Source organism: Hordeum vulgare, chromosome 6H (genome assembly GCF_904849725.1).
Source record: "Hordeum vulgare subsp. vulgare chromosome 6H, MorexV3_pseudomolecules_assembly, whole genome shotgun sequence".
In the NCBI taxonomy this organism is placed as follows: Eukaryota; Viridiplantae; Streptophyta; class Magnoliopsida; order Poales; family Poaceae; genus Hordeum; species Hordeum vulgare.
Window position 1 is genome coordinate 145,448,493 of NC_058523.1, and position 72,089 is coordinate 145,520,581.

Consider the following 72,089-nt stretch of genomic DNA (forward strand, 5'->3'; position numbering starts at 1 on the left):
CGATCACGATGTACCAAATGCATAGGATAAAACTTTTGATAAAATTCCAATTTCAGTCGGTTGTAGTTCCATGATCTAGTATCATCACATAGCCTATACCATGTCAATGCTTTATCCCCCAAAGATAAGGGCAATACCTTCTTCTTGACCTCATCCTCGGGCAAACCTGAAAGATTAAATAAACCACAAACTTCATCTACATAGATTAGATGCAAGTCGGGATGTGATGTTTCATTTCCTGTAAAAGGATTAGCCAACAGTTTCTCTAGCATACCCAAAGGAATTTCATAGCAAATATTTTCAGTAGGTGCAGCAGGTTGAGGAGCAACTCTTTGTGCTTCCGTTCGAGGTGAAGATACCCCAAACAAGCTCCTCAAAGGATTAGTTTCCATAGTGACAAGTGACAATAAATTTCAGCACACTATATAAATGTTTCCTTACCAAAGGCGCTTCACTCCCCGGCAACGGCGCCAGAAAAGAGTCTTGATGACCCAAAAGTGTAGGGGATCTATCGTAGTCCTTTCGATAAGTAAGAGTGTCAAACCCAACGAGGAGCACAATGATCTGACAAGTGGTTTTCAACAAGGTATTCTCTGCAAGCACTGAAATTATCGGTAACAGATAGTTGTGATAAGATGATTCGTAGAAAGTAGCAAGTAACAATAGTAACAACGGTGCAGCAAAGTGGCCCAATCCCTTTTGTAGCAAGGTACAAGCCTGGACAAACTCTTATAGGAGATAAAGCGCTCCCGCGGACACATGGGAATTTCTGTCATGCTAGTTTTCATCATGTTCATAAGATTCGCGTTCGCTACTTTGATAGTTTGATATGTGGGTGGATCGGTGCTTGGTGCTGCCCTTACTTGGACAAACACCCCACTTATGATTAACCCCTCTCGCAAGCATCCGCAACTACGAAAGAAGAATTAAGACAAAGTCTAACCATAGCATTAAACTAGTGGATCCAAATCAGCCCCTTACGAAGCAACACATAAACTAGGGTTTAAGCTTCTGTCAGTCAAGCAACCCATCATCTACTTACTACTTACCAATGCCTTCCTCTAGGCCCAAATAATGGTGAAGTGTTATGTAGTCGACGTTCACATAACACCACTAGAGGAAAAACAACATACAACGCATCAAAATATCGAACGAATACCAAATTCACATGACTACTTATAGCAAGACCTATCCCATGTCCTCAGGAACAAAAGTAACTACTCACAAAGCATAATTATGTTCATGACCAGAGAGGTATTGAATAGCATCAAGGATCTAAACATATAATTTTCCACCGAGTAATCCAACTACCATCAACTACAAAGAGTAATCAACACTACTAGCTTATATTTTAGATTCATTTAATGGATGTGGCTTATATTTTCTATGTAATATGTATGCAGTTTGAGATGAAGAAATAGATATGCAACTGTTGTGCGGTTTCCTTATTTTAAGGCAGTTGGTGTAGTGGTTGTGCTCTATTATAGAGAAGTTGTTGGAACATATGTGTCCTATCAATGATTACCGTAAATATTTTACATCTTTTTACGTTAAAAAGGTTCTAATTTTTTCCCTAAATCTTATTGCAACCATAATTTGATGTCCTAAAATAGGGAAGCTAGCTATGGGACATGCTCTAAGAGCATCTCCAAGAGTCGCGCTATATAAGCGTCGCGCTGGAAAAAAGCGTTTTTTGGACGTGCACACCCAACTCGGGCGCTACAGCGGAGGTGGAAAAACCGTGCGCGCTGCATAAGAGGTTCAGCGCGTGTGACGAAATAGCATCACGCCCCGCTTATTTCGTGCGCCCGCGTGTTGCACACTCGAGCACCCATGAAACACCTTCTCCTACCTCCCGCTTTCGCTCCGCCCGTGCCCCGCCCGCCTCGCCGCTGGCGGATTCTCCCGATGGACGGCTGTGCCGACATCACCCTCACCCCTCCGTACGCGCGCAGCCCTGCCGCTGCCTCCGCTGCCGTCGCCGTCGGCGCAAATCCTAGCGCGGGGAGCTTTGGCTTTGCCTCCGCTGGTGCTTCTCCAACCACGGGTCCCACGCGTGGCCTTTTCATGGCACCACGGACGACCTCGGCAGCGGCTGGCGGCGCCCGCCCTGAAGCCACGTGCCCCCTCCTCGAAGATCCCAAATGCATCGATGGCGAAGAAGGGCAAGGTCTCTGGGAAGAAGAACAAGGCGGCAAATGACTCCTCTAGACGACCGAAGAAGAAACTTGCAGTTCGTACGAAGGATGCGGCGGTGACCGAAGCGCCGGCGATCTGGCCTTACTGCGTCGACGGGCGATGCGCACAATGTGTTCGATGAAATACCCCCGAGGTAAAATCTCACTCATTTTTTCGATCTTGTGTTTTGATGAATGGATACATATGGATAGCTTATTTGGCTTGTTATACACACTTTGTAGTTTAAATGGTGGTATATATATATGTCAACTATGGGTGTTGGCTCCAACAATTCTCATTGGTCTCAAACCAATGAGGTGCATTTCAATGATCATGAATTTGAGGTGGACGAGGATGGTGAGGGTATCGTCAGTGCACCGAAAGGAAGAGCGGGCAACTACACCATGGACGAAGACGTCTTGCTATGCAATACATGGTTGCAAGTGTCTAGGGATGTCACCGTTGGAGGGGACCAAAGTAGAGATGCATATTGGATCCAGATGAAGGATCACTTTGATTTGCAGAATAAAAGTGGAATTGACCGCACGGAAAGATCTCTTCGTTCCCGATGGTCGACAATCAACAGAGATTGTCAAAAGTGGGCGACCACACTTAAGGCGGTTGACACGTTAAACCCAAGTGGCACTAATGATAGAGATAGGGTAAGTTTCATTTCTTTCATGATTCTTCCATGTTCATGCTTCTTCTTTGTTCATGCTTTTTTTGGTGTTTCGAGTGCTAACTTGTTCTTTGTTTGTAGCTCACTATTGCACAAAACTTATTTCAAGGAGAGGAGAAGAAGACCAAGAAAGGAAATATGAAGAAAGGGAGGCCATGTACCTTGCCTCATTGCTATGAGGTGTTGAAGGATGATGAGAAATGGAAGCCCCATGAAGGTGTCAATGAGGAGACCAACAAACACAAGAGAAGTATTGATTTGGATGATGATAAGGCGGAGGCTATTGGAAATATGCCCTAGAGGCAATAATAAATTAGTTATTATTATATTTCTTTGTTCGTAATAATCGTTTACTATCCATGCTATAATTGTATTGATTGGAAACACAAATACATGTGTGGATACATGGACAAAACATTGTCCCTAGTAAGCCTCTAGTTGACTAGCTCGTTGATCAAAGATGGTCAAGGTTTCCTGACCATAGACAAGTGTTGTCACTTGATAACGGGATCACATCATTGGAAGAATGATGTGATGGACAAGACCCAAACTATAAACGTAGTATATGATCGTGTCAGTTTATTGCTACTGTTTTCTGCATGTCAATGTATCTGTTCCTATGACCATCAGATCATGCAACTCCCGGACACCGGAGGAATACCTTGCGTGTATCAAATGTATCAGCGTAACTGGGTGACTATAATAGTGCTCTATAGGTATCTCCAAAGGTGTCTGTTGGGTTGGCATGGATCAAGACTGGGATTTGTCACTCCGTGTGACGGAGAGGTATCTCGGGGCCCACTCGGTAATACAACATCACAACAAGCCTTGCAAGCAATGTGACTGAGGAGTTAGTTACGGGATCTTGTATTACGGAATGAGTAAAGAGACTTGCCGGTAACGAGATTGAACTAGGTATGGTGATACTGACGATCGAATCTCGGGCAAGTAACATACCGAAGGACAAAGGGAATAGTATACGGGATTATATGAATCCTTGACATAGAGGTTCAACCGATAGAGATCTTCGTAGAATATGTAGGAGCCAATATGGACATCCAGGTCCCGCTATTGGTTATTAACCAGAGAGTGTCTCAGGTCATGTCTGCATAGTTCTCGAACCCACAGGGTCTTCACACTTAAGATTCAGTGCATTTCGGTATAGTTGAGTTATATGTGTTGGTGACCGAAGTTTTGTTCGGAGTCCCGGATGAGATCCCGAACGTCACGAGGAGTTACGGAATGGTCTGGAAACGAATATTGATATATAGGAAGTTGGTATTTGGATTCCGGAAGGTTTTCGGGCATTGCCGGCAGTGTACCGGGAATGACGAATGGGTTCTGAGGGCCCACTGGGTGGGCCCACCATGCCCAAGGGGTCCGCATGGTTTTATTGGATGCGCAATAAGGCATAATGGGTTGACAAAGTCATCCAAGGAAAGCCTTTGAGGAAAAAGTGGAAAATCCAAAAAAGGTGGGAAATTAAGGAAGGAGTCCTAATCCAAGTGGAGTTGGAGGAGGACTCCTCCCTCCTCCACTTCGGCCGACCCAAGGGAGCCTCCCTTGTGGCGCCAAGGCTGCCTCCTCCCTCCTCCTATATATACTACAGGTTTAGGGATTTTTGAGACACAACTTTGCCACGTGTTGCCCTCTCCTCTAAATCGTAGTTCTTCCTCTAGATCGGTTTTCTACGGAGCTCGGGCGGAGCCCTGAAGGAATAGATCACCACCACCACCGGAGCGCCGTCGCGCTGCCGGGGAACTCATCTACATCCCCGTCTCTCTTTCTGGATCAAGAAGGCGGAGATCGTCATCGAGCTTTACGTGTTCGAAACGCGGAGGTGCCGTCCGTTCGGCACTTGATCGGGACGGATCACGAGACGGTTCGTGGGACGGATTGTGAAGACGTACCACTACATTAACCACGTTTATTAACGCTTCCGCTTAGCAATCTACAAGGGTATGTGGATCCGATCTCCCTCTCGTAGATGATCATCACCATGATAGGTCTTCGTGTGCGTAGGAATTTTTTTGTTTCCCATGCAACGTTCCCCAACAGAGGCATCAAGTGATGACGGCAAGAGAAGCCCTACACCAAACTCGGTTGCCTACTCCAAGCCAAAAAGACCAAATGGAGGCAAGAAATACGCAAAAGAAAAGAAGAAGAGGAAAGGTGATGATGCGCTAACAATTGCTATGGAAGCTATTGTGAACGCAAGGAAGGAAGCTAACAAGGTGAGGAAAATGGCAAAGAACCAAGATGCGGCGGCCGAGGTTATGAAGTTGGCGGCCTAGGATAGGATCGTGGCGACCGAGGAGAGGAAGGTGTCATTGTAGCAGAAGAAATTGGCCATGAAAGAGCGAACTAGATTGTTGGAATGGGAGAAATAATTGATCTTCATGGACACATCTACCCTTGATGAGAAGCAAAAGGAGTGCGTTAATCTTGCTCGTGAAGAAGTGTTGGTACAAAAAAGAAGCATGAGTGGTTGGGTGGCTTCGGAGCTACCATTGGAGGCATGGGAGGCATGGGTGCCCTAGGAAGCATGGGAGGCATGGGAGCACCTCCAACCATGAGAAGTATGGGAGGCATGGGAGCACCTCCAACCATGGGTGCCATGGAAAGCATGGGAGGCATGGATGGCTTCGGAGGCATGAGAGGCATGAGTTTTGCGTCTCTCATGGGAGGCATGTGAGCACCTCCGGGTGACATGGGAGGCATGGGAGCACCTCTGGGTGATATGGGAGGCATGGGAGGCATGAGAGCATCTCCAGGTGACATGGGTGTGTCTAACACACATTCGCATAATGCCGTTGAAGATCTTGCCAACACCTTCCGAGCTCCCCATGTAGATGCAGCGCGCGACTAAGAAGAAGAGGAGGAAGAAATGTCGTCAGATGAGGAAGAAGAATTGGAGGAAGAGGAGGACGAAGATGAGTGGGATGAGGCATGTTTGTTGACGTGCCATTTATTTGTGTGAATTTTTATGTCATGAACTAGGTTGGGTGATTTTGAACTTGGTTGGATGATGAGATGTGATGTGTCATGTCTCCGAACTTTTTATGTCATGATGATCTTGATTGGGTGATTTAAACTATGATATGCCTTGTTTTGATGTTTGAAATATCACCAAATTGACAAAAAAAATGAATATGTTGCAAGCGCCGGCTGCTCACGCGCGCGCTGTAGTTTAACGCGCGTGCTGGAGCGGCTCGCGCACGCTATATTTTGTGACGGCCGCTGGAGCCAACGCTCTCCGGTGCGCTAAAAATGACTATTTCGACGCTGGAAAATTCTTTTAATCGCGCGTGGCTGTTGGATATGCTCTAAGGTTGGTTTTGATTTTGTTGGAAAGAAGTTGTTTTGACATGTAAATCATTCCAGTAATGCTACACGTACATAAATTTAAAGGGGGTTTTACAGGCAGGTGAATTTTGATTGAAGGTTAAGAGGGATGAGACCCTACCCACCTTGAAAATTAGAGGAGAGGTTTTAGCATTTTTTAAAGGCGGCACCGCTGAACGTCCGATTTAAAGCTACACCGGGAGTTGCATGTGCCGTCCATGGCAACATCAAGCCTCCATGAAGCTCCATAGCAACCCAGCAGCGAGACGAAGCACCGCCGACGTCAGCGAAGTTTCATTACAGCACCGGCGGAGCTCCAATGCAGCACCGGCGGTGCTTCAATGCAACTTCCGTGGCGCTCATTGCAGCTTTGGCGGCGCTTCACTGCAACTACGACTACCTCACTGATGCTTCATCGCAACTCCGGCGAGCCCCATCTGCTTCACCGTCTGCTGCAACTCGTCACTTCAGCTCCGACGACCCTCGTGCCGCTTCATCGCAACGCCGGCGAGCCCTCTCTGCTTCAACTGCTACACGCAGCTCCCACCGGCCATGGCAGCAGCATGGCCACGTCAAGAACTGCAGGTCGACGCGGGTGCTGCAGCTTGCAAGTTGCAGCCGCCTGCTGCAGACATCTTGCTCCGACGAGGGTTGATGGCGGAGATGCGGTCCGGCTTGCTCCGACGAGGCTAATAACGAAGTGGTGGAGAGACGGTGCATCCAGACGAAGGTAGGAGATGATAGATAGAAAGAGTATCTCGCTGCATCGCTGGTAAGATAGAAAAAGAACTGACCACTTACGTTTACACTCGAGATAAAGGTAAACGCTTAGTATCTATAGTCTGGAACGACGCCATCGCCAGACCGCTCGAATCGCGTCGATTCAGAAGAATCCCGACGCTCCAGATTTCACCTGCGTTTTGAATAATATGGTATCTGAAGACCCTGTTCCGTTAATCTCGCGCGTAATCATCTGCAATTAATCCCCCACAACCACCGCTCGTGCTCTGCCCCCTCCCTGTCCCCCCACCTCATGCATCATCGCGTGCAGCGACATCCCCTCCATCGTCACCAACCAACGACGCCACCAGTACAGGCACCGACCCCGCTGCCCCCACCGGCCACCGACGCCAGCATCACCGTCCACCGGACCGACCACCGGAGCGTCCATGCATCGACAACCCCGCGCCATCCTCTGCCCCCTCATCCGTTTCCCCAACTCACCCTCGCCGCCTGCAGCGGAATCTCCTCCACCGCCACCAGCCAACGTCGTTGCCTCAACATGCCACAGAACCCGCTGCCCCACCGGCCATCGACGCAACCATCACCGCCCACCGACACATCTAGCTCACCGCCTGTGCTCGACCCGCCCCGCACCACCAGCTCGACCCCCCCTCGGATCTACCACCACGTCGGCGGCGAGCGGAGCAGGCACCCTCATTCCATCCGCACCATCGCCAAGGCTTCACCCGTCGATTGAATCTGCCGCATTACATCGGCCGCCAATTTCTGGAGCTCCCCATCCCCAGTTCATAGGTACTCTGTTTTTTTGTGCATTGTCCCAGATTTGGGGTTTGTTCTCATCTTTTTGCAATGAAATATGCTGTCTAATTCATCCTAGTAGACTAAATGTTCCCTATGTTCATTCATGGAATAACATTTTGGTTTGAATTTTTATACATGGTACCCGTGCTTCCTATATGCGCAATTTATAGTTCAAGTACACCCCCAATATGCTTCCTATGTCAAATGCTTCCATGCTTTGCATTATTGTTTCAAACATTGTCATTGTATGCTCCCTTTTCTATTTTCGCAATATGTTATAATCTAAGTTACTTGCTTTCGGTAGAATTTTACAAAGCTTCATAGAATATCATTCGGTGCTTCGTCAACATAAACAGGAGAACAAAACATGCACCCTTTAATTTGATTGCCTGCTTCAATAGTATAACCAACACAAATGCACATCTTCCTGTTAGTTGCACCCTGAGTGTACCTATATTGTTTTATTTCTTGAATAGCATGTCAGGCATGGCCGCTTTTATGGAAAAGGGGGTGTTGTTGGTGTCGGTCGACGTCCTCTCCATTGACGTCGCTAGCACTAGGTTCTGCAGTGTATGGTTTCTGATTCGTTCGTTTTATAGAAATGCTTCCATGAAAACCAGCCACTAGGATAAGCATCCACTCAATGGAAGCAACCTACTAATGCCTGTGTCATGCGCCATATTCATCGTGTGCCCATTTTTTATGCTCCTGTCACGAAACAAAGGATTCAGTTTTTTGCACTGTATTTTGCTGTCGTGCCTAATACAATACATCCCAATATGCATCCTGTGTAAAATCTACACACACATTGGGCGGCAAATTTGTTATGTATCCCTTTTTTTGAAAACCCCTTGCTTCCATTGAATAGCACAAATGAACCTGGTCGCATCTGAAAATTGCATCACACACATATGCGTCTGGAGTGTACGGGTTCTGATTTGGTTGTTTATAAAAATGCTTCCACCCGTATAAGCATCCACTCAATGGAAGCAACTTACTAATGCCTGTGTCATGCACCGTATTCTGAGTCCTCTTAGTGTAACATATCCCTCTGCTAATGTGGCCACTTTTTTGTGCTCCCGTCATGAAAAATGCATTCATTTTTTTTGCATTGTAATTTTGCTGCCGTGCCTAATACAAGCATACAAATTTTGCTAACCCATCACATTACTCTTTTTTCTCAGGTGACAATCAATAATGACTAAAAAAGATAAAGAATCGCTCATGCTCCAGAGTCCATATGCGGCTGGCCGGTTGTGCTTCCTCAATGGTCTCAAAGACTAATCTAACATATGGCGCAGCTGGTCGAGTAGTTGTTGCATCATTACCACATGGAGCATATGTGTCCCCTTCAATGTCCTCCATGATTTCATCCCACAAAGAATTTTTTTTAGCATCACCATTGTACACATGAAATCGCAGAGCCAAAACAATGGGCCCAAGTTGAACACAACTGAAACAGAGACCACATATGAATATATCTGAACCTATACGGTTCTACCAGACCACAACATATTCTGAACACAGACAACGGCAATACAGTCTAAGCTTCCATCAGCAAATAAATTTGAATCTACAGGCAACAAAACGTGCTTCTAACTACTTGCTCTCACATTCATCATACAGATTCATCAAGGATCCCTCATGTTTGGGTTAAAAACCAGCCAAACAATGCATCAGACTACCAACATACATCAGAGCTACAATAAACATCCGAAAAAGGACAGCTAAAAACTCTGAATATGTACCAAGGTGTTCATGTTACCTCCTCATCTCCAATATTCAGCACAAACGGATTCATGTACGTCGGATTACTCGAAGCCACAACACCCAAAACGCCTTTAAAACCGCTGGTACTACACGATCCATGCCGCCAGATTGCATCAGAAACCCCCTATACTTGATATCACGTCTTAGATGCGCCATTTCTGCAGATTCTGGTCTCTCAAAGGAAGCATGCGCGCGGGAGGAAGAGGCACAACAGACGAGCTTTTCTCCCGCGGGAGGAAGACGTATGTCGAGGGCGTACTTTTAGGGAGAGTTATTGTGTACGCCCGACCGCTTAATTACAGGCTTTTAAACCCTCTCAACCTGTACATCCCACTAATCTGATGGATTCCATTGCCCCTGATCCGACGGTGCATAAATAGTTTGATGGATGCTAAAACGCCTGTAGTCTGATGCCTAACGCTTTCCCGAGATAAAAGACTTTGCACGTGTGGTCCACACCACGCGTGGCGTCCACGCCAAATCAGCCGGATGATTCAGATCGTTTTCCTTTTGCAAAGGGAAACGTTTCCCCCCTGGCGCGCCGGCCGAATCGTTCGGCCGGTCGCGCGCGGGTCGCGCTAGCTGGCAGGTGTATGCATCATTTTTCTGTAAAAATTGCTGCAATCGTGTATTTTTTTGTTACAAATGTTTTTTATGCAGCTTTTTTCTCGTGTAAATTTGTTGCGACCAACGTTCATATTTGCTACAAGCGTTTTTTATTTACTAGATTTGTACAGTAAAAAAGTTGCATATACGTTTGGTTGCAACTCGAGTTCGTTGAATTTTTGCTACAACCGGCGTTTTGACTTTTGCTACAACCGTGCTATTTTTTGCTATAACCGGCATCATTTTTTGCTGCAACCGTTCGCTGAAAAAGTTGCATACACGTCATGTAGATTTTTGCTACAATCGGCGTTTAACTTTTGCTACCACGCATCATCTTCTTTGTTTTTTTGCTACGATCATGTAGATATTTTTTTGCTATAATTAATTTTTTGTTGCAACCGTTGCGAAAAATGCTGCATAGCGTCGAAATTTGTTGCAAGATCTGACGGTCCCTGTGCATATCGGACGGTCAGCCTGCGACCGGCGCTGGCGCTCGCGCCGGCGCGCCGGCGCCTAGTACTCCCCTTTGCTTTTGCAAATCATTCGGCATTCTGTAGCTTATCATACTCTGTTCTTCGGCCCCGCTGTTCTTCCTCCCAAACCCCCGTATGTAGAACCCGAGCCAGCAGCCATGCTCCGTCGCCTCCTACTCCGCCATGCCCGTCGGCTCCATTACTCCTCCTCATTCTCCTCCGCCTTACCCCTCTCCTCGCCGACCTTCGCTGTCTTCGGCGCCAACACCGGCGTCGGCAAGACCCTCGTCTCCGCTGGCCTCGCCGCCTCCCTCCTCCGTTCCCACGCCGCTTCCCCCTCTGCCGTCCTCTACCTCAAACCGCTCCAGACCGGCTTCCCCGACGATTCCGACGCGGGGTTCCTCTACCGCAGGGTCCCCGCGCTTCTCCGCCCCTCCCACGCCGCGCACCTCGCCGCCTCCATCGACACCCTCTCCCCTGCCCCGTCAGTGGAAACCCAATCCCCTTCCCGCGAGGAGGCGGCCTTCTCCTACGACGGGGAGGGTGAGGCGGTGAGGAAGCTTCTGGCTTGCAGGACGCTGTACGCATGGCGGGAGGCGGTGTCGCCGCACCTGGCGGCGGAGAGGGAGGGGATGGCGGTAGAAGACGCGCATGTGAGGTCGCTCCTGGCAGCGTGCCTCGTCGAGGGGGAAAATTTGGGGAAGGGGGAGGGGGATGTGTGGAAGCTGGTCGAGACTGCCGGCGGCGTGGCCAGCCCGGGCCCGTCTGGCACGCTGCAGTGCGATCTCTACAGGTGCGTTGTAATGCCTCTTCAGCGGTAAATTTGCTGTTTTACTTATTTAATGTTACCAAACGCGTACTAGTAAGCATGTTTTGCGGGGTGTTTAGTTTGAATTAATTGATTTCTCAGAAAAAGAAGTCTGAATTAATCGAGGGAATGAAATGGTGCGCAATTTAGTGTATGATGCAATTGACGTTTCTGTTATATATACTTGTTTCCAGTGTTTAGTTCAGTGGTATAGTCTGATGTTTGTTCTGTCTATTCACAAGGGATCTCAATACCTAAAAAAATCATTAGCTTCTTCCATTGAAATCACTATCACATTGGTAGTTTGTAAGAAGATATCATGCAAGCTGGAGATAACAATGGTGGTTAGCGAGCATGATAATTGCGGTGAACGATCTGCTGCTTTGAAGTTCTCTTGATGTTATATGTTGGATATCGTGCTGATTTGTTGTGTTTTCAACCTTTCATTAACTGGATCAAATTTATGTTTTTATTTTACAAGTGCTGAAAGTAATCACATATTTGGTGACCGTTTCTGAAATATTTCTGATGTATGTCTACACGCTCATCTCTTCTTTTAACATGCTTTGTTTCTTGGGAACTTATGGTGTTATTACCAGACATCGAGCATACTTTGAAATTCTTTTAACCATGGTTGAACTGGTTACATCATTACATCTATTTTTAAAGAACCTTGTGGCCTATTTAACTGTTTGCACAAGCTTCTTTACTGCTAGGTTTATTAGACTGATTTACATCAACACACCTCGTGATTACGTGACTCTTGGCAGGCAGTTTAGGTTGCCTACTATTCTTGTTGGAGATGGTCGTCTTGGTGGTATTTCATGCACTTTATCGGCATATGAAACTTTGTTGCTCAGGGGGTATGATGTTAGCGCAGTAATTTTGGAAGATCATGGTTTGTCAAACAACAAGTTCTTGCTTTCTTACTTAAGAAACAGGTAACACGGTTCAGTCTTTTTGTTATTTTTATAAATGTTTTAGCAGCTCCAATTTCATTGATACGACAACTTCACAATGTTTGTACTATTTAGGGTACCAGTGCTTGTTTTGCCACCTATTCCAGAAGATCCATCAGATGACCTAACTGATTGGTTTTCCGAATCATCTTCAGTTTTTGGTTTGCTTGAAGATGCCCTGCGATCTTTTCATTTGACAAGAATTCAGAGGTTAAACAGTATGCAAAGAAAATCAAAGGATTTACTGTGGTGGCCCTTCACTCAGCACAATCTTGTACCTGTAGATTGTGTTACAGTAATTGATTCGCGCTGTGGTGAGAGTTTTTCAGCATACAAGGTTTGTCCAATCCATATTCCAAGCTTTCGAAAAGAATTTTGAAATGAAGCTTTGAAACATTAGCGGCATTATTATGGTATCTTTTGATGTAGGTGAAAGACAACAAGATGATGATGATCCCTCAGTTTGATGCATGTGCAAGTTGGTGGACTCAAGGACCTGATTCTAAGTTGCAGGTTATTCTTGCACTTCCTGTATTTTCAGAATCTCTTTTACCTTGGTTTGCTAAGGGAACTCTTATTGCAAATGTTTTATGGCTAAAGTTCTGTATGTTGAACTATTGACATGCAATTTTTGTAGCCTAAATTTCTCTTTTCATCATCAGATTGAACTTGCAAGAGATATGGGCTACGCTGCTGCTAGGTATGGCCATGTGATGTTTCCAGAGAATGCTCATGAGCCTGCTCTTCGTTGTGCTGAACTTTTGCTTGGGGGGATCGGTAAAGGTTGGTGCTTTTACTTGTTTTTCATCTATTAGGGCATTTCTAACCGATCCCTTAAAAAATAGAGGAGTAAACCTTGGAGTAAACCTTAGTGGAGTATATTTACTCCACTAAGTTTTGGCCAGACCTAGCTGATCCCCTATATATGACGGAGTAAACTTAAATTTGGCTCATACATTTCGCCGAACACTTGCTATGCACCTCCGTGGCGAGTGGCAGCCATGGTGACCACGCCGGCGGCAAGCAGCAGCAGAAGCACACAGCGGGGAGGAGCAACGGCAGCAGCAGCACAAACCGGTGGTGGCGACCACCAGCAGCAGCAGCACAAACCGGTGGTGGCGACCAGCAGCAGCAGCATGCACTGGCGGCGGGGAGCAGCAGCAGTAGCAGCACGCAGCGGGGAGGAGCAGCGGCGAGCAGCACGCACCAGCGGCGAATGGCAGCAGCAGCTCGCACAGGCGGCGAGGAGCAGCAGCAGCAGCACGCACCGGGTGAGGAGCAGCAGCAGGCACTGGCGGCGGCGAGCAGCAGCAGCATGCAGTGGCCGTACCAGTAGTACTACGGTCAGGGGTTGCCGGCGAGGCCAAGGGAGCTTCACGCGAGTCCCCGGCCGGCCACAAGGAGGCCTTTGCGTGAAGAAAAATTATCCTCGGCCGCCTCCAGACGGAGTATATTTACGGGAGGGAGAGGCGCTGGAGGATAATTTTTCCTCCACTAACCGTTTTTGGGGATCGATTCGATGCGTATTAGAGGAGTAAAACCGACTTTTTACTCCTCTAACGCCGGATAGGGGATCGGTTAGAAATGCCCTTATAATGTATGTGCAACATGATCAAACTACACGAGTATAAGTCACCCTTAATGAATAAAATAGTGTATTAGTATGAAAGATGACTTGTTTAAAGTACCTTTTAGCTAACAAATTCCGCAATTTAGAGCTTACTATTCGCACCTGAACACGTTACTGTGTGCCTCCGACGTCGAGCGTGATACGCTAGACACGTCGTGAGAGGAGCCTCACTGGGAGTGCGATACGCAAGACATGCCGACGAGGTCTCTTGAGACCCGATGCCCCACACGCCCGGGAGGGACCACGTCAGGAAGTGTGGCGACAATGGGCTGCCCTAGGTCGGCTTGGCTGCCCCTAGAGTGTTGAGGTTCGTTGACATTGAAGACGAAGAAGCAGCAAAAAACCAGGGCAAAGGAGACGTAGGTAAAAGATAAAAGTAGTAGATTGATTTGTCCGATTGTGTGTGGTCCAATCAGCCATCACCCTTCACATATTTAAAGGGCGGCTAGTCTTACTGTAAGAGAGTAGGGCTCCTAATCTAAATACATGCTTATCTGATTCAATCATCTAATCTCTTTCCATGTGGGCAACTTTCCTCCCCCCTTTTTTTCTCTTTCTTGCCTTCCAAGTATTGTGTGTCTAACTTGGTTATCAACACACTCCCCCTTATTTTTGGTCAAAGCTTGTGGGCCAAAAAATAACTTGCACCTATTTTGAAGACTAAGGACATGTTCATACATATTCTCAAGGCAATAACAGTTTATCAACCGTGTTATAAGGCCTAATTGTGATAATCAAGTATCGGCCATGAATGCCCAGGCTTCCTGCTACACATGTGGATAAAGCTTCTTCAAATATACCATTGAGAGTTGGGGGAGAAGATTCCTTGTAAAGATTCCACCCAGTTCTAATTTATGGAAACCACCCTCACAATCTTAAAAGGACCTTCCCGACCCGGAGACCACTTCCTAAACTTGTTGCTCTTGAGCCAATTGGTAGAATCACCTTCCACACTAGATCAACAACTTGAAAGTTCTTCAAGTTGACCTTTTTGTTGTAAGCTCCTGCCACCCTTAGCTTGTCTTTCTCTATGACCTTGAAAGAAACCAAACACTTATCGACGACTTCATCAAGATTGTCTATCATCAAATTGTGAAAATCCACCGCCGATAAGTCGTTTTGCTTAGCTAATCTCAAGGCGTCCAGATCTACCTCAACGGTTAGAACCACCTCTTATCCATACACAAGCTCATATGGAGTTACGATTGTAGCACCATGTGTAGGATCGTAAGTAGGTCTAGAGGGGGGGGGGGCGGTAATTAGACTACTGACCAATAAAAACCCAGCCTTTTCCTAATTTTAGTCCTTGGCAGATTTTAGCAATACTAGCAAGTCTAGTCACACCCTACACATGCAAGTCTAATATAGTAGGCAACGAAAAGTAAAGACTTTGCACATGAACGTAAAGGAGGGGTTGGAGATAATCAAACACAATTATGACACGGTGATTTTTGATGTGGTTTCGATAGGTGGTGCTATCGTATGTCCACGTTGACGGAGACTTCAACCCACGGGGGTAACAGTTGCGCGAGTCCACATAGGGCTCCACCAAATATGCAATCGTTACATACCTTTATGCACAACTTGGTGGCACTGTGTAAAACCACTTGGTGAGACCGACTAGTGCAAAAGGTCTGAACTTTAGGCTTTTCGGTGAGACCGGATGAAACAACTCGGTGAGACCGATGGGTGATGACCTAAGCACTTTCCACACTTCGGTGAGATCATTGAAACCACTCGAAAATTCCGAGATGAAATCAATAGGCAACAGAAGGTTGGCAGGTGCTCTTTGGTGGACCGAAGAGTCATCTCGGTGAGACCAAGGCGTTAGGGTTTAGGCAGCGGCTCTGTTAAGTGTAACTCAGTGAGTTCGGGATAGATGGTTCGGTGGGACCGAGTTTGACTTTAGGATTTTGGACAAATTAATAATGTGAGGGTGTGGCTGAGGGTTTTCGGAGCAATATTTCTAAGCACTTTCAATCCAAGCAAATGATTCATGATCAAAACCTCATCCCCTTTTAATAGTATTGATCTTGGATCACTTAACAAAAAATGTAGTGTCTTGAAGCTTTCCCAACATTTGTCCTTTTTATTTTGAGGGGTCCACATCTCCGTCCTATAGCCATACCTACATTGAACTGTACCTGAAATATTATTTGAGAAGCATTAGTTCAATGATATATACTCCCTCCGTCTCAGTTTACAAGTTCGGCACATGTACCTAGGTCATCAATTTGGCCAACTTAATTAGAGGCATATATTACAAAAATATATCATTAGAAACTTTAGATGTTCTATTTTCTAATGATATAATTTTTATGTTAAACAATATATTTTATATAAGTCAAATTAATGACCTAGGTACATGTGCATGCTTTCTAAATTGTGACGAAGGGAGTATATTGTTATTAATTACCAAAACCACTCAGGGATTAGATGCACTTTCATCATGCCTTGAGATTGTATGCGCCAACAAAGCCTTGGACTACCCATTGCCATCTTCTTGGATTATCTTCAATCTTCTTCTTGACGATTTTAATTATTATCTTATTGCTAGATTCGGCCTGTCCATTGGCTTGGGCATAATGTGGATGAATTGAGCAACTTTATCTTATAAGATTTGGTCAATTCTTTTACTTGACTCGATATAAAAGATGAACCTTGACCTGAAGTTAATGTTTGAGGAATACAGAATTCATGGATGACGTGCTCATAAATGAATTGAATTACCTCCACGCGAGCCATATTTTTGTGAGGCGCTGATTTACGTACAACACAAACCGATGCCCCTTTGAAGGAGGGTAAATCTGTTCAATGAAGTCCAATCACCAACCTCTGAATGGCCACAACTTGACGATGGGATGCAACATAGCCCCAGGAGCTATATCACCAAACTTTTGACAAGCTTCACACCCTTCATAATATCAGAAGCAATAATTAATCATTGTTGGTCAATAAAATTTAGCATGCGCAACAACCACTTCAGTGTTTTGACTGATGAGTGCCACAAAATGCCTTCATGTACCTCTCCCATAGCAATTCTTGCTTTGTCTTCATCCAAGAACTTCCAAAGACTATCAACCGTTCGGTGATAAAGATCAACATCTATCATGTCCACCCTCTTGAAAGCCACCTGTCGAACTGTCATGACCACCCTCTTGTGATAGGTACAAGGGAGCCGGGTTTTTGATGAGATAGTATCGATTTTGGTCGAGGAGACTTTCAACTACACCAAACACTCGACGGCACCTTAGCAATCGTTGAACCAACTCCATGATTATTGACAGTATTGGAAATAAGATCAACCTGATCGCTAAGATCAATCCCTGCATGTAATCGAAGAACATGTAAGAATTTAAGATATGCAAAATTTGAATTGCTGGTATTAGGAAGTACTCCCTTCGTCCTGGTGTAAAAAAACGCTCTTATATTATGGGACGGAGGGAGTACTTTATTAATACAATGGGGTTCCGATGACGCATAATACATGGGGTCTTGCGACTCTCGTGTCTATGGACAGCGAATGCTAAAACTCAATCAAACAAAACCCAAACCCTAATTCGGCACCCTAAGGGATATTTAAAGATGTATAAAGGGGGAGGGGGTGGGGTGGTCGAACCGAAGCTTAAGTCGGTCTCCTTCCTATTCTAAAAACTGCATGTAGTCTTTTAATCTGAGATTACATGGGCCTGGTCCGAAACTGAGGTGGCGCACCACCTATAGATGGCTATGGGCGAAATTATAGTGTCATCTTGTATATTTCGTCCATGTCTCTCATATGTTATCGTAGTAGCTTCAAAGTCCTGAAATCGCCACTTGAAGCTCTGTTTTCATTCCTTGTACGCTTGTGCCATCTCCATGCTTGATCGTACTCCAGTGCGTGTCCCGCTTGTCTGTGTTAGGCCATCCATTCTTGAGTGGTACATGTTAGGAAGTACTCCCTCTGTCCCAAAATTCTTGTCTTAGATTTATCTAGATATGAATGTATCTAGTCACGTTTTAGTATTTTGATACATCCATTTCTAGACAAACTTAAGACATAAATTTTCGAACCGACGGAGTATTAGTATTGGTCTAGGAGTCCCATTAGTCTATGTTTACTTTCCTTGCATCTCAAGTCTTGTGTAATATATATATGCCCCTTGGGCATTCAATAAAGATAAGCTGCCTTGATATTTTGTGTTTTCTCGTGCCATGCGAGTCCACCATACCTTTGTCCGTCAACCTTTCTCCCGTCCTAATCTTTTCTATACAACTTTTGTGGCTTACTTGCCCTTGTTGTTTTATATAAGATTTTCTGGACTCCTTTTGCATTGTCGATCTACGCCCATCGCGCCTTAACCGCCGAGCTTCTTTCATTGCCGGTTGTCGGGGACCATGATTTTCTGCGCAATGCTTTATTCTCTTGATGTGCCATCTTCTTTTGACATCCCATCTTCTCTTGATACTTCTTTTGTATCTTCAAGTGTTGCGGTGTCTTCCTCTGATGTGCCATCTCTTCGTTATCCCCTTTGGCTTGACTCGACAGGTTTTGAAGACTCTTCATGCTACGACGACACTCTCAAGACGCGGATTTGGATTATCATTTTTTTAGTATTACACTTCCTCAAATACAATGCTATTTCATACACTTTGCATGTGAGGGGGGCGGGGTGGTGGTAGGAAGTGTTAGTATTGGTCTAGGAGTCATATTAGTCTATGTTTACTTTCCTTGCACCTCAATTCTTGTGTAATATATATATGCCCCTTGGGCCTTCAATAAATCCTTTTCTTTTTGGAACTTAAGCTGGTGTTGTTAGGGGGCTCGGGGTGTAACTGTAGTAGGGATGTCCTCATCATCTTGTTCTCCTGGTAGAGAGGCCGACGCACCACCCCTAACAGGCAGTTTCAAACACCCTGAAATCCCCCTCAGCCACGGAGTCCATTCAGTCCACTTGGGAATCATGCCTCTTCAACTGCCAATCACCTTCCCCGTGCTAGAAATCAAGCCTCCCCTGGACGGATCTTCTCCTGATGACATTGTATTGTGTTGAAGGAAGGTTTTGCCATCCCTCGATGAATCAGAGGTGCCGCGTCGCCTCTCATCCGACAAGAGACGACGTGTTGTTGTCACATTGGCTACCGGCTGTTCCAAATATCGGTCAATTAACCGCCGATATGGTCAGTTAACTGCTATCCAGACCCCTTCCGATACGAGAAGGGCGATTAACTGCTGGGCATCTTTTGCCCTAAAGCTGGCACGTTGCCTCCCTACTTTTCAATGTGCAGGTTTATGGTCTTCCAGATTGGCTTTAACATCATCAAAACCTCAATGCAACACTTTTCCTTGGTGCTATGTAGCTCCAGATTGCATATTTAGACACTTAGTACACTGCGTGTTGCTATATTGCCCAGGATATATAGATATGGCCCTAGTTAACCTCCCGATAAATGGGTTACCGATAAATTCAGTTACATGGCCGATTTGCCGTTGAATCCCCACTTGGCACTCGGCTGATATGGTACCAGTTATCGATATCCTGAACATTGCTACCACAATTGCAGGAGAACACGAGAGGAGCAGATGAGGTGTCTGTTATTGTGTTGGTTAGGAAAGGGTTGCTTCATATGACGAGCAATGCTCCAACGCCTTAGATCAGACGACGAACGATCGAGTTCTACTGATAAGCCAACTACCGATCGACATCCAATTAGATTTTCCATAAAGAATATGGATGAGGTGCCAACCGAAGATCTTTTGGGTGGATGCGAATCTTCCGCTTAGTTTCTTATTAGCTCAATCTTCATTTTCTTCACTTCTGTTCACTCTTTATGTTAGATGTTTGCACATCATTCTTATCCTGAACTCGAATACTCCTCTTGGAAATCCATTCCATCTTATAACTCTTATGCATTGAGCCTTTGCAACTTCTTCCTTTGCCAACTTGATAGACTGAGTGGACATCTCAACTGTGATTTTGATTTGAGTAGTGGCAATTCTTTCTTGATTTTGGGCACTTCCAACTCCTTTTGTTCAGATTTGGCAACTTCTCTACTGAGATTTGTTTCCTTTTCCTCTCTACTTTTAGTAGCTGATGTTCCAACATTTTGACCCTTTTTCCATACATTGTTGCGGTCGCCTTTCTTGACATGTTAAATTCTCTTGATTTCTTCTTTCCTTGAGCTTCGGAGCGATTCACTTGATTTCTTTTTGATTTTGCACATTCCAGACAACATGCATGGTCTTGATTATATGATGGAAGTTGTGCCTTTGAACCATACCAGTCCTATGATGAATGTAGAGATAACTCAACATAAGGAGGTACCCATGTCATTGCCATTGGCATCCCAAAAGGAGGACAATGGAGCTGTATTGAACTCCTCCCTTGGCCAACCCCGGTCTTCAAACTTGCGTCTCGGGGCGATCTTGTCTTCTTCGCACTACTTGGCCGATAAGCAATTTCCACTTCACTTTCCTTTTGGTATTTTTCTAGCAACTCCTCAAAAACCTTTGTTTTCTTGCTCTTGTGCTTATCATGACCTTCCTTTTGTCTTTAAATTCCCTTGCCCCCCACCCCAAGTGCCTAATGTCTTCAGTACAACTTTGCTAAAATGTCCACCTTCGAGAATGTCTTCAGTGTCCATCTTTTGAACAATTTCTCTACCTGAAAGCTCGATCCCATCATCTCCAGTATTCACCCTCCCACCTTTGAATGAATCAACTTGAAGTAGTCATTGCAACAACTTTTTGCCATCAAGACCAATTGAAATAGACTAGTCATCCTTTTGCATTCCAACAAATTTCAATCATCCTTTATCTATGGTCGATTGCATTATTTAACGAAACATGTTGCAATTCTTAATGTTATGCTTGAATGAATTATGCAACTTGCAACACATTCGTCCTTTATTGATGGATGATTATCAAGAATCCTAATATAATCATTCTTCAGCAATATGTCGAAGATATGAGCACAAATGCTCAAATCAAAGGTACACTTCTCATTCTCTAGCCGATCTTGTTGTGAGAACAACTTTGGAACTAAGCAAACGAATTATTCAAATTTGACACCCGCCATTCGGTTATGGATCGTCATTTTGTACTTTTTCTTCGATGCTTTCGGATAAGATACTATACAAGCATGGGCTTCCTCTTTTTTTGTAACCTCGGCCTTATGTCTTTGAACCAAAATAGTCACAACACCTATATCTTATTTGAGACCAAGTGTAAACCAAGCACCAAACAAGCAAAGCTACCCATGCAGACATAACGAAGTATGAATGAAACAATGGGGAAAACATTAGCTGTAATAAATTGCCACTATCGGTCTCTCTAGATGGCATAATATGTCGGCCGATATGCTTTGTAACAATCTTATTACTAACTAACAAATTACCCTCAATTGGTCTTCCAAGATTTCTTATGAGAATTGTAATTATAGATGTATCTGTTAGGAAAGGAACTTATCTCTATTGAAGGCCCAAGGGGCATATATATATTATACAAGACTTAAGGTGCAAGGAAAAGAAACATAGTCTAATAGGACACCTAGACCAATACTAATACTTTCTACCCCCCTTGAAGAAGTGTAACACTAGAAAAAAATGATAATTCAGATCTGCATCTTGAGAGTGTTGCCGCAGCATGAAGAGTCTTCAAAACCTGTCGAATCGCCATGGGGGATAACGAAGAGATGGCACATCAGAGGAAGACACCACATCACTTGAAGATACAAGAGAAGTATTAAGAGAAGACGGGTGGTCAAAAGAAGATGGCACATCAACAGAATACAACATTGCGTGGAAAATCATAGTCCATGACAACCGACGGCGAAAGAAGCTCGGCGGTTAAGGCATGATGGGCATAGATCGACAATGCAAAAGGAGTCCAGAAAATCCTATAGAAAACAATAAGGGCAAGTAGGCCACAAAAGTTCTATAAGAAGGATCAGGACCGGAGAAAGGCCGACGGACAAAAGTTTGGTGGACTCGCATGGCATGAGAAACACAAAATATCAATAGATTTGATGGGCGCAGCGGAAAATAAAATAAAAACTAGAAAGCACATAGTAGACTAGATGCAATGGCGGCAAAAGAGCACAAACACCGAAGAAAAGTGCATGTGCGAGACAAACTCGACAATACACAGTCAAGATCGAAAGGAACCGAGGCATCTGGCGCCACGTAGCAGCAAGTAGACATAGCAGCAGCCAGTAGCACGCTAGCAACACGTAGCAGCACACCGGCACCATGTAGCACATGTTTCTTTTTTCCTTTCTTTTGCTGAACCAATCTAGTCAACACAATTTTGACCGGATGGCTAGAACCACGTGCCAGCAAGCAGGCTGGCAGTCGCGCGTTATGCCCCTGTTGGCTGAAGGCAGCAGACACGTCTTGCGCGTCTTGGCGGAAGGCAACCATCCAGCGGTACGTCTTGGCGGTGGCCCGATCTTGTCGAGGCATCGATAACAGTCGAAGAGATCTATCGAGAAGAGAACCGTCGGAAGATGAGATCGACCTAGAGAAGAATAGATTGATTGAGTGGATCGTAAGGACGAGTTGCGGCGTCCAGAGACCTAAACCTAGGCTCTAATACCATGTTAGGAAAGCAACTTATCTCTATTGAAGGCCCAAGGGGTACACAAGACTTGAGGTGCAAGGAAAAGAAACAGAGTCTAATAGGACTCCCAGACCAATACACTTTCTAACAATATCAATAATAAATATACGACCAGATTTTTAAATAGGTAAATTACTTGTCAGATGTACCTATTCAAACTTGTTGGGAATCATGATGATTGCGTGATTTGAATGATATCTTGCTCCGCTTACTGATGGCTCTCCAACACCTTGTCCTCTTCTTCTGGATCCTATGCCTCATCACTCTAATGCTTCATGTCAACCAAACTTTGTTTGGCTACAATGCTACATGCGTTTGCTGGTGATGCTCGTCAATTTCTTTGGCACAAAACTCATGGTACATAATTAAAGCTCCCTTAACTCCGGAAAAATCAAGCACGATCGTCTTGCCATGTCCTTGCTCAACCAAGCTTGCCTCTTATGTTTTGATAGATCCGAAACATGTACGATTTGATTTGGCTTTTCAATAATTGAACTACCCTTATTATTTGAATCGCTCTTCTCATCAAGTCTATCAATTTGCATAGCTTTTTTTCTTGCTTAATTTTAGCCCATGTTGCAACATGATATGGAATCTGCCCCCTTTTATTTTATGTGTTCAAGGCAAAAAAGCATTATACCTTGGCTCAGCGGTAAATCTGTTGCTTTGTAACCATGAGTTCTGGGTTCAATTCCTGGAAACAGCCTCTTGCAGAAATGTAGGGGAAGGCTGCGTACTAAAGACCCAAAGTGGTTAGACCCTTCCCTCGACCCTACGCAAATGGGAGCTATGTGTATCGGGCTGACCTTTTTTCAAAGAGCACTATATCTGCCCATCGAGGTTAAAAAACTTTTCATTTGTAACTTGCGCCTGTTTTGTCTAGGATTGTCCCCTTATGCTTTACTCTTTCGACAATGAAACATGGGTGATGCCGAAACTTTGCAATTGTGTAGGGGATGTATAATATGCTATAGTACTAGGTGAAGGCATATGCACTAATGCATAACTTTTACTCATTCGGTTATAATCGTTGTGAAGGTGTGGAGCCGAATTATGTATATAGCATTTGCATATGGTGCTGAAGGGTAGTAACATGAGGGGTATCACATGACAGCTGAAGGTAATTAGCCGAATAATTAGCAGCAGAATGGCTAGTTCTCCCATCCATTGACATGTGTAGTGGTAGACTCGCATATTGTGAGTTAATTGCTAATGGATAGAACAGTAAAATATCCTCTTGCATGCATTGAAATTCTTAACATGAGATCTTCCATAATGATAAACTGAACTAACCACGTTGTTCATTGGCACATGGGTTTGTGGGGTTGCCGATGCATGAGTGTTTGAGATGTCTCGTACTCCGTCCATTCCTTTATATAAGGTGTATTTTTTTTTGCTAAAGTTCCACAATGTAAGGTGCTTTCTTCCAATTCCCCGTAATTCCATTGTAGCCCTCCAGAAAAAGGGAAGTATATCTCTCTCCCAATTGCATGTATCTATCCTTGTAGCAAAAGAAGGAAAGTATCTCTCTCAATTGCATGTATCTCTTACTTTTTTGTACTAATTGGTTTACCTGCCACTAAACAATAAAATTTTCAAGGGTAGTTTCATCCTAAATTCTCTATAATTTTGTGCCTCGGTGATCGTGCCGAAAATTATACACCTTACATAAAGGAACGGAGGGAGTAATGATTAACTAAACTAATCATGTTGTGCATCGACATATGGATTTGTGGGGTTACCGATACATGAGAGTTCGAGATGTCTCATATTGATTAATTGCATTAATCTTGTTGTTCACCGATATATGGATTTGTGAGCATGAGAGTTCAAATACACGTGTTGCATCTTGCCAATATCATAAGAAGTTTAAGTATGTAAATTACTTTTGCATCAACTCTTGCATGTAATCAAATGTGCAATTGAAAATTCTAGGGTTAGCTGATACAATATGATCATCAAAGGATCTAGCAATTGTTAAGTTTCATGCACTAGCCAACGCAACCAAAAATCCGAACTGATGGAAAGGGATAGGCAAATCCACATATACACTTCAACACCCCTCTCACGTGTGATGCGGGAAGTCAACACGTGAATAGACTCGGAGCTATGGCTCAAGAGGCCTATACATGGACACATAGGGGTGTAGCAACATTTTTTTTGGATAAATTGCAAAAGCCAGGACTTGAACTCAAGACCTTAGGCCTTGATACCATGTTAAGCTTCATGCACTAGCCATCGCAACCAAAAGTCCGAGCTTATAGAAAGTGCATGTGCGAGACAGGAGTAGTGAAGAAAACACCGCCAGGAGTCAGCGGGCAGTGAGGGACATGCAAACCCGATGAAAACATATTTTTTTACTTGAAAAGAACCAACAACCGAACGAGACAAAGCAGCTAGCGCACTAACAGATGCAGTCCAACAGGCGTAGACCAGGTCCAGTCGAAGACCACATGCAGTCGGGGGCTTGACACCGGTAGGCAGATTAGGCAGCAGGCAACTTGGACGAGATCCAGGGAACGAGTCGATCCAGAGGCCACCGATCCAGAGCAGTGGACTAGGCCGAGCGATTCAACGGATCCTGTGGCAGACTACACGATGGCTCGATCTGGCGTGGAGAAGTGTTGCGGCATCTCGTTCGGAAGTACTGCGACCGCTCGATCTGGAGTGCTGCGACAGCTCAAGGAATCCTGCAGCGGAGCGAGGGAGGAACGGGTGGATGAGGCCGGTAGGCACACCAGGCGGACGGACGTGACAGGGGAAGGAGACGGCCTTGCGTTGAGAAAGTAGCGGACGTGGAGAGCCAACGGCTACGAGAAGAGAAAAGTAGCGGCCGACACGGAGGACGGCGGCGATGTGTGTGGATCAATAGCACGAGTTGCATTGTGCTCTAATACCATGTAACGAATATGCAACTTGTATTCCCTGAGGGCCAATGGCCAATATATACATACATGTACAGGTGGAAATATGCAGGAAACCCCTCATACAAGGGGGAAAACATATAGGCCAGAATATAACTATAACACTAGGCAATCAACATATACACTTCAACACCCCTTCTCACGTGTAATGCGGGAAGCCAACACGTGAATAGTCTTAGAGGTATGGCTCAAGAGGCCTATGCGTGGACCGGGGGGGGGGGGGGCAACAACAATTTTTGGATAAACCGTGAAAGTCGGGACTTGAACTCAAGACCTTAGGCCCTGATACAATGTTAAGCTTACTAGGCAACACAACCAAAAGTCTGAACTTATGGAAAGGGCTAGACAATCCACATATACACTTGAACATCAACACCAACATATGAATTAATTGCATCTACATAAGTAAATTGGGTATTTATATCACTTGTAGATTGCGAACCCTTGATGATGATCTCTTCGTAACAACAACCGTCACAATGGACAAAGTTTCTTCCCCCACGGAGTTGCCAAAAAGCGTCTTCTCACCAGGCCCGGCCCTGAGGGGGGGGGGGGGGGCAGGGGGCGGCCGCCTCGGGGCCCCCTCTCGATATATGTTGTACGCTGGTGGTCCGTAGCTTCTCCTGGAAAGAAATTAGCCCAAGTAAAGGAAAGACGTAGCAGCATAAGGCAAGTACACCATAAGAAAACAATCACGTCCTCCAATCAGTACGTCATGAATCGTATCCCTAATTCACTACCCTATTCCCTTCTCTCTTGCATCATCCCGAACCCCCGATCACAAGTTGCATGCCGCCGACAGATAGTATTCTCCGGTAGATGGATCCAGCCACACAAAACTCACACGCACATCGCCAGGCCATGGCAATTGACAGCGCCGAGGGCCTCCGGCCGGTGTCTGTTTTCCAGGCAACGGGCGTGCGATGTGGACTGCAGGCCGGGACATGTACATCGTCGAGTGCCTAGTTTCTGAGCGTCTAATTAAGGACGCCGATGCGATTGGTACGAGGTATATATCATCGTACTATTACATATTCCCTAATCCTTGTAGGTACGTCGCTAATTAATTAATTTACCTTCGCATACATATATGATGCATATCTTGCACGGTTAAATGGTTTGGCAATATCATGCATCTACAAGAAACTGTTGGATAAAATTGATCTGACCCTACCATAAGTGAATTTGCATCAAGAATCAATTTAAGAGACTCGAACTTATGTATCTATTTACTGTCATTTGACTTTGCTCGGTAGTGTCGTACTGTCGTAGTCGGGTTTTTCAATGTTTCCTAGGATCAACGGATGTCTAATTTTTGGAGTTTTCGTTCGTGTACATGTATGTCCTCAATAAAAGAATGAGTGAGCATGTGTCATGTGGATCATGAACTTACCACTAGGTCCCATGGCAAGCGGGGTGTTAGAAGAAACTTTTAAGATAATATCTAAAAAATATTAGATGTAAATATCAAAATTGGGTGCACTTTAGTGTTAATTGGTAATACATATTATGCTATGACCCTTATATTAGGGGCCCTCATTATTTTGTTTCGCCCCGGGCCCCCAAAATCTCAGGACCGGCCCTGCTTCTCACACTAGTACGTCACCATGTGCCTTTGGCATGGAGCATGATACGCAAGACACGTCACGAGAGGAGCCTAACCAGGAGAGCAATAAGCAAGACACGTCGACGAGGTCTTGCCCAGGAGGGACCCCGCAGGTCATGCGGCGACAATGAGCTGCCCTAGGTCTACCTGGTCGCCCCTAGAGCCTGGAGGTTCGTTGCCGTTGAAGACGAAGAACGAGAAGCAACAAACTACAATAAAGGAGAAGTAGATGAGAGATAAAGAAGTAGATTGATTTCTTGGTTGTTTGTTGTCCAATCGGTGATCATCCTTCACATATTTATAGGCGTCTGGTCTTGCCATATGAGAGTAGGACTCCTAATCTAAATGTATGTTTATCTCATTTGGCCATATAATCTCTTTCCTTATGGGTGAGTTTTTTCTCTTCTCTTTCTCGCCTTCCAAGTATTGATTGCTAAATTTGGTTATCAACACATATTAGATTGGTAGATAACTGTGCTTACCTGAAGAAAGGAGACAGCAAAATGGACACATTTGTGAACAAATGATAGGTGCTTATCTGATTCATTCATCTTTATATTTCCACGCAAAACATTATTTCTGGTTTGCTGAGATAATAATTGTTCAGTTGTTCTTGTTTTATTATCAGTGTCCTGTTATTCAAGCCATATTACTCAGGAACATTTTGTTCATTGCACATAGCTTTCTTGTAATTTGTTGGTCAGATTGGGCTTCCAGAGTTTATTATTCGGACAATGGATCAACGGCAATTGAAATAGCTCTGAAGATGGCATTTCGCAAGTTTTCACTTGATCGTGGAATTCTACTCGATAGTGACAAGAGTATTATTACCAACGGAAGAAATATTCAGTTAAAGGTTTGCTGGTCTTATGCTACAAGTACTTATCCTCATTTGTTAACCATACCAGTAAAGGTCACTGCCTGAGATTTTTTAGGTTTTTTCTGGACTCAGTTTACAGTTGACCCAGTTTGTATTAGTTAGGACTCGCGGTACTAGTTTCTTCGAACTCTCTCTGCACTTTCTTATTATCGTGTTTAACATTACTCTATGGTCGATTGCATTACTTGAGTGAGTGTTGGCCAAGATAGGATAAGGCCTATGCTTTGTTTGAGTGGTTGAACAGCCAAAATGGACTCCGTATGAGAAAATTATGCCCGTTTTCGTAAATACTGCACAAAACCGATTCCGACCGAATTTACTAGTTCTAGTCTAATCAGATCCAAAATAAAATCCAATTGGGCGGAGTGAAGATGCAAGCAACCGCAAGCATGATCATGACCGAGGGCGGTGGCCGGGACGTAGTGGAGTTTGATGGATGTCAGTGGTTGTCAGTGGAGGGGCTGATAGTGCGGTGGAGGCGGCGTGACTAGTGTGAACTGAACTCAAAACTAAAGGACTAGAACCTAAAACCAACAATTCTACATGACGATACAGCTGTAAACTCAAAGATGGAATGCACTGAAAAGAAAAATTGTGACGGCTCAGACTGGCTTGGACAGGACAATCTAACCCTATTTATTTTTTTGCTTTTTCGTGGACTACAGGTATACAAAACAAATGCAATCTAGACTACAACAGAACTGGAAAATCTCACCGAGTAATCTGAAAATCTGATACCATGTGATATGTACAAGGTGTTCCGATCTTTCAATGAGATAGTATCAATTTTGTTGACCCGACTACACTGAACACTCAGCGGTGTGCCTTAGCAATCACTAAACCAAATATGCTATGGTTATTGACAGTGTTGGAAACACAGTCAACCTGATCACGAGGATCAATCCCTACATGCAACCGAAGAACAAGCGAGAATTGGAGATATGCAATCTAAATTGCAGATATAAATCGAAATACTTGATTAACACAATCAGGTTTCAATGACGCGTACAAGTCTGAGGTCTCACTGGTACTCGTGTCTATGCAAAGAGTAGCAAACGTTAAACTCAATCAAACAAAACTCAAACCCTAATTCGACACCCTAATGGGGATTTAAGGAGGTACAGAAGGGATGTATGTTCAGAAGTGGCGCAACACCTATAGATGGCTAAGGATGAAATTTAAAGTGTCATCTTGTATATTTCGTCCACGTCCCTCACGTTTCATCACAGTAGCTTATTTATTTTCGCTTCTTGTATGCCTGTTACCGTATATTCTTATTTATTTTCGCTTCTTATATGACTGTTGCTGTATTTTCGCTTCTTGTATGTCCTAGAAACCAAAGTACCTGGCATTTGAGTTGGCGTGTGCAAGCTCCTTGTGTTTCTGGAACTTGAGCTGGTATGGTCACGGGGGCTGGGGGTGTAACTGTGGTAGGGATATCCTCATTGCTCTTCCTCTTTTTCACTCATTAGAAAAATCTTTAGTATCATTATCACTTGAGCTAGTTTCTTGTGCTTGCTCTTCCATCTGCCTCTCTTAAGAGATTTAGTTGGCCTGTCTTGATTTTCTTTTGATCTGCCTTTATAATGCTCATTATTCTCTTGGGCAATTGGCTCTTCACTTAGTATATGGCCGAGAGCAACTTTACATCTCTATTGTCCCTTCTCAACTTACCTTGCTCATTCAAACTATCATCAAATTTTATATATTGCACATCTTGGTTCTTCAGCATTTGAACAATCAAGTTGGTAGATTGTGAAAAGAGTGGTGGCTTAGGGGCAGTAGATGAAGTTCCTTCTCCTTCATCTTGAATCTTCACTTGAGGAATTTCCTTAGAAGGTGAAGCTTCCTCGTCTTCAACCGTGGGCTTCTCTTTCTCAGGATTGTAAACCATGTGCACACAATCTATCTTGAACTTTTGATCTTGCACCACATGATTTATAAGCTTTTGAATATAAGGAGCAAAGGGGCAACTTCCTGATTGATCATGTGAAGCCTCTCTTATGCACTCACATATGTATTCCATGAGATTGAATGGAGTAGCCTTATCAAGGTTGGCCATTAATTTCATTGGGTGCGCTCTAATGTTTGTTGTGTCATCTACGTTTGGATTAAGAGTGAACCTTAGGAGGTAGTTTGGAGTGCTAAAGTCTGGGAAGAAGACCTGTGGTTTTCCTATAGCTCTTTGCAGGTATTTTCTCCTTGTAGAGGCACTTCATATCTTTAGTGGACAACTTTGGCCTCTTATGGATAGACTTGTATCTAGGATTGTTAGACCCTTCCAATCCAAGCGCTTGGGCAATTTCTCCCATATTTGAGATGTACTTGATCCTGTTGTTCACATCCATGAGAAAGATCTTGTGGTCTTATTCTCAAATTGGACAGTGGCATAAAACTAATCCCTTTATTCCAATCTTCCTTTTGAGCCATTAGAGCATCAACCTTGCTCATTGCACATATGAACTGGACATTGGGATATCTCTGAGAAATATAGATTTACTAACACCTTACCTTGTTTCCCGCTATGTAGATTTGAGTGGAAAAGTCGATTTGGTGAGCACGGCAGATTTGGAGGTGTGGTATGTGATTGGAAACCATGCTGCAGACCCATAGCCATTTAGGGGTTCCAGCCAATTTCTGGAATCAGCCGCTTGCGAGGACCCCATATATGCTATCAACACTGGCAACCGTACCCCTCGAACTCTTTTATTTGGCTTACTGACCCCCATTTCCTTCTCAAGTCATTGTCAAATTTCACATCTATACTTCTGTCCTCACCATCTTCCAAAACTTCTGTCACATCTATGAACCTTCAGTTCATCTGATGGCACTGTGGTGACTGATGTAGGGCTTACTCACTGCATGGCGGATGCTGTGGTCATCTACGAGTTGTTAACATGCAGAATTTGGAAAATTAGGTGAATAGAATTCCAAATTCACGAATAGGGTAATAAACATAACTCTAAAGGTCCTTTTATATACGAGAGGCCTGGGATTTGGATCGTTAAACATAATTTCAGTTTCGGATTAGATTCAAACACTCCATAAAAACAACTCCAGTATTCATATTATTACGAAGAATTAATGGTGTTTTTGCCTTGTTTCATTATTTACACTGTGTAATTTAGTTCCTCACAATGTCCAACTTGTTTGTTCTAATTGATCAGTAGTTCGTAACTATATCTGGAGGCAAACAAGGTAGTCTGGACCAGAAATATCTAAATCCCCATTTCGTCCCTTCTTATCTGTTGACATATTAATTGAATTCTTTGATCTCTAGGTCCTTGCTCTAAAAGGTTCATATCATGGTGATACTCTGGGTGCTATGGAAGCTCAAGCTCCATCAGCCTATACATCGTTTCTTCAGCAGCCATGGTATGCATCAAGTTCAGTTTCACTTGTAGGCTGCATGCTTAGAAATATTCACACCTTTTTCTGATGACTGTCTTTCCCAACTATTGCCATTTTGTTGCACTACTGTTGCCCTTTCATACCTTGATTTGTCTGTAGACACAGTACATATTTCTATCAAGACATAGAGCAGCTGTTCCTCTAAGCCCCTTGCTTGCTATTGGTTCCAAAATAAGTAAATGTGGAATCTCTCATTTAAGGATTTTTTCTGCAGGTATTCTGGGCGGGGACTTTTTCTAGATCCTCCAACAGTGTTCATAAAAAATGGGACATGCACACTTTCTTTGCCCCAGGCGATACAGAATTGTCATCTGAGCCCTGGTGATAAATGTCGGTAACTTGTTTGACAGATTACATATGTGTAATTTTAACTTAATTATATTTTTGGACTGACAACAGAAATTGCAGGTTTTCCTTCATTAGCTGAAGTCTTTTGCAAGACTAGGGACTCATCATCTGCAGCTGATTTATATTCAACCTACATATCACAACAACTTTCAGAATATTCCCTGTCAAGCAACACAGAGCATATTGCGGCACTTATTATAGAACCAGGCAAGTACATTGTTCTCCATCAGCCAAGTGAACTTCTTGGATATTCACTGTTTGACATATGCCTATTCACTGTTCGACATATGCCTTGATTTATATTGAGTTGAATTGGAGGTTCCACGGTAGGATCACAATTCTTATAATCGATCTAGAATCTAGGATCACAAATCGTAGAAACAATGCAGAACTGTTAGGATTGTTGGGCCAATCTAGGGTTGCAGAAACGCAGAATCATATGCCACAATCGAGATTCTGATTGCGTCACACAGTCGGCTAGAGGTGTGAGTGTGTGCTCACTCCACACAAGTTTTTGTTCTCCCATTTGTTGGTATGTACATGTAAAAACTGTATAATTGCTTGTTTTTGTTTTTTCTGTTTCGTATGTTGCTGTAATGTTTGATCCTCGTTTACTCCTATTCATGCAGTGATACAAGGTGCTGGGGGAATGCACATGATAGATCCACTTTTCCAGCGAGTACTTGTCCATGAGTGTAGAGACCGAAAAATACCTGTAATATTCGACGAGGTATTCACAGGGTTCTGGCGTCTTGGCGTGGAGGTAACAGGTCGCAACAATCTTCACGGATTATACATGATAAAAGTAATCTCAAACCTTTCAGAAATAATGACAATTTCTTTCTTTCTCAGTCTGCTTCAGAGTTGCTCGGCTGCTTACCTGATGTTGCATGCTATGCTAAACTGATGACTGGTGGGTTAGTACCATTAGCTGCAACGGTAACAACAGAAGCAGTTTTTGAGGCCTTCAAAAGTGACTCTAAGGTATACTTTGAATGTGTTTCTGTGTGCTCAGGCTTCAATAAACTAAGAGCTTCATTTTTTATGTTATCTGAAAAAGGATTACAGTAAATCCGGTGCTGGAGGCACTGATAAGTTTTTTATAATGGTCCAGCTTACAGCGCTTTTACATGGCCATTCCTACACTGCTCATGCCATGGGCTGTTCTGCGGCAGTAAAAGCTATCCAATGGTTTAGAGATCCATCCACGAATTCAAATCTCGATTTTGATTGTATGAAGCTCAAGGAGGTAATGAAATTTAATTGGTTCAACTTGTATAGATTTGACGGAGGAAATGGTCAGCAGTGTGTTCTTTCTATGTTCTTTGTGTTTTGGAAGCGCCGGTAGTCTCCATTTTTAGCATGTTGACCATTCTTTTTGAAGAACCCAAAATGTTGAATGTGTGTGTGTGTGTGTGTGTGCGTGGATTGGGGGGGGGGTTGAATAGGCAACTAAATATACGTCACAGTAATATGAAATTACCTAAAGTCGGAGATGAATGATTTATCCCAACTTCACAATTTGGGGAAGCGCTAATCTTCGCTGGAGAGGCATGGGAATACCAAGTATCCTTAATGACACAGTCTAGGAACCCCCACAACTCCAACAGTAACACGATCCGCAAGGGATTCAGTGGGAATCAACTTTCTCAAATCTTGGTTTGGTGGAACTGTAGATCAAGATCTCACCTATCTTCCCTAAATTTGTGGCAAGAGTGGAGCACCATGGAAGGCGATCTCAAGCTTTTGGAAGGTTACAACAATGGTGGAGAGATAGTGGAGTCGTTCCCTTCCTTGTGGGAAAGGACTTTCTAAACAGGGTCCCTCTAATGCCTACTCGTTGGGCCACGTACAGAACTGCCCAGGGGCTCTAGGTCAGGTTCTGGGTGACTTTCGGGTGAGCTCGAAGGTATTGGACATATCCGGACCCTCTGGGTGCCCGTAGTTCGAGTCCGGTCCCTAGCGATTTCTGGGGAAGTCCAGACTCCAGGCCGCTCCAGTGGCTCAACCGGCAGCCTTCTAAAGGCTCTGTTGTGTTATAGTATATGTGGATTGCACTAGTCCTTTCCATCAGATCGGTCTTTTGGTTGCATTGGCTAGAGCATGCACCTCTTCATGATATTAGAGCCAAGAGGTCTTGAGTTCGAGACCCGGCTGGGGCAATTAAATTGCAGCCCACTTTTGGTCCACGTTTAGGCCTGAGGGAGCCACACGTGAGGGGGAGTGTTGACGTATAAATGCATTGCCTAGTCTCTTTAATTAGACCGGTCTTTTGATTGCATTGGCTAGAGCATGCACTTCTACATTCTATCTGAGTCAAAAGGTCTTGAGTTCAAGACCCGACTGGCGTAATTAAATTGCAGTCCACTTTCGGTCCACGTTTAGGTCTGAGGGAGCCACACATGAGAAGGGTGTTATAGTATATGTAGATTGCACTAGCCCTTTTCATTAGTTTGGACTTTTGGTTGCGTTGGCTAGTGCATGAAGCTTAACATGGTATCGGAGCTAAGGTCTTGAGTTCAAGTCTTGGCTTTTGCAATTTATTAAAAATTGCTGGTAGCCCCCTTTGTGTCCATATGAAGACCTCTTGAGTCCTACGTGAGTTTCGCGCGCCGTCGCTCTCTTCCGGTTGCACGTGTTGACTTGTCTTCCCTGTCACACGTGAGAGGGGGTGTTACAGTATATGTGGATTCCACTAGCCCTTTCCACCAGTTCGGACTATTGGTTGCATTGACATGAAGCTTAACATGGTATCGGAGCTAAGGCCTTGAGTTCGAGCCCTGGCTTTCGCAATTTATTAAATATTGCTGTTGGTCCCCCTTTATGTCCACGTAGAGGCCTCTTGAGCCACACGTGAGTTCTGCGCGCCGTCGCTCTCTTCCGGTTGCACGTGTTGACTTGTCTGTCCTATCACACGTGAGAGGGTGTGTTACAGTATATGTGGATTGCACTAGCTCTTTTCATCAGTTCGGACTTTTGGTTGCGATGGCTAGTGCATGAAGCTTAACATGTTGAACCGGTATGGGCCCAGCCCATGCACTTATCTCTTAGGACCCAAGCCCATGTAAAGGGACTGACCTAGAAGGAGGCTCCAAGCCATCTGGTTCCAGTCAGAGCCGCTACACACGCGGGAGACCAACTCACGCGAGGTACTACTCTTCGTCTCGATCTCAACATGGTATCAGAGCCAGGTTCGAGCGGTGGTCCTGTATGACGGTAGGTCACCGGAGAGGTGGCGGCGGAGGGCCGGAGGTTGGGCGGCACGTCCTGAGCGGCGGCTGGAGGGGAGAGGCAGCTAGAGGCGTGCTGCGCGACGGCTGCAGCAAAGGGCAGCAGGGCAGCGCGTGCCACGTTGGATCCGTAGGGGGGCGAGCTGCCTGCGCGCGTGGCAGAGCGTCTGGTGGTGACTGGCGGCTGGGGCGAGCTGCTGGAGGGGAGCACGCGGCTGCAAGCTGCGCGCGAGCTGCGTGGCAGGGGGAGCGGGCAGAGGAGCTGTTGCTGATGCGTATGCTGTGGTGCTGTTGGAGGAGAAGCGTATGCAGAGGAGGCTGTTGCTGCTGATTTTGCTGGTTAGGTCGCTGATGCTGCTGATTCTGATCTGGAGGTGTTACTGCTGCTGTCGCCGGAGGCTGTTGTGGCTAGAGAACAGTGTGCTGTGCTGCTGCTGCTGTAGGTGGACCGAGGTGCTGTGTGTTGGGAGCTGTTGCTCAGCGGTGAAGGAGGGTTGGCGTTGCAGGCAGTGCTGGCTGATCTGCAGGTGCTGTTTGAGGAAGAAGGGAGGTGTGGCTGCTACCTGCAGTTGCTGTTGCTGGTTGTTGAGGAGGAGAGCCTGATGCTCAGGGAGAGGCCCTTCCTGATGGAGCAGGAGGTCGGCAGGGGGTGCCGTTTTGTGGCCATCAAGGCGCGCTTTGCAGGGGCCGATGTTGTTGCTAGCAGTGCCAAGAATACTGTTGTTTTGGAGGAGATGGGTGATACCATAGCTGCGGTTGGTGCTCACCATGCAGTCAAGGAGTCTCTAGGGAATGATGACATGAGAAGGGGTGATGTGTGTAGAGAGAGAGGAGTTGGCAATACAATGGTTGATATATTGATGGGTGCCAAGGGCACACACACACATATATATATATATATATATAAGATACAAGTGGGCCTCTATCTCAACTATACAGGGTTAGGAGATGGGCCAGACTATACGAAATATACATGCAACATATGTTCAACACCCCCCCGCAGTCGAAGCGTCGTCGGAGACACAGAGACTGGACCGAAACTCCTCGAAGACGGCAGTCGGCAATCCCTTAGTCATCACGTCAGCAAACTGTTGCGACGTCGGCACATGGAGAACTCGAACTCGGCCAAGGGCAACCTGCTCGCGAACGAAGTGAATGTCGAGCTCCATATGCTTCGTTCGTCGATGATGCACCGGGTTGGCAGAGAGGTAGACCGCGCTGACGTTGTCACAGAAAATAAGAGTGGCTTTGGAAGTGTCACAAAGCAACTCCTGTAGTAGCTGACGGATCCAAGAGCACTCCGCCACGGCGTTAGCTACTGCTCTATACTCAGCCTCGGCACTGGAGCGGGAGACCGTGGGCTGGCGCTTCGAAGACCAAGAGATCAACGAGGGCCCAAGGTAGACGCAGTAGCCGGATGTGGAGCGGCGAGTGTCAGGGCAGCCAGCCTAGTCGGCGTCGGAGTACGCGACGAGGTCGGTGGAGGCAGCGGCTGTCAGGGTGAGACCCAGAGACGTGGTGCCGCGTCTGTACTGAAGAATACGCCATACCAGAATCCAGTGAGTATCTCACGGTGATTGCATGTGGAGGCACACCTGCTGAACAACATACTGCAGGTCCGTGCGTGTGAGTGTCAGGTACTGGAGAGCACCAACAATGGAGCGATAAAACGCTGCATTGGTGGCGAGAGACCCCTCTGTAGGGACACCTTCGCCTTGGTGTCAACGGGGTGGACGCCGACTTGCAGTTAAGCATGCCGGTGCGCTCTAGAACCTCGTGAGCATACTTCTGCTGATGCAGAAAGAAGCCATCAGCCCGATGGACCACCTCGATGCCGAGAAAGTAATGAAGCGGCCCCAAGTCCTTCAAGGCAAACTCGATGCGAAGACGAGCTGTGACCCGCTGAAGGAGCTCGGCAGTGGACGCCGTGAGGATGATGTCGTCGACGTAGAGGAGCAGGTAGGCCGTGAGTGCACCCTGATGGAACACGAAGAGCGAGGCATCGGAGCGGGTGGACCGAAACCCCAGCGATTGCAGGAAGGCAACGATACGCTAGTACCATGCCCGTGGTGCTTGCTTAAGCGCGTATAGAGAGCGGGAAAGCAAGGATACGGAGTCAGGATGCTCAGCGTCGACAAAGCCTGTGGGCTGCTCGCAGAAGACCTGCTCTTCTAGATGACCGTGCAGAAAGGCGTTGGAGACGTTCAACTGATGAACTGGCCAAGTGCGCGAGACCGTCAGCTGAAGCACAGTGCGGATCGTGCCCGGTTTCACAACCGAGGCGAAGGTGTCAGTGAAGTCCACGCCGGCGCGTTGCCGAAAGCCACGAACCACCCACCGGGCCTTGTAGCGCTCAAGAGAGCCGTCCGGGCGAGTCTTGTGGCGGAACACCCACTCGCCAGAGATGACGTTGGCACGAGGGGGTCGCGGCACAAGCTGCCACGTACGTTGCGCTGCAAGGCGTCGAACTCCTCCTGCATCGCGGCCAGCCAGTGAGGATCCCGTATGGCGGCGCGAACAGAGGTAGGAATGGGTGATGGCGTCGATGTCGCCGCAGCACACACATACTCGTCGGAAGAGTAGCGCGTTCTCGGTCGAAGCACGCCAGCCCGGGCGCGGGTCGTCATGCGATGAAGCGGACCGGCGGAGGCGGACGAGTCCACAGGGACGGTCGGTTCGTCGATGGAACCAGCCACCAAGTCGTCAGCGGTGGCGGAACTTGCGGCGACGAGCGACGGTGATGTCGAGCTCGTCGCGGCAAGGTTGTCGCGGGCCGGGGAACCCGCCGTGGCACCGACGGTGTGTGTCGGCGCAGCGGCGGGGGAGCCCACCATAGCACCGGCGGTAGGGGCCGACGCGGCCTCGGCCGACACGACCGCTGAGGAGGTCGGCGAAGGGCCGGAGACCTGGGCAGGCTCGACCTCGGGGGAGGGAGCCCTGAACCCGGTTGCGCGGGTAGCAACCGGTGGTGCCGCGGAGCTGCGCGGTTGTACGTTGTGCCCAGAGTAGGGCGAGGCGGGTGACGTCGAGGCGTCCGGGGCCGGAGGTACCTGGAAGAAAGGAAATACCGTCTCGACGAAGTATACATGCCGTGAGGTGTACACGCGGTGAGTGACAGGATCATAGCACCGGTAACCTTTGATGTTAGAGGGATAGCTGAGAAAGATACACGGAAGAGAACGGGGAGCGAGTTTATGAGGAGCGGTGGCGGCGCTGCTAGGGTAGCAAAGGCATCCAAAGATGCGAAGACCGTCGTAGGACGGAGGTGCTCCGAAGAGGAGGTGATGAGGGGCGTAGTTCCACCTAGGACGACAGGGACGGATGTTAATGAGAAGTGTAGCAGTGGCGAGGGCATTGGGCCAGAACCGAGCGGGCACGTTAGCGTGGAAGAGTAACGCGCGAGTGCAATCATTAAGAGTGCGAAGAATGCGCTCGGCGCGGCTGTTTTGCAGCGAGGTGTATGGGCAAGTGAGGCGGAAGGTGGTGCCGTGAGAGGCAAGGAAAGTGCGAAGAGCGAGGTTGTGAAACTCTTCTCCGTTGTCGGTTTGGAGTGCAAGTATATGGCGACTGAACTATGTGGTGACATAGACGAAAAAGGAGGTAAGTGTGGCGAGAGCATCGGATTTACGACGAAGAGGAAAAGTCCACACCTATTGAGAGTAATCATCTAGAATCACCAAATAGTATAGATAGCCCGTGTTACTTGCAACAGGAGACGTCCAAACATCACTATGAAGTAGCTGAAACGGAAAAGAGGAAATGGCTCAAACGGAAAAGAGGAAATGGTGGTAGACGCACTAAAGGGAAGACGAACGTGCTTGCCTAAGCGACAAGCCTCACAAGTATGCTCGTCAAGTTTATTACATGAGAAAGAAAAACTCCTAAGAATTTGACGCAAAACGGTGGGGTTAGGGTGGCCCAAGCAAGCATGCCAGAGGTCAACGCCGCGGCCAATGCAGCGGGTGTGGAGGAAGTAGCGCCGACGTGCACAGGATAGAGATCCTCGGGGCTATCACATCGATGGAGCACCATCCGCGTGCAGGCGTCCTTCACAGAAAAACCAGCACCGTCAAATTCAACAGTAAGAGGATTCTCACGAGCAAGACAACGAACGGAGACAAGATTGGTTACTATTTCAGGTGAAACAAGAACGTTGGACATGGTGATAGGGGTGGAGGTGGAAGGGAAACTAGTGCTACCTATATGAGTGATAGGAAGGGAGGAGCCGTTGCCAACGGTGATACGAGTAGGCGTATGAACGGGGGTAGAAGAGATGAGGTTACCGGGATGAGCTGTCATGTGCGCGGTAGCACCTGTGTCCATGTACCAGTCGCCGCCGCCACCATAGTGATGCGCCGAGGGTGCCGAGTGAAGAGCCGCCAGGAGGGAGGGATCCCATGGGGCGGGTGTTGGCGTAGGCAGAGGACCTCCATAGGGTGGCGTCGAGGCCAGGGCGCCGTAGGTGCCGATAGGCGGCGGCGCGGGAGGGGCGCTGTAGCCGGCGCCGGCCGGCTGCTGGGGCATGCCGAAGAAGGCCTGGTGCCCGGCGGGGCCCGGACCAAGGAGACCGGGCGCGGGGGCCCGTGGGATCGGCATGTGGTAGGCATGCACGACACCGGTCCACGGGTTTTGCCCGGCGGTCCAAGGTGGAAGAGGAGGCTGGTGGCGCGGTGCCCCCCCAGCGGCCTGCTGTTGTGGCTGGCGGCGACCCCCGCCGGTTGCGTCGGCCCCCTCCGCTTCCACCTTGCTGTTGGGGAGGTACGGGGGGCGCAGGAGGCGCGGGTGGCAACGGGAAGTAGCCAGGGGCCGGAGGCGGGCGCGGCTGGCCTGGCGGTTTCGGTGGAGCGCGGGTGGTGCCGCCGGCTAGGGCAGTGTGGTGGACTCGCTGCTTCACCTTCGGCATGCGGCGCTCCTGAAGCTTGAGGTACGCAACGGCGCGTGGGAAGGTGGGCTCCGGCATCAAGGTGAGGTTGGAGGCCGAGTTGCGGAGGTGGTGGGTAGCGGCGGCGGCAGCTGCGGAAGAGGGCGCGGTGGCGGTGGCTAAAACCCTAGGGTTTGGATCAAGAGGATAATACCATGTAGAGAGAGAGGAGTTGGCAATACAATGGTTGACATATTGATGGATGCTAAGGGCACATATATAAGGTACAAGTGGGCCTCTATCTCAACTATACAAGGTTAGGAGATGGGCCAGACTATACGAAATATACATGCAACATATGTTCAACAATGTGTAGCCTGAGAAGAGTGGTGAGGACAGTGCAGAGAAGGCCAGTGTAGGGTCAGAGAAGGAATACAACATGACTGTAGCAGAGCTTGAGAGGCTCAGGGAGGAATTGGAAAGCCTCAAGAGGAAGGTGGAGGAAATCCAGGCTGGCAAGGAAACATCAGAGGGGGTGACACCAGCCTCAAGAGGAAGGTGGAGGAAATCCAGGCTGGCAAGGAAACATCAGAGGGGGTGACACCTGAGAAGGGTGCTCAGACCGTTAAGTTGAGGGCTGAGTTGGAGGAACTTCATGCTTTCATATCACGACTCCAAACTGCAGGCTTGAATCGCTATGGAGATTGTGCTCACTGGACCTCCACTGATGAAGATAGTTCGGAAAAGATGCTCTTGCTGCTAATGATAATGGTCTAGAATGGGTTTTAGACTCTGGAGCATCTAGGCATGTTGCGGGCAAATCCTGCACGTTCGAATCTTACAATAAGCATCCTCCTTCTCACACGGGCACTATACAAACTGCCGATGGCACAAAACAGCCTGTCATTGGAGTTGGTACAGTAAAGTGCACCCCGACTATCTCCTTATCCTCAGTTTTACATGTGCCAACTTTTCATGTCAATTTGGTCTCTTTCAGTGCTCTCATTGATCAAATAGACTGTCATGTGATCCTTGACAAATTCGGTTGCGAGATTAAGGATCGAGAAACGAGGCAGATGGTTGGGACTGGCACCAGACGTAGGGGGCTCTGGTATATGGACCAGGGGGTGCAGCCAAACTTGATTTCTCTTGCGACCATGGAGGACAAGGAGAAGCAGGCGATGATCCATCATTGTAGGATGGGACATGTCTCGTTTGATTAAGTGAGTAGAATATTTCCGGATGTTATGTGTGGAATAGGCAAGGGAAAGCTGACATGTGATGCTTGCGAATATGCAAAACACACAAGAGCTACATATGTGAGTAAGGGGATTAGGAGCATATCTCCTTTTATGCTCATTCATTCGGATGTATGGAAGAGCCCAGTTGTGTCAGTGAATGGAATGAAGTACTTTGTTACCTTTATTGATTGCTATACTCGTATGACTTGGATTTATTTGATGTGTCATAGGGATGAGGTGTTCAATTGTTTTCAGGATTTCCATGCCTTGGTAAAGAACCAGTTTAAGGTGCAGGTGCAGGTGATCAGGACTGACAATGGCAGAGAGTATGTGAACAACACCTTTGGTACCTTCTTGTCTGACCAAGGGATTCTTCATCATACTTCTTGTCCGGACACCCCCTCAGAATGGAGTGGCAGAAAGGAAGAATCACATTCTTGAGGTTGCTCGGTCGTTGATGTTTACCATGAATGTGCCCAAGTTTTTGTGGAGTGAAGTAGTTACGACAGCCACATACCTGATCAACCGGACACCTTCAAGGATACTCGGCATGAAATCGCCGTGTGAATTGCTGTTTGGAGAAAATAAGTTTGTTATTCCCCCAAAGTTGTTTGGCAGTACCCGCTTTGTTCGTGACCACCGACCTTCTGTTGGGAAGCTAGATTCGCGGGCAGTGAAGTGCGTTTTTCTGCGCCATGCTTTGACTCAGCAGGGGTACAAATGTTGGTGTCCCTCTGAGAAACGCCGATTTATCAGTATGGATGTCACTTTCGGGGAGTCCGAGCCATTCTATGGTGGGCCGACAGACCTAAGTCCGTTGTTTGCAGAGCTTGACCTCTTACACTCTGTGCAGGATGGTCAAGAGGGGGAGAAGGCTGTATCTCATTCTTAAGATGATTCTATGGGCACTAACACTGATGAGGATGTACACTTTCAAGTCCAGCCAATTGTGGGTACAATTCCGGTTGGTACTCTCACTGATGGTGATGTGCAGGTCCAGGTTCATCCAACAGTGGGTTCCATTCAGATTGGTAATCTCCAGCTTCCTGTTCAGGATAGATGGCAGACAAACACCCTGGTGTACTCTCAACGACAACCACACGTGCAAGGGGAGCAGCAAGGCAGTGAGGCAAGAGTGCAGGGGGAGCAGCAAGACGGTGAGACAAGCTCATCTGACACAGTGGAGCTGCCCATTGCATTGCGAAAGGCTACACGTGAAGCAACAAGAAAGGGTGAAATAGCAAGGAAGGCTCTACCGAAGGATGATGCTTGTGATGATCTTGATATTGGCAATTTTGTGTCTTATAAGGCTTTGTCACCCTCATATAAGGCGTTTGTTGCCTCCCTTCATACTGTGTCAATTCCAAAGGATTGGAAGGCTCCAAAGCAAGATCCAAAGTAGCGTGAAGCGATGATAGAAGAGTAGGAAGCACCAAGGAAAAACAAGACATGGGTGCTAACCACATTGCCGGCAGAAAAGAAAGCAGTGAGTTGTAAGTGAATCTATACAGTGAAGCAGAATCCTGAAGGGAAGGTGGAACGGTATAAGGCCAGATTGGTCGCCAGAGGATATAGTCAAACTTATGGAATTGACTATGATGAGACGTTTGCTCCCGTGGCAAAGATGAACACAGTAAGGGTATAAGTCTCATGTGCTGCAAACTTTGGGTGGAAGTTGCATCAATTAGATGTCAAGAATGCCTTCTTGCATGGTGAGTTGCAGGAAGAAGTGTACATGGAGATACCATCAGGTTTTGGTACTTCAGAGAGTACGGGGAAGGTATGCAGGCTGAAGAAATCCTTGTATGGACTGAAGCAATCACCAAGGGCATGGTTTGATAGGTTCAGACGTGCTGTCCGTGGTATGGGGTATGGTCAGTGTAACGTTGACCACACGATGTTCTACAAGCACTCTGATCGGAAGATCACCATTCTTGCTATTTATGTGGATGACATTATCATCACTGGAGATGATAAGGAGGAAATAGAGAGACTGAAGGGTTGTTTGAGCAAGGAGTTTGAGGTAAAGGATTTGGGTAACCTAAAATAATTTCTTGGCATTGAAGTGGCTCAGACAGAGAAGGGAATCTCTTTGTGCCAAAGAAAATACACCTTGGATCTCTTGAGTGACGTGGGCATGATGGGATGTCGTACTGCCCCTACTCCGATTGAACAAAATGACCAAGTGACAGCACAATCAGGAGAGCTAGTGAATAAGGAAGATTATCATAAATTGGTTGAGAGGTTGCTGTACTTATGTCATACGAGGCCTGACATTACATATGCTATGGGGGTGGTGAGCAGATACATGCATGAACCAAGGAGTGGGCATCTTGACATTGTGCACAAAATCCTGAGATACTTGAAGGGGACTCTGGGTAAAGGGTTGTGGTTTGGGAAGAGTGGACATCTTGAAGTGGATGGCTATAGTGACTCTGACTAGGCCAGTTGTCAAGATGATAGAAGATCAACTTTTGGCTGCTACGTGTTTGTGGGAGGAAATTTGGTGTCACGGGGAAGCAAGAAACAGCTGGTTGTGTCTAGATCAACAACAGAAGCTGAGTATAGAGCATTATCCCAAGGGTTGTGTGAGATGCTCTGGGTGAAGTACCTAGTGAGCGAGTTGAAACTTCTGAGGAAGGGACCCTTGAAGGTGTGGTGTGACAATCAGTTAGCTATAGCCATCGCTAATAACCCAGTTCAACTTGATAGGACAAAGCATGTGGGAATTGATCGCTTCTTCATTAAGGAGAAACTTGATGCCGAGATCATCAACCTTACTCATGTCAGCTCTGGGCAACAGTTTGCTGATTGTTTGACAAAAGGGTTGGGAACAAAGGACTGTAACTTGGCATGTGACAAGATGGGAATGATGGATATCTACCACCCATCTTGAAGGGGAGTGTTGAACCGGTATGGGCCCAGCCCATCCATTTATCTCTTAGGGCCCAAGCCCATGTAAAGGGACTGACCTAGAAGGAGGCTCCAAGTCATCTGGTTCCCAGCCAGAGCCGCTACACACACACGGGAGACCAACTCACGCGAGGGTACTGCTCTCCCTCTCGATCTCAACAGGCTCTCACCGAGGTTTTTAAATGGGATTGTGGCTGTATATATTGTTTATTTAAATATAGTTGATTCCCACACGTCATCCAAAGCGTACCTCATCTTAATAGTGTGGCTTTTCCCATGATTCAAAATAAAAAACCATAGCCAGAAATAAACGGCCATCTTATTTTAAACTTTTTGATTGGGGGTCTCCAATCATGTATGCTTCTCTCCGAATGGGCTAAATCATTGTGTATATACTCAAGAAGATGGTTAGTCCTATAATCACCTTGTCACTAACACCAAAACCCCTTAAGGGGTGTATATGTCCTTTCAATCTGTTCCACCATAACATGTGATATTGTTCTCTTACTCCTTTTTTGTTATAAAATTAATGGTGGGTTCACATGTTGATGTGCTTTGAGCATGTATCTCTAATGTAATAATATGCATTAACAATATCTTTATATGAAGTATCTTTGTTAATGTAAGAAGTTTCTTTGTTAATGCTCTGTTCTGTCAATTCGTACATGTAGTTTTACAGTTCTAAAGTCTACCAAAATTTGCAGCTATGGGACGGCACACTTGTAAACCAGTTATCGTCACTACCAAATGTAAAGAGAATAGTCTCCTTGGGAACTCTGTGTGCGATTGAGCTGCAGGCCGAGGGATCTGATGCCGGGTATGATACTCTTGATAGTCATTAATTTGTTTCATTGTTGGTATCTTGGCAAAATTTATCTTAAACTTCTTCCCAGAAGAGAAAAAAATCACTTCTCTTAAGGACTCACGCATGCACACCCATAGACGCATGCACAAAACAAAATATGGCATTTTTCATTAACAAGAACATGGGTTTGTTTGTGAACTACTTCCAAAATGATATGCACATAGCTTGGATTTGTTTGACAAAAATAAGACACTCACTGGGCCACCCCATCCTCACGATCCTACTTACAAATATACGGTTGCCATGCATGACATGTCACTCGCCCTCCTGTTCTGCCCCTGGTGCTGCCTTCCATAGGACCTGTTTAGTTGCTATGGAATCCAATGTTCTCTAGAGCATTCCTTTTTTGCTCTTTGCTGTAGAGTATCTCTAGTAAGGTGCTGTATGACTCAAAGTGCAGTATAATAAGAACGTTTACATGTAACTGAAATGTCAAAACACTCTAGAACGTGTAGATGTAGTTGATGTCCTGATTTTTTTCATTGACTGAATTGTATTGATATATGAATGCTGTGAGTACTGGATCTGCCTCAGCTAACTTTAGTTGAATGATAGCCAGTGTTGTAAAGATTAGCGAATTTAAGCAAATCATATTGCATGGGACATGCCTATGCCCAGGGCTAGGAGGACTCTAGCCCTAGTCCAGCCCAATACAAGGGATATGTATGCTTTTTTTGTGTAGGAATGCGTCATCCTCGCCCACGTTGCCAGCTCCACTTGATCGAGGAGTCCTGCGCCCAGTACCCGGTCACCACGCATGGTGCCCTACAGATAGAAGTTTCTGTTGTATTTACCTGATCCAGCCGTTGTGACACGGCCTGTATAATACACCATTCTCCTTTTTGGCCCCAAATACTGAAACCTGGACAGTGAACAGTCCGGCTCAGCCACTTCATCCAATCTTTGACATTGCATAGTTGTACTTGTAGCACGAGAGACCAACTGCGATCATTCAGTTCCCAGTCCATTAAATGCTTCATATCTATGTTACTTACCTTTTTTTAGCAATTTGTACCCCCAGTTGAACCAGGATACGAGACAACAATGATGCCATCGTATCATTGCGTTTTTAACACAGTAATGAGCACCCATCATTCTCTCCACTGAACAACAACAACAAAGCCTTTATATCATCTCCAGCCGTTGTGCCCCCACCGGCGAAATTTTTGGGCTGGGCGTGAAGATTTTTCCAGCCGTCCCCTACCCCAGCCGGTCACATGCGGGGAGAGAGAGAGGGGGGGATTCCTTTTTTGCATGCATACGTGGGCCTAGCAGAAAAAGGGGAGGAGAGAGAGAGGAGAGAGGCTGACAGTGGGGTTTGTGTAACACCCAAGATACGGTCGTATCCATATTTTTGGCGCGAAGGCCTCGACAGGGACACAAACGCATCTCGTCGTTTCACAAAAATGGATATCGTTACAAGTGGAGTTGTGTTACACTCGTCACAAGCTACCAAAATCACATCAAACAACAATATCCAGTCATCATGAAGAAGAGCAGGCTTCGACTACGGACGAAAACAAACGATAAAAGAACGACGTCCATCCTTGCTATCCCAGGCTGCCGGCCTGGAACCCATCCTAGATCGATGATGAAGAAGAAGAAACTCCAAATAGCACAATCAACGCGCTCACGTCAAAGTAACTCTTTAAATGTACCTGCAACCGGTGTTGTAGTAATCTGTGAGCCACAGGGACTCAACAATCTCATTTCCAAAGGTATCAAGACTAGCAAAGCTTAATGGGTGAGGTATGCTTAAGTGGTGAGGCTGCATCACGCATCTAAGCATTTATTTGAGGTGGCTAACTTACGAGTACAGAATAAAAGAGGGGGATGATCTACACATAGCGGACGTGAACTACTGATGATCAAATGAATGATCCTGAACACCTACTTACGTCAGACATAACCCCACCGTGTCCTCGATCAAAGGAGCTCACGAAAGAGACAGACACGATTACACACTCAGTTGACATATTTTAGTTAAGCTTACTTCAAGTTATCTAGAACCGGATGTTAAACAAAGTTTCCACGTTGCCACATAACCGCGGGCATGGCTTTCCGAAAGATTTAACCCTGCAAGGGTGCTCCAACTAGTCCGTCACAAACTACCACACGCTACGCCGAAATGTTCTCGATCAGGGATAACCCGTGATCTCCTCGGGTTCCTATTGGAAAACCTCAACCTCGAGATAACCCAAAGCATCCTCGGAATCCCTCGCACAAGACGCTCGAGAAAGGTAAAACAAGTTCAGCAAGGCCGCCCGCGTGTCGACAATCCCGATAGGAGCCACATATCTCATTCTCAGGACACGACGGATGAGCAATACGTACGGTGGCCGGATAGAAATCCCCCGAGTTGCCCCTAGTGGCCCCACAAGTGGCTCTGTTTGGGACCAACACCAGCAACACTGCCCCCTGTATTATGTTGAATTACTCCTCGGGTAGCGCTAACTCCCTATGCGTCACATTAATATCAGTATTATTATGTTGGGCAAATATAGTACCAATGTTGGGCCTTGCCAGACGAGTTTTATCCCAAAACGAGAATCTAGGGTGTCCCCATAACAATCCCAAGCATGTTAGGAGCGCTCATTTATGGAACATAACACCGGTAGCCGAAACTAAGGCGGCAAAGGTTGAACAAAACACTAGGCTAGAAAGGCCGAGCCTTCCACCTTTTTTCAAGTATATAGGTGCATTAATTTAAATAGAAATTAATATGGTGATAAAACAAGAACCCATGTTTTCACATGGAAGCAACTGCACATGCAACTGGCAACTCTAACACATGGTTAAGCAAGCGGTAACATAGCCAAACAGTGGTTTGCTAGGTTATGAACACGTTGAAGGTTTCATGGCAATGTTTGGAGGCATGTTAAACAGGTGGTCGAAAGAAACGAGACAACTAGCATGACATTAATAGTAATGGTATCTAGGGAAATGATCATTTTGCGTGAGATCCCGCTTGGAAGAAGAACGGCTTTGTGAAGCAGACGAACCGACGTAGTCGAACGGATCCTCACATTCCGACACGCTTGCGGAACTCTATCGAAACGAAGAAAACCGGAAACAAGAATCAACACACGATATCACCACAACACATGCACGACATGATGCAATTCACATTTGATGCATGACCTTTTAAATTATGCAAGACATGGCATGGCAATTCACGACAATCAAACGCTACACATTAAGTGAAGCTCAATATGCAACGAGTTGCATATTGGCGGAACTCCACATTTAATTATTTAGTTCACTCCCATTTATTTACACGACAATATTAAATGTTGTTAAACATGGCAAGGGGTGAAGCACAAATTAAACTACCTATCTAGTCATTTTAAATGAGGTCGGAAACAACCTATAGCATCTCCGAAATGACACCATGTGTTAACTTTGTAATCTGTCCAGATCTGTCCTAACCGCATTTTATGTTTGTTAAGCGGCAAAACAAAGTGGTTCACGTGATTCTATTCGTCGTTCTAGTCCATTTACATATATGGCTCGTCTCCAACGGAGCTACGGTTAATTAACTACGGACTAAACCGATGCAAACAGCACGCTAGCAGCTTTAAACTTGCATGAGAGTTGGAAAATATTAATCTACGTGAAATTCTGCACCATATCTAATTTATTTCGAACCGACGCACGGTTAAAAGCTACACGCGTTTTAAAATCAATGCAATTTTTTGAAATTACGCAAATTCGTTAAACGAAAGAGAAAAAAAACGGATCGGGCCTATTCTCTACCAGGCCGAAACAGGGCGGGCGCAAAATACTATAATGCGCCTAGGGCGCGAAATAGAGGAGCTGCCGGGTGCTCACCTCTGACCAAGGTAGGCTGGTCGGGCTGGGGGCTGGAGATGGGCCGCGGGCGAGGATCTGGCCCAGCCGGGCTGTCGAAGGAGCTGGGCCGGCTGGTCGCTCCTGGGCCGCGCTGGGGCTGTCGAAGGAGCTGGGCCGGTTGCTGGACGCGGCTGGGCCGAGCGGGAGGCCGACCTGGCCTGGCCGCTGGGCCGAGGTGCTGGCGAGCGGGAGACCTGCCCCGATCCAGATAGGATCGAGGCGAGGCCGCGGCAACCGGCGGGGCGGTGGCTGCGGCCAGTGGCTGGGGGCGCTGGTGCGGGGCGAAGCTTGGTGGGACGGCGGCTTACCGGCGGGCGGCGCGCGATGGCAGCTGCTGGTGCGGGGCGAAGCTTGGCGGGACGGCTGGAGGCGGCGCGCGATGGCAGATGCTGGTGCTCGGAGGGTGTGTCGGCGATCGCCGGTGACGAGCAGGGCGGTGGGGCCGACCAGCAGCGAGGAAGAGGGCTCGGTGCGCCTCGCCATGGATGGCGCTGGAGGGTGCTTGGGGTTGGGCTAGATGGGCTTCCCAGGGCCCGATCTGGGTTCTCGCGGGCCTGTGGCTGGAGGTGGGAGAGGCTAGCGGCTAGGGTTTGCACAGGATTCGAGGAAGGGTTAGGGTAGGCCTAAAATGGCAAGGGAGGGCTGTAGTGGCTGTGTTAGAGAGGCTAGGTGGGAACGAGAGGGAGATGAGTGGCCCAACACAACTTTTGTAACATCGAAAACGTCCGCTAATATATAATAGATGACGACACCGCTACAGTTGACCGATTGGGTACCAAACGACCTCTGATTGCGACAAAATTTGGCAGACGGTCTACCTACATTATAACAAGATCGCATGCCAACTTTCGACCCAATCCGAGAATATTTTTCGAACACCTTTAAAAACAATATTTTAACGATGCCGCTGGCGCGTGCGTGTGTGGTTGGTCTCGAAATGGTCTACGACGAGAACGGAGAGAACCGGCAACTAATAACTGGCGGCAACAGAGTGCCGATGCAATGCAGATGATGCGCATGATGCGATAATGAATGCGACAAACAAATAATCACAGGGCGGCAACAGAATAGAAGGGGAATCTTCTGGGGCGTCGGTCTCGGGCTGTCACAGTTTGTGCATGCAAAAATAGCGCCGGTTGCCCCCAAGCGCCCCTCGGGGTTGGGTTTGGCCTGGGATCGCCGGGGCTACTTTTGACCAAATCTAGCGCAAAACGACGTCTTGGGGGCACGACTGGGCGATTTTTTTAGTACCGGCGATTAAAAACGTGCTGGGAGGACGTCCTGGGGGCGCGGCTGGAGATGCTCTTAGTCCCAAACAAGTTGAGGTAGGCTAGAGGTGAAACCATAAGATCTCGTAACTTACTCGGTAGTTCTAGCACATGGTTAGCAAGTTTCCATGCACCTCTGTCCATGGCTAGTTCTTTGCTAATACTCAAGTCCTTTAGATCTTCTCTTTATAGACTTCTTCCATGTCAAGTTCAGTCTCTCGACCTCTCTTGACATTATCAGCACACTTCAGCCGTCCACTATGCATTGGAGCTTCTTGAGGACTGCGCTGAATATCCTCAAACCATCTTAGACGATGTTGGACAAGCTTCTACTCAATCGATGCTACCCCAACTCTATCTTGTATATCATCATTTCAGAATTGGTCTTTCCTTGTGTGGCCACACATCCATTTCGATATGTGCATCTTCGCCACACCTAACTGTTGAACATGTCGCCTTTTAGTCGTCCACACTCAGCGCCATACAACATTACGGATTGAATTGCCGTCCTATAGAACTTGTCTTTTAACTTCTGTGGCACTCTGTTGTCACAGAGAATGCCAGAAGCTTGCGCTACTTCATCCATCCGGTTTTGATTCGATGGTTCACATCTTCATCGGTGTCTCCATCCTTCTGAAACATTGACCCCAAATATCGAAATGTGTCCTTCTGAGACACTGCCTGCCCATCAAGGCTAACCTCCTCCTTGTGCCTAGTAGTACTAAAACCGCACCTCATGTACTCGATTTTAGTTCTATTAAGTCCAAAATCTTTCTGTTCCAAGGTTTGTCTTCATAGCTCTAACTTACTATTGACCCCACTATCATCGACTAGCATCACATCATCCGCAAAGAGCATACACCAAGGGATATCTCCTTGTATATCCCTTGTGACCTTATCCATCACCAAGGCAAAAAGATAAGGGCTCAAAGCTGACCCCTGTTGTAGTCCTGTTTTAATTGGAAATTCAATAGTGTCGTCATCACCTGTTCACACTTGTTACAACATTATCGTACATGTCCTTGATGAGGGTAATGTACTTTGCTGGTACTTTGTGTTTCTTCAAGGCCCACCACTATAGAACACTAATTGTACTATGACTGCACTGCTCTTGCTCTTTTGTAATATTCCCCTAACGATCAACGATCATTGCTCGCAGGTATGCGTCGTTGTATGCGAGATCCCTAATCCAGCAACTTCGAGAAGAGGATGATATCTATGTGAGGCCCCTGGGGAACGTGATATACCTAATGTGTGGTCCTTGCACGACTAGAGATGTCTGCACGGAACAACTCTCCAAAGTGTACCGCAGAATCAGCCACTTCAATCCAGTTCATCGAGGATAGTTGTGAGCAGAAAGTCAGAAAATCTATGCTAGCTTTAGTTTCCGGCCAGCAGACAATGTGCGCCGCCTCTAAGGTGAAAGCTTATGGAGCTATTTGAATACGTAGTTCAGGCTGGATGTAAGTTCAGTTACAATGTTCTCCTATGATTACGTGGAAGTAGGACTTCCCAAGTAGGATAACATCTCGGTGAGGTGGTGTACTTACATTTACACATGCATGTGTGCTTTAGAGCATTTTCTTTCAAAAAGAGTGTATGGCGCCCTAGCGTTACAGAGAGTAGAACTACCAAGGTTCAGTACATTACTGTATCAACCAATATTTCATGATTTTATTTTTAATTTTTATGTTTCATGATTTATTTTTTGCTGTTCACAATCCTGTCACGTGATTCGCTTCGCTGTTGAGCTTACATCGACGTGTGTATCTCTATCTATACTGAAGATGGCCAGCGCTAGGCCTCGGCCGACCGGCGCCAGGTTCGGCCAGTCGTCCCGCAGCCACCCGAGCCGTTTGATTTGGCCCTTGCGTTCGCAACTTCGGCAGTCGCCGCGCGTGATAGAATACGCAGCAGCGCGAGATACACGCCATTGCTCCCCCGCTCGCTGCGTTGCTTCCTCCCTGCTCGCTGCTCGGGCTCACGTCGCTCGCAACAGCAGCAACAACCTCCTCGGAGCTTCCCCCCAATCGCCCCCGGATGCAGCTCCCACGATCGCCGGTTGCAGCTTCAACGCCCTTGAGTGCAGCTCCGCCGTTAAAAAGGGTCGAACATGGCCTGATCCGTTTGTAGCTTGTCGTCTGTAGTGGTATTTCCGTGGCAGATGTCAGAGGATGACTTAGATCGTGGTTTAGGACTGACAGGCGCCGGCACGTCGTAGGAATGGGTGTAGGCGCAAGACACGTGACGCTGATATACCCAGGTTCAGGGGTCCTCCGATAAGGTAAAATCCCTAGTCCTGCCGGTGTCACTATAGGTGATCACAGTATAATGGTGCTCCTTGAGATGTTCATGAGGAAGGGGATGGAGCTCTCGCTGCCGGTCTCGCTACCTCTCTGGTGTGCTATGTGGCGGGTTTCGATACCCATGTGTTCGCCAACCCCTCTTGCGAGGAGCTGTGGTCTGGCTTTATAGGCCGGCCAGAGATGTAAAGAAGGAGGGGTCCGGTTGCCAGCCTCTCCGATTGGCCGCGGGGCCGGTCGGCTGTCGGGTTTTGTCCGTCGCAGGGCCCGTCAGCTGTCGGATCTTATCCGACGAGGGGCCCGCCGGCCAAGCCAGCACACCAGCCGTCACGTAGTAGGTAGGCGCATGCATGGCTACATGGCCGCCTCGCCCGGTCAGCCTCGTGGGTAACCGGTGGCCTTGTAGCCTCGCTGCCCCTCGTATCATGATGCATGTGGCCACACCGGACCCGTCAACGCGTATTGTAGCCATGCGTGCTTTTGCATTGCATCAGGAGTCTAGCCTTTTCATGTACATAGTACGGTCGGATGGGACGGGCGCTGACCCGTCGACTGTCGTTGGGGCCAGCCGGCCATCAACACGATGGCCTGACGGGCCGCCTGTGGCCAGCCGGCCCAGGGGCCAGTCGACCCCCAAATGTTCCTCCGCTTCGGTATATCCAGGGCCATTACCCCGTTAGTAACACCTAGTGAGTGCGCTCGCGCGCCCCCATTAGAAAACACGTGAAGAGAAAAAAATCCACATGGCCTACCTGAACCGCCTTCTCCAGTAGCATGAAGTTGCTCACCGCCGACTGGGCGAAGCCGGTTATTCCCCGGTGATACCTCGCCATCACATCGGCCGCGTCGGCTGACACAAGGAACTTGCCCCGTGATCGTTGTCCGCCGTCTTGGACGACTAGGGGAAGCCGAGCCGTGCCCCGGGGTCGGCCGGGGCAAGTTCCTCGGCCAGTGGGCAGGCCCTTGTGTCAGCTGACGTGGCCGACGTGATGACGAGGTATCACCAGGGAATAACCGGCTTCGTATAGTCGGCGGTGAGCAACTTCATGATGGTGGAGAAGGCGGTTCGGGTAGGTCGTGTGGAAATTTTTCTCTTTGTGTCTTTTTAGTGGGGCACGGGAGCGCACCCACTGGGTGCAGTCCCCATGATTTGGGCCAGCTGCGCGCGGCTGCGTGGAAGCCGAGCCAAATCTTGTGTCTTCTGATCTTCTCTCGTGTTTTTCTTCCCAGGTTGACGTGACGAAATGCGAAGCGTTCCACGGAGGCGGCCGCGCTGTACCATTACAACAAGACCTCGTACTTCAAGGTCCGAAAGGAGCTCGAGCTCCGGTTGGCCGAGCTGCAGAAGGCCCGAGGTATGTCTTTGAATTGATGGGTGACAGGGTTGTACATTAGGGTAGTCCCACGAACCTGCATCCCTAGGCTTGCCCAAGACCGTACATGGACATCAGCGTCCCAAAAGTCACCTATGCAGTCATGGTCTTACTCGGTCAAGTATGTGTTCACTCGAAGACATAATGTCATTCGGACTGTCTCGTGTCAGCCGGACATGCCTATGCACTCGGACTGCAGCAGGGCGTGGGCAACAAAGAGACTGTAATGGCCACAGACTTGAACTACCACATAAACTGGAGTGAAGAGGTGCATTACGAGTAACTGTAGAGTTAGAGGTGCCGTTACTAGTAACTCCCGTAGTTATTAGCATTTACTCGCCCTTGTAATGAAGTCCGGCCGGTCATGGCGCACTCTATATAAGCCATCCCCAAGCTCCTTAGTAAGGGTTCAACATTCTGTACTATCTCATATTCTATAATCTAACACCAGCCTCCAAGGCTTGAGACGTAGGATCGTTACCACTCTCGAGTGGGGCCCAAACTCGTACATCCGGGTGTATCCTCTGCACCCTAGCTAGGTTCCGCCCCTCATTCGTAACCCTGGTATTATTGTCATGATCATTCCCACGATCGTTGGCGTCCACCATGGGGATGCGTGTCTAGAAAATCCGGCGCAGTAAGAGTTTCACCTTTTTCGTCACCATGATGACACTCAGCGGAGAGATCTTCTTCGGCTCCCTCAGCTTTGTCGTCGATGACTCAGCGTGGCTGCAGGATGCGCCACTGTACACCGACGTCCTCCCTACTCGAGGTACGTCGCATTTCAGCGCAATTGCGCACGAGGTCCTGATCCGGCAGCCATTGGTGTTGTACCACTCGGTGCCCCCATGCCCCGCAGCAATTCATCGCAAGCGCTTCGGGCGTTCGCGGTTGTAGCGGTGGATCAAGTACGCCATGGCCCACCAAGCCATTTCGGGGCAGGTGGCTATGCTCAATTCCGATGAGCCCACTGTCAGCCTCTTCCCGTCATCAAGCGATGAATCACTCGATGACTCTGACTGCGAAAGCAGTGGAGATGCTGTTGAGGTCTTGATGGCCGACACGGCTAGGGGAGGCGGCCCTGGATTCGCCGTAGAGAATTCTCCTGGGCGTGATGGTGGAGAGCGTCGCCACAACGATGTTAGCCACCATGTTCCGCAGCCGATCATAGAGCAGCAGCGAGAGGAACTTCGGCGAAGGAGAGAACAAGCTCTTCGCACCCCCATCACCGGGAACGCTCCAGAAGAGATAGCGTTGGAGAAAGCGCGTCAGGCCACTTTGGTTGAACGCGAGCGTCTCAAGCGACTCCAGCAGTCACTCGACGCTCGGGCCACGAGGGATCAACCCGACTCCAGACGCAATCGTCGTGAGCTATTTCCGAACAACCGCCCTCGCCATATTGTGGTGATGTGAACGCCTCTACTCAATTTGGCCCCTGCCACTCGGATTGTTGATTCTATCCAGCCGAGTGAGTCTGCGACCGGAGAAGGCATTCAACAGATCCAGGCTCTGCTGAAGACTGCCATGCAGCAAAACTCTACGGTGTCGCAGTTTCGACATCGTATCCATAGCAGGTCCGTCGAGGCGGACATAGTCCAGTCGGCTCATACCCGCACGCACTTGGAAGACGTCAAAAATCTCCTGGTATTCTGAGAGGCCCACACGGAGATTGACGACATGATCACCGGGTTCGTAGCAGAACACCTTCTCAGAGGAGTGGTTCACTCAGACACTGGCCCCATGACCGTAGGCCAAGCCCCAATCGGCACAGGGGTTATGGGGACGACGGCTACCGGGCGCCTCAGTTCAATGCGAGGTCCATTACCGCGCAAAACGTGGTCAACCGGTCGCGCGTATGTCGTGGAGTAACGGGCCTCGAGTGCTTCGGTCGGCACATCCGTGAAGCGGAGATCCCCTCCCATTACCGATTGGCCACGGGGATCAGCAAGTTCAACGCCGAGTCCAAGTCGGAGACCTTGCTTGAGGATAACGAGTGGCTGTCTAGATAGACAGCGGCGATAACTTCGTCGCAATGAAGCATCTACCCCTCATGCTCGAGGTATCAGCAAGGGCATGGCTCAACGAACTTCCCTCTAGCAGTATCCACAACTGGGGAGATTTAGCCCGAGAGTTTGTAAAAACATTCGAGGACACCTACAAGCGCTCAGGCGGTTTAACCCAACTACAACACTGTGTTCAGAAGAGCAACGAGACCCTCCGGGAGTACATCCAGCGGTGGACCATGTTGCACAACAGGGTGGAAAGCGTCACCGAGCATCAGGCCATGTGCGCTTTCAAAGCAGGCACTCGGTACCGGGAGCTCATCCTCAAGTTTGGCAGATCAAGGGTTGTGTCCCTTAGTTAGGCAATAGAAATCGCCAATCGGCATGCGAATGGCGAAGAAGAAGACCGCCTCTGCAGCGACAAAGGCCGAGCCAACGAAGCCCCTTAGTCGGGCAACGCCGGGAAAAAACAAAAGCGAAAGGGCGACCCATCGAGCAAAGCCGAAGTAGCTGTTGTCCCGGGGCAGAGCCAAAGCAAGCCCAAGAAGAAGAAGAAAGAATGGGCACGCAAGAAAAAGGCCGAGTCCAAAAGGCACCTTATGGACCAGCCATGTCCATTCCATGAAAGGAAAGACGAGGAGGGGGAGATCATTCCCGCCAAGCACATGGCTCGAGACTGTCGCTTGCTCCGGCAGGAGATAGGCAGAGAGCCCTCTGGGGACAAGAGCGATGATGATGATCAAGAGGCTACCCCCGGGTATCTAGACACCGAGGAAGTCCTCACGATATTCGTCGATGTGGAGAGCAAAAGCCGATTGAAATTCATCAATTGAGAGGTAAACATGGCGGCTCTGACTACCACGAAGTACCTCAATTGGGCAAAGACGCCCGTCACGTTTGATTAGTCGGACCACCCGACCAACATTGCCCCCTGGGAGGCAGGTTTTGGTCGTCGACCCGGCTGTCAACAGGGTCCGACTGCGAAAGGTCCTCATGGACGGCGCAACGGCCTCAACATCATCTACGTCGACACGCTCAGAGCAATAAACATTCCATTGTCCAGCTGAGCAAGAGTAACATGTAGTTTCACGGGGTCATCCCCGGGAAGAACGCCAAATCACTCGGTCAGATCACCCTGAATGTCGTATTCGGCGGTGAGAAGAATTACACGAAGGAAAGACTAACCTTTGAGGTTGTCGACTTCAAAATCGCCTATCACACCATCCTGGGTAGGCCTGCCTATGCACGTTTCATGGCTGACCATGTTACGTATATCTTAAACTTAAGATGCCATGGCCGAAAGGCATGATTACAACGATCGATAATCGGAAGGTTGCCGAAGAATGCCTACAACAGGGCTCTCGGATCGCTAACGAGCAAGTCCTAGTGGTCGAGCTTGAGGGGTACAAGAAGTCGGTGGACACTGCTGACTTGCTCAAGTCTGAACGACCAACCCTCTTTTCCAAGTTCCTCTTGTTTATCCAATCTGTATACCAATCAGAAATCCAAGGTAAGATCAAGCCAAAGGGGAATCTAGGTACCGTTGACCCAGGAAATCAAGTATCAAAGGACCCAGACAATAGGTTTATGTTTGAACTGAAACTAGAGCAGGGAATAACGGGATGCCTATGCTTCCAATACACAAATCCTTAACAGAACAGAGCACAAACAAATAGGTCCAACTATTGATCTTACTTGTCGGCTACCGAGTCCGCCTTTCAGTCGGTCGGCGAGACCAAGAAGGTCCACGTCCACCCGACCGACCCGAGTGCCTCCGCGACAAACATCTCAACTTCACTCAACGACAAATAGGAAGCCGAGCTCATCTAGTTCCTCCATGAGAACTGGGACATCTTCGCATGGAAGCCTTCTGACATGCCGGGTGTTCCGAGGGAACTGGCTGAGTAACGCCTTTGAGTGGACTCCAAAGTCAAGCCCGTCAAGGAACACTTGCGCTGCTCCTCATGGAGAAGCGCAAGGCAATCGACGAGGAGATCGCTCGGCTCCTAGCTGCCTAGTTTATCTGCGAGGTATACCACTTCGAGTGCTTGGCGAATGTGGTCTTGGTGCCTAAGAAAAACAATTCACTCCGACTGTGTATTGACTTCAAGAACCTCAATTGGGCCTGCCCGAAAGACCATTTCCCTTTACCTAGGATATATCAAATCGTAGATTCAACTACTAGATGTGAACGCCTGTCGTTCCTGGATGCGTACTCTGGGTACCACCAGATCCGAATGTATGGACCTGATGAATTAAAAATGGCCCTCATCACCCCATTCGGGTGTTTTTGCTACATCACCATGCCATTCGGCCTTAAAAACGTTGGGGCTACTTTTCAACGCATGATCCATAAGTTTTCGCGGGAACAGATCACTCGGAACAGCGAAGCGTACATGGATGACATTGTGGTCAAGTACATGAAAAGTTCCGACCTCCTGACCGACCTTGCTGAAACCTTCACGAACCTCGGACGCTTTGGGATCAAGCTCAATCCGGCCAAGTGCACTTTCGAAGTGCCAGCCGGTAAATTGCTCGGTTTCCTCCTTTTGGGGCGTGGTATTGACACCAACACCGATAAAATTGGTGCCATTGTCCAAATGAGACGTCCAGAGCGCATCCATGATGTGCACAGGCTCACGGGCTGCCTCGCAGCCTTGAGCCGCCTCATCTCAAGACTCGGCGAGAAGGCACTGCCTCTTTACCGACTGATGAAGAAATTTGACAGATTCGAGTGGATAAACGAAGCGCAAGTCACTTTTGACCATCTCAAAGCCTTGCTATCCACCCAGCCGGTGTTAGCTGCTCCGAGCAGCCACGAGCCCTTACTCCTGTACATTGTGCCACTAGTCAAGTGGTTAGTACCGTTCTCACCGTGGAACGCGAAGAAGCGGGCAAGGCATATAAGGTACAAAAGCCCATCTATTACATCTCGGAGGTACTGACTCCCTCAAAACAAAGGTATCTGCATTACCAGAAGCTGGTTTACGGTATTTACCTAACTGTGAAGAAGGTAGTCCATTACTTTCAAGATCATTCGGTCACTGTCATCAGTGACGCTCCCTTGGCGGAAATCTTGCATAACAGGGATGCTACTGGCCGAGTGTATAAATGGGCGATTAAACTCCTCCCGCTGGAGATCAAGTTTGAAGCCAAAAAGGCGATCAAGTCTCACGCCCTGGTTGACTTCCTCGCTGAATGGATAGAACAAGAGCAGACGGCTCCTGGCATCCCCGAACATTGGACCATGTTCTTTGAAGGATCCCAGATGCTCCATGGTTCAAGGGCTGGAGTGGTTCTCGTCTCCCCTAGGAGAGACCGACTGAACCATGTGCTCTAAATCCACTTCGACTCATCTAACAATGATGCCGAATACGAATCCCTCGTGTACGGGCTCCGCATGGCCATCTCTCTTGGTGTGCGACGATTGATGGTTTACGGCGACTCGGACCTCATCGTTGCTACCTCTTGAGCTTGCGTTGGTTTTTCCTTGAAGATGAAAGGGTGATGCAGCAAAGTAGATAAGTATTTCCCTCAGTTTGTTGAGAACCAAGGTATCAATCCAGTAGGAGGAACAAGCAAGGCCCCAATCGTAGTACCTACACAAACAATCAAACACTTGCACCCAACGCTAAAAAGGGGTTGTCAATCCCTTCAGAGTTATTTGCAAGGATGAGATCTGATAGAGATAGATACAAAAGATTGTGGAAACAAAAGTAAATAAATTGCATCAAGATATTTTTTTTGGTATTTTTGGTCTATAGATCTGAAAGTATAATATGGAAAATAGACCCGGGGGCCATAGGTTTCACTAGAGGCTTCTCTCATAAAGGAAAATAATACAACGGGTGAACAAGTTACTGTCGAGAAATTGATGGAAAAGCGAATAATTATGAAGATATCCAAGGCAATGATTATGCATAGGCATCACATCCGTGTCAAGCAGACCGAAACAATTCTGCATCTACTACTATTACTCCACACATCAACCAACTCCTACCTGCATCTAGAGTATTAAGTTCATGAAGAACATAGTAACACATTAAGTAAGAGGACATGATGTAGAGGGATAAACTCAAACAATATGATGAAAACCCCATATTTTTATCCTCGATGGCAACAATACAATACGTGCATCGCTACCCCTACTATGTCACTGGGCGAGGACACCACAAGATTGAACCCAAAACTAAGCACTTCTCCCATTGCAATAATTACCAATATAGTTGGCCATTCCAAACCAATAAGTCGAAGAGACTTGATAAGATATGAAATCATGCATATAATAATTCAGAAGAGATTCAAATAATATTCATAGATAATGTGAACATAAACTCACAATTCATCAGATCTCGACAAACACACCACAAAAGAGTATTACATCGGATAGATCTCCATGAAGATTATGGAGAACATGGTATTGAAGATCAAAGAGAGAGAAGAAGCCATCTAGCTACTAGCTATGGACCCGTAGGTCTGTGGTGAACTACTCACGCATCATTGGAGGGGAAATTGAGTTGATGTAGATGCCCTCCGTGATCAATTCCCTCTCCGGCATATTACCGGAAAAGGCTCCGAGATTGGATCTCACGGGAACAGAGGCTCCCGGCGACAGAAAAGTATTTTCGTGGCTCTTTTTAGCAATGGGGGAATATTTGGGAATTTCTAGGCCAAAGAATAGGGTTAGGGGACCTGTAGGGGACCCACAAGCCAGGGGGCGCGCCCTGCAGGCTTGTGGCCCCTCGACAGGTGCCCTGCCCCCTACTCCAAGTCTTGTCGGTTTCTTCTGGTCCAAGAAAAATCATTCCAGAGATTTCATTCCGTTTGGACTCCGTTTAATATTCCTTATCTGCAATACTCAAAAACATGGAAAAACAGAAACTGACACTAGGCTCTAGATTAATAGATTAGTCCCAAAAATAATATAAAACAACATATTAATGCATATAAAACATTCAAAATAGATAACATAATAACATGGAACAATCAAAAATTATAGATACGTTGGAGACGTATCAAGCATCCCCAAGCTTAATTCCTTCTCGTCCTCGAGTAGGTAAATGATAAAAACAGAATTTTTGATGTGGAATGCTACCTTACATATTTATCCATGTATCATTCTCTATTGTGGCATGAATATTCAGATCCATAAGATTCAAAACAAATGTCTAATATGAACATAAAAACAATAATACTTCAAGCATACTAATAAGGCAATTGCTTCCTTTCGAAATAACATGGTCTTAGAAAGTTATCCCTACAAAATCATATGATCTGGCCATGCTCCATCTTCACCACACAAAGTATCTAAATAATGCACAACCCCGATGAAAATCAAGCAACTGTTTCACACTTTTTATGTTCTCAAACCTTTTCAACTCTCACGCAATACATGAGCGTGAGCCATGGATATAGCACTATAGGTGGAATAGAGTATGGTTGAGGTTGCAAAAAAAGGAGAAGATAGTCTCACATCAACTAGGCATATCAACGGGCTATAGAGATACCCATCAATAGATACCAATGTGAGTGAGTAGGGATTGCCATGCAAAAAATGCACTAGAGCTATAAGTGTATGAAAGCTCAAAAGGAAAACTAAGTGGTTGTGCAAAAGGTGTAATTCCACTAGTTATATGAAAGTGACAAAATAGGCGACTCTCTATGAAGAACATGGTGTTACTTTGAAGCACAAGTGTGGAAAAAGATAGTAGCATTGTCCCTTCTCTCTTTCTCTCATTTTTCTTTTTTTCCTTTTTTGGTGGGCTTATTTGGCCTCTTTTATTTTTTTATGGGCTTCGCTGGCCTCTTTTATTTTTTGTAAAGTTCGGAGACTCATCGCAACTTCTGAGGGAATTATAGCTTCCATCATCCTTTTCTCATACGGGAAAATGCTCTAATAATACAAATCATCACACTTTTATTTACTTACAACTCAAAGATTACAACTCGATATCTAGAACAAAATATGACTCTACAAGCAATATGGAAGTGATGGTGCATGTCATAAAACTGAGAGGACGGTGGTGTTGCATGGCAATATATCTCGGAATGGCTATGAAAAAGCCATAATAGGTAGATATGGTGGATGTTTTGAGTAAAATATATGGTGGATGTTTTGAGGAAGGTGGGTTTAATGTACCGACAAAAGTTGCGCGGTACTAGAGAGGCTAGCAAAGGTGGAAGGGTGATAGTGCGTATAATCCATGAACTCAACATTATTCATAAAGAACTCACATACTTATTGCAAAAGCCTATTAGTTATCGAAGCAAATTATTAGACGCATGCTCCTAGGGAAGGGTTGGTAGGATTTAATCGTCGCGTGATCCCGACCTCCACACAAAGGTTGACAATCATTAAACAAATCATGCTCCGACTTCATCACATAAGGGTTCACCATACGTGCATGCTACGAGAATCACAAGCTTTTAACACAAGTATTTCTTCTAATTCACAATTACTTACTAGCATGACTCTCATATTACCATCTTCATATCTCAAAACTATATGCAAGGAATCAAACTTATCATCATATTCAATGCACTTAATATGATTTTTTTATCATATCCCTCTTGGATGCCCATTATATTAGGACTAAATTAATAACCTAAACCAATTACCATGCTGTTTAAAGAACTATCAAAATAATATAAGTGAGGTAGGAGAGTTTAATAATTTCTATAAAACACAACACCGTCATGCTCTAAAAGATATAAGTGAAGCACTAGAGCAACATTGCCTAGCTCAAAAGATATAAGTGAAGTACAAAGAGTATTCTAATAAATTCACGATTCAGCGTGTCTCTCTCAAAAGAGGTGTGCAGCAAGGATGACTGTGGCAAACTAAAAAGTAAAGACTCATATCATACAAGACGCTCCAAGCAAAACACATATCATGTGGTGAATAAAAATATAGCCTTAAATAAATTTATCGATGGATTGAAGACGAAAGAGGGGATGCCTTCTGGGGCATCCCCAAGCTTAGGCTCTTTGGTATCCTTGAATATGGCTTGGGGTGCCTTGGGCATCCCCAAGCTTAGGCTCTTGTCACTCCTTATTCCATAGTCCATCAAATCTTTATGCAGAACTTGAAAATTTCACAACACAAAACTCAATAGAAAAGTCATGAGATCCGTTAGTATTAGAAAATAAATGACCACTTTAGGTACTGTTGTGAACTCATTATTTGTTTATATTGATGTAATATTTAATGTATTCCAACTTTTCCATGGTTCATACCCCCCGATACAACCCAAAGATTCATTAAAATAAGCAAACAACACAAAGAAAACAGAATCTGTCAAAATCAGAACAGTCTGTAGAAATCTGTTTACTTCAAATACTGATGTAACTTCAAAAACTCTGAAAAATTAGGATAATCTGGGAATTTTGTAAATCAATCTTTTGTAAAAACTTCAGATCAAAATCACGTTCCAGTTAATTTACAAAATTCCTGGACTGAGAGCAAAAGTTTTTGATTTTCAGCAAAATCAACTTGCAAACACCGTAGACCATCCCAAAGGTCTTACTTGGATCAAACACTAACTAAAACAAGAAAACACAATTATTACAAAGTTAATAATGTGTGCAGCACTAAAAAAATCAAAAAACAAAAGCATAAGATTGAGCACTCCAAATATGTGGGATTCTTTTTACCTAAAGTTGACACTCTTCCAAACCAACTTTTGATACTATTGCCAACCTTATTATCAATAACATATTCATCATGAGGATTACATAAATTTTCAAGATCATAAGAAGCATCACCCAAATCATGATCATTACAATGAGTAGTGGACATGACAAAATTATCATCCCCAAGCTTGTAGTTTTGCATATCCTTAATATAATTGACATTAATATAATTTATAGTAATATCATTGCAATCATGCTTTTCAATCAAGGACCTGTCATGACTCACTTTATAAATTTCTTCTTTCAACACTTCATCCAAATTTTCACATTCATGATTTTGAAGAAAAACATCACAGAGATAATCAAGTGAACTTAACTCACTAGCAATTGGTTCATCATAATTTGGTCTTTTGAAAAGATTAGAGAGTGGATGAGAATCCATATCACTATATTTTTAGCAAGCGAAGATGCAAGCAAAATAAGAAACATGGCAACACAAGCAAAGAAAGAAAAAAGAAAAAATGCAGACGAAAAAGAGGGCAAAAAAAGACAAATTTTTGTGAAGTGGGGGCGAGGAAAACAAGAGGTAAATGGAAAATAAAGTAAATGCAAGAGATGATTTTGTGATGGTTACTTGGTAGGCTTGATCTTGCTATGTATCCTCCCCGGCAATGGCGCCAGAAATCCTTCTTGCTACCTCTTGAGCTTGCGTTGGTTTTCCCTTGAAGAGGAAAGGGTGATGCAATGAAGTAGATAAGTATTTCCCTCAGTTTGTTGAGAACCAAGGTATCAATCCAGTAGGAGGAACAAGCAAGGCCCCAATCGTAGTACCTACACAAACAATCAAACACTTGCACCCAACGCTAAAAAGAGGTTGTCAATCCCTTCAGTGTTATTTGCAGGGATGAGATCTGATAGAGATATATATATAAAAGATTGCGGAAACAAAAGTAAATAAATTGCATCAAGATATTTTTCGTATTTTTGGTTTATAGATCTGAAAGTATAATATGGAAAATCGACCCGGGGGCCATAGGTTTCACTAGAGGCTTCTCTCAAAAAAGAAAATAATACGGTGGGTGAACAAATTACTATCGAGCAATTGATAGAAAAGTGAATAATTATGAAGATATCGAAGGCAATGATTATGCATATAGGCATCACGTCCGTGTCAAGTAGACCGAAATGATTCGACATCTACTACTATTACTCCACACATCGACTGACTCCTGCCTGCATCTAGAGTATTAAGTTCATGAAGAACAGAGTAACACATTAAGTAAGATGACATGATGTAGAGGGATAAACTCAAGAATATGATGAAAACCCCATTTTTATCCTCGATGGCAACAATAAAATACGTGCCTCGCTACCCCTACTATGTCACTGGGTGAGGACACCGCAAGATTGAACCCAAAACTAAGCACTTCTCCCATTGCAAGAATTACCAATCTAGTTGGCCAAACCAAACCAATAGCTCGAAGAGACTTGCTAAGATATGAAATCATGCATATAAGAATTCAGAAGAGATTCAAATAATATTCATTGATAATCTGAACATAAACTCACAATTCATCGGATCTCGACAAACACACCGCAAAAGAGTATTACATCAGATAGATGTCCATGAAGATCATGGAGAATATGGTATTGAAGATCAAAGACAGAGAAGAAGCCATCTAGCTACTAGCTATGGACTCGTAGGTCTATGGTGAACTACTCACGCATCATCGGAGGGGCAATGGAGTTGATGTAGATGCCCTCTGTGATCAATTCCCTCTCCGACAGATTAGCGGAAAAGGCTCTCAGATTGGATCTCACGGGAAGAGAGGCTCCCGACGGCAGAAAAGTATTTTCGTGGCTCTTTTTATCGACGGGGGATATTTGGGAATTTATAGGCCAAATAATAGGGTTAGGAGACCTGCAGGGGACCCACAAGCCAGGGGGCGCTCCCCCTAGGGCGCGCCCTGTAGGCTTGTGGCCTCTCGGTAGGTGCCCTCGTGTAACGCCCAAGATGCGGCCCTATCCTTATTTTAGCGCGAGGGCCTCGACAGGTATAGAGACGCATATCGTCGTTTTACAAGAATGGATATCGTTACAAGTGCATGTACTGAAAAGATGAATATAAGGAGTTGGCTTACACTCGCCACAAGCTACATCAGAGTCACGTCAGTGCAATACATACAATCATCATGAAAAGAGAAGGGTTTGTCTACTGACGAAAACATATGATAAAAGAACGACGTCCATCCTTGCTATCCAAGGCTGCCGGCCTGGAGCCCATCCTAGATCGATGGAGAAGAAGAAGAAACTCCAAATGAACAATTAACGCGCTCGCGTCAAGTAACCCTTTACCTGTACCTGCAACTGGTGTTGTAGTAATCCGTGAGCCACAAGGACACAATAATCTCATTTCCAAAGGTATCAAGACTACCAAAGCTTAATGGGTGAGGTATGCTTAAGTGGTGAGGCTGCAGCAAGCGACTAAGCATTTATTTGGTGGCTAACTTACGAGTACAAGAATAAAGAGGGGGATGATCTACACATAGCTGACATGAACTACTGATGATCAAATGAATGATCCTGAACACCTACTTACGTCAGACATAACCCCACCGTGTCCTCGATCGGAGAAGGAGCTCACGAAACAGACAGTCACAGTTTCACACTCAGTTGTCAAGTTTTAATTAAGTTAACTTCAAGTTGACTAGAACTGGATGTTAAACAAAGTTTCCACGTAGCCACATAACCGCGAGCACGACTTTCCGAAAGATTTAACCCTGCAGGGGTGCTCCAACTAGTCCATCACAAATTACCACAAGCCTCATAGAAAACCTCGATCACGAAACTCGTGATCTCCTAGGATTCCTTAGGCCTTATTTGGTTCGAGAGGAACTAATCCCCTAGTGGAACTAATCCACTAGGGGATCGAATTGATCCCTGCCTGTCACCAATCCACTGCATAGCTCATTCATGTCAAACCCCTTCTCTTCAGATTCATTTGGTTCTCTCAAACTAAAAGGGGGTTTGGTTCAGTTATTAATGACCCATCAATTTCAACAAGAAAAACAAACATCCTAGATAACCATACAAAATTGATGTGCACCGTATAACAAGATAAACAAAAACCCTTGATAATCATACAAAAAATGGTGTGCAACATAGCATTGGAATGCAACACTAGCATATATAAGCAAGAACTTTTGTGATAATTCAGCACAAATTACATATAATCCTTGATAATTTAGTACAAACTACTCCGAACTTTTGCAATTCATTCGAAAAATAAATAAACAAGACTTGTTTCTCGATTCTGCACTTCTCGCCGATGGGCCTACTCATATCCATGTTCTTTAGCTCACATTTCTGGTTCAAGCAAGGCATAATAAGGGTCATGAACTCATCATTAAACAAAGACCCAATTAAGCAAGCTTTGTGTTACGGCTAGACTGCTAGAGCCAGATTCATATTTTACTGAATAATTTTGACTTCTAGACCCAATTAATTAGTTTATGCATGTGATGCAGCTAGTAGTTGGAGAAACACTTCTATATTATGTACAATTTTGACTGCCCTCTGTTAAAATGAGCATTTATCATACAAGAAAGCCACCTTAAAATTTCCCACTTATTGCCAGAAGACCTGAAGATATCAGGTTTGGACATGCAAGTTGCACATGATTGGCAAGCTCGACACATCTAGAAGGATCGAAGCCAGATTCAGATTTTGCTGAATAAAAAGTTCAAAACTTTGTGTTACGACTAGACTACTAGAGCCTAAGTAACACTGCAATGCACACTTGTCGAATTCATATTAACACTAAGTAATCATCAAATAAAAAAATGTAACCAACATGATGTCAGTTTTTCATCAATGTAATGCATATCATATATGACATTATGCACATAAATATGTTTAGATGAAGGACTATAAAATTCATCATTGTAATGCATATCATATATGGCAACATACACATAAATCAATGAGAAGGGTAAAGGTTGGATGCGTCAAACCTGAATTTTTGACTTGATTTTTTCGACGTTGTTGCTTATATTGCTTATCTAGACGATGAAATGGCGTCTTAACTGGATCCCACAACTGAGGTAATTCGTCCTCTCCCACTCGACGTGCAAAGAAGGTGGTCTACAAAACAAAAAGGAGAATAAAAGATAACATTTAATTGTCCTGCAAAGATGGAGGACCCAGGATTGTCCTGGAAAAGATGTCGAGATTCAGCAAGGAGCTATAAAAAGAAACACATGATATCTCTAGCAAACACGCAATGCTGCAGCATTACGCCATGTTAAAACAACACAACGCTTCAAGTAAGAAAGAAAATTGAACATTTTCAGTAGTTAAAACAAACACAAACTCGCAAAATCCACCACCATCATAGCAAATGTTTCGTTTCTAAGGGTTCAGAGAAATACAACGTAAGTTTTGCAGCAGAAGATTCATTAGATAGTGGTTTCTTTCCTGACATGAAAGGTGACAGCGTAATTTACACCCCTACTGCAATATGTTGCTAGAATAGACCTACCTGTAGCACTCATGAGAGACAATGTTGATTAGAACATGCACATGCATGCACTTTATTTTCTTTATCACAGTACATTTACGCAGACAAGAAATAGGTGCAGTTATGACCCTTGGGAAAAGACCAACAAAATCAAACATTCAGAGAACATGATGGTGAGATTGGACGGGAATTAATGTACACAAGAATTAATCGCATCAGAGAACATGATGCAGTTTTGCTCATCAAAGAACGTGTACATTCAGAGATTACTCACATCAGAGAACGCCCAAGAAACATCCGAGCGAGCCATTCAGATGAACCCAGGCAAAACAGAATTACAAAAGAAAAGCAAAATGGCCCTACTCACCTCCCCGCATGGCGCCAGGCGAAAACCTCCTCTAAGCAAACCGCGTCGTAGAAGCTGAACCCTACCAGATTCCTGTCGCAAATCGAGCGGGCGCCCTCACTCCTTCTCTCCATCTCTCTCGCACTCCCTCTTTCGCACTCCCTCTAGTTGTTCTCGAGCCCCACGGCGACTTTGCCCGGCGCCGGCGGCGGAGTAAAGATGCAGCAGATCGGCAAGAAAAAGGAGAGGACTTACCGGAGAGAAGGAAGCCGTCGTGGTTGTCACAGGCACCACGTCACCGCTCGTTGTTGTTGCCGGAGACAACGCGTCGCCGCTGCCACTTTCGCCTCGTCAACCCAAGGTCTCGTGCGCTCGTCTCGTGTGGATTTAGTTCCATGCGTTCGAGACGATTCTTCTGTACCCCGTGGAAGGTAGCGGACGGACGTGGTTTGGGCCGGGATCTTCCCCACCGTGGCCCAAACCAAACAAGAAAATAAAACCCACGTGGTACAGTTCCCGGCTTGAAACGACCCACGTGGATTGGGCCAAGATCCCGGGCTAACCACGTGGTTTACCTGCTAACCAAACGAGGCCTTAGTGGAAAACCTCAAATTTGAGATAGCCCAAAGCATCACCGGAATCCTGATGCACAAGATATTTTATCAAAGGTAAAACTAATCCAACAAGGCCGCCCGACGTGTCGACGATCTCGGTAGGAGCAGCGTACCTCGTTCTCAGGACACGACGGATGGGTCACACTAGAAGTAAAACCAAACCTCGGGTTTCCCCGCGGTGGCCCTGTAGTGTGCCAGTTTGGACCAACACTCATGCGGAGCGCTGGCCCGGGGGTTGATTAATTATCCACGGGGTCCAAATAGTCCCTATGCAATTTTATTAAGTTATTAGGCAAATGTAGTACCAAAATTGGGCCTTGCCAGAGCAGTCTTAATCTAAAACGAATTATCAAGGGGGTCCCCATAACAACCCCGATCGTGTTAGGAGCACTGAATTATGGAATATAACACCGGTAGCCGAAACTAAGGCGGCAAAGGTGGAACAAAACACTAGGCTAGAAAGCCGAGCCTTCCACCTTTTACCAAGTATATAGGTCCATAAAATTAATTAGCAAATAATATGGTGATATAATAAGTAAACCTTGTTCTCACATGGCAGCAACTGCACCTGCAACTAGCAACGCTATGCAATGGTTAAGCAAGCGGTAACATAGCCAATCAATGGTTTGCTAGGTTGTGAACACGTTGAAGGTTTTCATGGCAATGTTGGGAGGCTGGTATTTAACAGGTGGTAGGCAGCTAGACATAACGATAGAAAGGAAACAACTAGCATGGAAATGATAGTAATGGTATCTAGGGAAATGATCATCTTGCTTGAGATCCCGCTTGGAAGAAGAACGAATCCGTGAAGTAGACGAACCGACGTAGTCGAACGGGTCCTAATATTATTCACCATGGTTCTGTTGGGGAACGTCGCATGGGAAACAAAAATTTTCCTACGCGCACGAAGACCTATCATGGTGATGTCCATCTACGAGAGGGGATGAGTGATCTACGTACCCTTGTAGACCGTACAGCAGAAGCGTTAGTGAACGCGGTTGATGTAGTGGAACGTCCTCACGTCCCTCGATCCGCCCCGCGAACAATCCCGCGATCAGTCCCACGATCTAGTACCGAACGGACGGCACCTCCGCGTTCAGCACACGTACAGCTCGACGATGATCTCGGCCTTCTTGATCCAGCAAGAGAGACGAAGAGGTAGGAGAGTTCTCTGGCAGCGTGACGGCGCTCCGGAGGTTGGTGATGACCTTGTCTCAGCAGGGCTCCGCCCGAGCTTCGCAGAAACGCGATCTAGAGGAAAAACCGTGGAGGTATGTGGTCGGGCTGCCGTGGAAAAGTCGTCTCAAATCAGCGCTAAAACCTCCGTATATATAGGTGGGAGAGAGGGGACCTTGCCTTGGGGCTCAAGGAGCCCCAAGGGGGTCGGCTGAGCCAAGGGGGGAAGGTCTCCCCCCCAAACCGAGTTGGACTTGGTTTGGTGGGTGGGAGTCCTTCCTTCCCTTCCCACCTCCTCTTTTTTTTTTCTTTCTCTTTGATTTTTCTTCCAATGCGCATAGGGCCCCTTTTGGGCTGTCCCACCAGCCCACTAAGGGCTGGTGCGCCACCCTTAAAGCCTATGGGCTTCCCCGGGGTGGGTTGCCCCCTCCGGTGAACTCCCGGAACCCATTCGTCATTCCCGGTACATTCCCGGGAACTCCGAAAACCTTCCGGTAATCAAATGAGGTCATCCTATATATCAATCTTTGTTTCCGGACCATTCCGGAAACCCTCGTGACGTCCGTGATCTCATCCGGGACTCCAAACAACATTCGGTAACCAACCATATAACTCAAATATGCATAAAACAACGTCGAACCTTAAGTGTGCAGACCCTGCGGGTTCGAGAACTATGTAGACATGACCCGAGAGACTCCTCGGTCAATATCCAATAGCGGGACCTGGATGCCCATATTGGATCCTACATATTCTACGAAGAACTTATCGTTTGAACCTCAGTGTCAAGGATTCATATAATCCCGTATGTCATTCCCTTTGTCCTTCGGTATGTTACTTGCCCGAGATTCGATCGTTAGTATCCGCATACCTATTTCAATCTCGTTTACCGGCAAGTCTCTTTACTCGTTCCGTAATACAAGATCCCGCAACTTACACTAAGTCACATTGCTTGCAAGGCTTGTGTGTGATGTTGTATTACCGAGTGGGCCCCGAGATACCTCTCCGTCACACGGAGTGACAAATCCCAGTCTTGATCCATACTAACTCAACTAACACCTTCGGAGATACCTGTAGAGTATCTTTATAGTCACCCAATTACGTTGTGACGTTTGATACACACAAAGTATTCCTCCGGTGTCAGTGAGTTATATGATCTCATGGTCATAGGAACAAATACTTGACACGCAGAAAACAGTAGCAACAAAATGACACGATCAACATGCTACGTCTATTAGTTTGGGTCTAGTCCATCACGTGATTCTCCTAATGACGTGATCCAGTTATCAAGCAACAACACCTTGTTCATAATCAGAAGACACTGACTATCTTTGATCAACTGGCTAGCCAACTAGAGGCTTGCTAGGGACAGTGTTTTGTCTATGTATCCACACATGTAAATGAGTCTTCATTCAATACAATTATAGCATGGATAATAAACGATTATCTTGATACAGGAATTATAATAATAACTATATTTATTATTGCCTCTAGGGCATAATTCCAACAGTCTCCCACTTGAACTAGAGACAATAATCTAGCCCTCACATCATCATGTGAATGACATTGTAATAAATCTAACACCCATACAGTTCTGGTGTTGATCATGCTTTGGCCGTGGAAGAGGTTTAGTCAGCGGGTGTGCTACATTCAGATCCGTGTGCACTTTGCATATATTTACGTCCTCTCCTTCGACGTAGTCGCGGATGAAGTTGAAGCATCGTTTGATGTGTCTGGACTTCTTGTGAAACCGTGGTTCCTTTGCTAAGGCAATGGCACCCGTGTTGTCACAGAACAAGGTTATTGGATTCAGTGCGCTTGGCACCACTCCAAGATCCGTCATGAACTGTTTCATCCAGACACCCTCCTTAGCCGCCTCCGAGGCAGCCATGTACTCCGCTTCACATGTAGAATCTGCTACGACGCTTTGCTTGGAACTGCACCAGCTTACCGCACCCCCATTAAGAATAAATACGTATCCGGTTTGTGACTTAGAGTCGTCCGGATCCGTGTCAAAGCTTGCATCGACGTAACCTTTTAAGGCGAGCTCTTCGTCACCTCCATACACGAGAAACATCTCCTTAGTCCTTTTCAGGTACTTCAGGATATTCTTGACCACTGTCCAGTGATCCACT

The 72,089-nt window shown here is 46.3% G+C and overlaps 1 protein-coding gene across 2 annotated transcripts; it reads left to right on the plus strand.

Annotated features, from left to right (window-relative positions):
* The first annotated feature begins 10,674 nt into the window (after positions 1-10,674).
* LOC123401312 (bifunctional dethiobiotin synthetase/7,8-diamino-pelargonic acid aminotransferase, mitochondrial) lies at positions 10,675-51,695 on the plus strand. 2 transcript variants are annotated; one of them, XM_045095085.1, is made up of 14 exons: positions 10,675-11,389; positions 12,175-12,345; positions 12,439-12,700; positions 12,793-12,876; positions 13,026-13,146; positions 27,827-27,978; positions 31,283-31,377; positions 31,628-31,743; positions 31,822-31,968; positions 32,391-32,524; positions 32,614-32,745; positions 32,876-33,010; positions 44,711-44,823; positions 51,151-51,695. In XM_045095085.1, the coding sequence occupies exons 1-14, from the start codon at positions 10,755-10,757 to the stop codon at positions 51,335-51,337; spliced, it is 2,484 nt and encodes an 827-aa protein (XP_044951020.1). In that variant the 5' UTR covers positions 10,675-10,754; the 3' UTR covers positions 51,338-51,695. The 2 variants fall into 2 exon arrangements, with proteins under 2 accessions (XP_044951020.1, XP_044951021.1); XM_045095086.1 differs by lacking the exons at positions 32,876-33,010; positions 44,711-44,823; positions 51,151-51,695 and having other exon boundaries at positions 32,391-32,531; positions 32,614-32,734.
* Positions 51,696-72,089: the final 20,394 nt, after the last annotated feature.

What these genes read in the sequence shown, in the direction of transcription:
- LOC123401312 (XM_045095085.1), top strand. Translation starts at nt 10,755, where the DNA reads ATGCTCCGTCGCCTCCTACTCCGCCATGCCCGTCGGCTCCATTACTCC. An exon ending in GAAGAAATATTCAGTTAAAG is followed by an intron (nt 27,979 to 31,282) that starts GTTTGCTGGTCT and finishes TTTGATCTCTAG; the next exon opens with GTCCTTGCTCTAAAAGGTTC. An exon ending in GGCACTTATTATAGAACCAG is followed by an intron (nt 31,969 to 32,390) that starts GCAAGTACATTG and finishes CTATTCATGCAG; the next exon opens with TGATACAAGGTGCTGGGGGA.